The 57,901-nt window shown below is 39.9% G+C and overlaps 2 protein-coding genes across 8 annotated transcripts in view; one reads left to right on the top strand and one right to left on the bottom strand.

The window, feature by feature from the left end:
- Positions 1–3,686: 3,686 nt before the first annotated feature.
- On the bottom strand, positions 3,687–53,920 carry USP45 (ubiquitin specific peptidase 45). 7 transcript variants are annotated; one of them, XM_058021751.1, is made up of 18 exons: positions 53,841–53,920; positions 45,039–45,148; positions 42,801–42,970; positions 40,576–40,679; positions 40,084–40,184; positions 31,298–31,443; positions 29,969–30,064; positions 27,737–27,867; positions 18,997–19,084; positions 15,609–15,690; positions 14,565–14,656; positions 12,527–12,583; positions 11,043–11,186; positions 9,104–9,770; positions 7,319–7,416; positions 6,835–6,921; positions 6,237–6,390; positions 3,687–4,851 (listed from the first exon to the last, which is right to left on the bottom strand). In XM_058021751.1, the coding sequence occupies exons 2-18, from the start codon at positions 45,136–45,138 to the stop codon at positions 4,718–4,720; spliced, it is 2,451 nt and encodes an 816-aa protein (XP_057877734.1). In that variant the 5' UTR covers positions 45,139–45,148; positions 53,841–53,920; the 3' UTR covers positions 3,687–4,717. The 7 variants fall into 7 exon arrangements, with proteins under 7 accessions (XP_057877734.1, XP_057877736.1, XP_057877735.1 ...); XM_058021753.1 differs by having other exon boundaries at positions 45,039–45,144; positions 53,841–53,862; XM_058021752.1 differs by lacking the exon at positions 53,841–53,920 and adding an exon at positions 51,017–51,164.
- Positions 53,921–56,201: 2,281 nt separating this feature from the next.
- TSTD3 (thiosulfate sulfurtransferase like domain containing 3) overlaps positions 56,202–57,901 on the top strand; it is a 2,500-nt gene continuing 800 nt past the window's right edge. The window contains exons 1-3 of the mRNA XM_058019362.1: positions 56,202–56,280; positions 56,387–56,542; positions 56,772–56,931. Of these exons, the coding sequence (XP_057875345.1) occupies positions 56,202–56,280; positions 56,387–56,542; positions 56,772–56,931 (395 nt within the window). The remainder of the gene's footprint in view (positions 56,281–56,386; positions 56,543–56,771; positions 56,932–57,901) is intronic.

Genomic DNA, 57,901 nt, shown 5'->3' with positions numbered 1-57,901 from the left:
ATCTGAAAATATATTTTATAATCCATTTACAAAAAAATAGATTATGAATAATTTTGAATAATCACTTTTCCACCATTTCTGCAATTTGTTTATACACCAACAGGAGAGGTACAACAGCTAGAACAGCTGGCAAAATAACAGCCTAAGACATGGTAAAAAGACACAGAAGCAACAATAATCTGTTCTAAAATAATTAGACTGAAATGTTCTACCAAAGAATAGTGGCATTTCTTTCCAATAGATATACAAATCTTTGTACAAATGTATAAATGTGTACAGGGTACAGCAAAATAGAGTCCAGATATTGAAAACTAAGGAGTATCAAATCTTTGTTTAATCAGGGTTGTTGTAACAACTCCCATCTAAACATTATCTTCCTTTCTTGCTTAGTGTAGACTTAGGTTATGATGTTGTTAGCTGGAATACAGATAGCTAAAGCTGAGGTGTGCTTTTTCATGAAAATTGAATTTGTTAATTATTGTTAACAGAAGAGTTGTATTTAAATGCTTTCTTTGTTCCCATCTAATTCGATTCCTTTTTAATACATCTTAGATTTTCTGCTAAAGAAATTACTCCTTTCTTAGTTTGTTACCAATATGTTCAAATAAGATTTTTATAATGGGTTGAGAATACAGAGGCATTAATTTCATGTCCCTTTATGATTCAGTTTGTGTTAGTATAAAAAAGAAGGGTCCAGAGAAGCAAATGGTGAAGTTAAGACATTTCAGCCTTTTAATGGATTTATAAACCACTCTCACCTGCTACCACTTGAAATGCACAGGCAAGAGCACTTCACTGATGCACACAGAGGGTGCAGATGGGCAAGGGAGGAAGGTTTGGCAGACTGCATGGATTTAATTTTCTAAACAAAGGCGATTACAGTGTGTACATTTTGGGCAGCAAAGTTCAGGGTTTGTTTTTCCTTCCCCTCCATTTGTAGCCATCTCTTAGGAGAACAGACTAATGCAAATACGTTGTCTGTACACATACTGTAGACAGGTTAGTATAGTAAATCTCCACATCCTTTTTTGCCACGTTTGGTGTAAATGATATATAAATCCAAAGATAACAAAGGTCTTTCTTATAATCTGTACTAACTCCTTAGCTGATGGAGCAGTCTTTGTTGAGGCCTCTATTCTGGGGAAACTTGTAGGGGGTTCCAGTTGTCCATATATGTCAATCAGGTACTTCCCATAGGTGAGGTTTACTTACAGATGAGTGAGGAACTATTTAATTTGAATCCTTTGTAATTGTTTTACAGGCACTGTCTTGTGACTGCTCAGCAGAGCTGCTCAGGAGTCACAGCTTTGCTCAGGGGTCAGTGCTGCAGCCTGTAGGCAGAGCCAGTGGGTGGTGGGGACAGACCAGCCTGCAGCTGCAGCAGCTCTTCCTGCAAGAGCCTTGCAAGCTCACAGAATAAGGGATGAGATTGGGAACCACTACATCATGCCTAAGGATCAGTGAAAGCAAAGGCATTGACACAGAGGCTTATGGAGACCCCAAAAACATAAAGAACAAATGAAGCTGATGAAGAAAGCTGTGGTGCTCTTGTGAGAAGGGTGGGATGAGGGGAAAGCCATTTTGAAGCTCTGCCACATGAAGACCCAGGCTACTGCACTTTCTCAGGGTGGGGGACCACAAAAGTGTGGTGAAGCTCTGTAAAGAGTACATGCTGTCAGCCTGAAGAGATTTTTGGTTGGTAACATAAGACATTTTAAGGAGAGTCTTAAACTTTCAAGCCCTTCACTAAAATTCTGAAAACATAACAGCTTTTCAGTAGCATTCACACATCTGGTAGTTGCAGGAAACTGCCAGTTCCTTGACTCTAGAATCATATTTAACATTCAGGATATACATATAGGATGTATATCTCTTATAGAGACATGTATAGATATAGATCTCTTGTTTTCCCAGAATGCTCTGAGCTTCTTTTCCAATTCCTGATAAAGAATTATAAGAAGTCTTCAGTATACACATTTATGTAGTTTCTTTAGAGCCAAACTTTACACAAAATAACTTAGGTCTGTGTAAAGGATGCTGTGACTTGCATCTAAAATTGTGTGTGAAATCTTGCACTGGTCATCAATTTGTTCATTTTGAAAGCATAACTTCACCTATTTCCTTCATTTTTAGAGAATGCTTCCTTCTATCATATTTTCATACCTGTTCCTGACTCAAGGCTTACAGAGTTCCTGCCAACATAGCTTTTTATTTCAGCTCAGAACACCTCCTCCAGGAGCAACAGTGATGGCTATCCTGAATAAAGGCACTGGCTCTTTTTCATGGCACTTTCTCTCCATGTTCTATAAAATACCTGTAAATAAAAGTAAATGTTTCCTGGCTGTTAATGAGAAAATAATCCTGCCAACATCTTTTATGACATTCTAGGAAGTTATGTCCACTTGGGAAAATTTCAGCAAACAGCTTGTAAACTCCAGTTAAAAAGGAGTTTAAAGATTGAACTAGTTAAACAGTTAATAAGATCACTCAGGAATTTCCTGAAAATAGCATTAAAAGTAGGAAGTAACAGGTAAAGAACCTCGTTCTGTTTCTCTCCTAGCTGTGCAGTCTAGGCTAAAAAGTAGAGTCATGCAGGTACCTAAACTCAGTAGTTTTCCAAAGTCAGCAAGGAGAACAAGGTCAGGTGCCAGGCACGGTGTGCCTCACGGTGAGGATTCACTCCCTGTGCCTTCCTAGCAAGGTTGTGTCACACAAGTGATACTTAGTTGCCATTTGCTACCACTGTTGCCTGGAACTAATTCTGAGTTTTGATCAGTTACACACAAAGAGGATAAAGTGTGTGTAGGCGGATGAATGGTATGGGAAGATAAGGAGCTGGAAGAAAATTATGGTATTTTAACCAACTCTCATCTAAACATTATCTTGCTTTCTTACTTAGTGTAGACTTGGGTTAAGATGTTGTTAGCTGGAATACAGATAGCTAAAGCTGGCTGCTTGGTTTCTGATTTTTACTACTTTTGGATAGACTGAGACAATTTTAATTTGTACAAGGAAAAAACATGGTTTTGCCCAAAACACATAGCCTAATTTTTATCTAAACAGAGGAGTTTTCCTTTTGAAAATAAAATGCTGTGCAACCAGAGGTTCTCTCCATTATGCCTATCAGTTTTATGGCCTAACAATCCCTAGTGCCTGCACAAGAATGTGCAAGTCATGTGGCTGTAAGATACACCTCAGCAGTTTGAGCAAATGCAATTCTAGCAGGTTGTGCCATTTTCCTATGCAAAAGAGGGAATGCAAGTGGATGAAGCTCTGAAACAGAAGTAGAGAACAGGGGAGTCAGGCAGGCAGGTGTGACAACATGTGGTACAGACAGTAATAGGGACAGCATGTCTTTTCATTTAAAAAACATTACCATAAATGACAACCGTAAGCATATATTAACATTTTTTCTCTACCAAAGAGCAAGTCATACAGGATGGAACTGTTACAGAAGTAATTTGTATTTAAGTAACTGCTTATTAAATAATTTAATTACCACATAACTTCAAGCAGTCATCAGGTCTTGACCTTAGAATGTATCGGTTACTCTCTGGGATGGAAATGAGAAATTACCAAAGGAAGTAACACCTCAAAACAGGGCAGTCACCCAGTCTACAGAAACCAGTTCTGCCACTAGCACTCCTGCTGTCCCCCACTGCTGACAAAAGAAGTCCAGACATGTATCAGTGGGTAAAAGTCATCATTTACTGTCCAACTCACACACACAGTGCAAAAATAATTTATAGTTTATTACTCCTGTGAGAAAAGTATTCAGGAACAGATAAACAAGTTCATGTTTGGAACCAAAAGTAACAGAATTTACTGAATTACGCTTTAAACTCTGTACATACACAAGCTTATATGCTGTACATTGTCATAATTGTGAAGTTGAAAAATTACTAAATACAGAAATTATTTGCAATTCTCTTCCCTAGAAGGTAAAATGACAATATCTATTGATGGATTTATGGTGTGTGCATATATCTCAGAGGATACAGTTATGCACACCAAGTACATATTTCTATTGAAACAGGAGTACATTGCTATACCAGTGCCAGTTGGAGACAACTGGAAGGGTACTGGGTATCTGAGGATCACTGCCACTATTCAGAAGCCATGTTCTCCCAATCTATTCCCAGCTCTTATCAGAAAGTGCACTGCAGCACTGCCCAGAGACAGCTGCTGTCACTCCCTTCTGGAGGACTCTGCCTTCCAATTACTACACATGGAAGTGACACAATTTGACAGGCTCTTGTTTGCAGAAATCTTAACAGCTGACACCCAGCCCAGTGATGGAAGGGTCTGGACTGGATCAGGAGAATTTGAACACTTTGTATTGTTACTGTACACCAGCAAATCCAGGCACTTAGCTCTATCAGTATTTCTATTCTCAACTGTTCTAGAACTATGGGCGAAAGCTTATCTTTATTATAATCAAAACCAAACTCTCCCTAGACCTCAGTAGGATAGGACATCATCTTACATTCTAATGGTACAGCATTTTAATGAACCCAGGAATTTTACATGTTTGGCAAAGTGCATACTTTAAGAGAATCATTCAGATATTTATAATAGTTTAACTGAACTTCAGAGTCAAAATATGATAAATTCTCTACAAGATAAAGGCACAATATTTACAGGTACTCTTACCACTGCAGCTTTAAATAAGATAAACTAAATAACACTATCTTCTTTGAAATTAAACTGTTAAGAATTATAGTAATAATCTTTCATAAAAAAGTAGATATGCTTGTGCATTTAGTACTCTTGATTCTGGAACCATCTGAACATGGGCATCACTAACATACACCCACTGTCCTCCTGATGCTCCCATGGCTTCTTTCAAACCTGAAATGCAGAAGCAAAAGAAATGTTTTTATTGTCTTTCACAACATCATCAAGCAAATACAGTGGCTATTTCAAAAAGCAAGAGAAGCTTCTCATGTACCAGAGTAATTAATTACTTAGATACAGTCTGCTACTCAGTTTGAAACTTACATATCAAAGAGCACTGTAAGAGAAATTGGTGGAAGACAATGCCTAGGAATGAATGCTGCCATGGTTTCATATTTTTTTAGAAAGCCTAAGATATTTCCAGTACAGTTTGCTGAGTTCCAACAGGAAGTTATACTAGAACACAACCAGTTCTGACATAGAAAAAAGGTCTTACTTTAAAAGCTGACCGGTGTGAAATTACGAACATGAAAAGATCTAATCTGTTCTAATAATCATTGCAAGATAAACATAAGACTGAAGGAAACTTTGATTTCATGAATAATGTAAAAGATTGTCATTCTGAGAAATAAGCTTCAAATGCAAAGTGATACTACACAGCATAGAAAGGATAATGCTTGGTTCTCACCTTCCCCCAAGAAGGGAAACAGTAAATATATTTACCTAACTTTGACAGCCTAACATATTACTGCTGCTGCAAATTTTTCACTAACAGATTCTGTCCTGGAAACTTATTTCATTCTTGTCCTAGGGTGACTTTATGATGCTTGTATCCCCAATCATCTGTTCTGCATATCCATCAAGTATTAATAAAAAAGAACTAGTGTGCTGTTCTCAAAATGCCAACAGAAACCCTACACCAAATCTTGTATCTTCCATGAAAAAGATTATTGCTGTTCACATTAAACCAGAGTATTCCAGATTTTTAAGTATTAAAAAATTCCCATCCTAAAATATCTAAGATACACAAAATGCTCAAATATTCAGAAAATGTAATTTAATTTAATATAATGGATTTGATTGGTGTACTGAAGCATTTTCAGATACCAAATATGCCAAATAATTAAATTTTACCAGGCACAACTATTCATCAGGGTGTATTATTTTGAGTAGGAAAGAGAGGAAAGTTTTCCCTCAATTATCTGTTTAATAGCTGAATCAAAATTCCATTATTCACTCAGTTCTATATAGCACTAATAGCAGAAGTAGGATATGCAACAACAAAAAAGAATAATTAATAGAATCATAGGTTGGTTTGGGTTGAAAGAAACTTCAAAGACCATCTAGTTCTAACAGCTGTGCCATGGGCAGGGACACCTCCCTTAGCCCAGGCTGCTCAGAGCTCCATCCAGCCTGGCCTGGAGCACATCCTGGGATGGGGTTCTACAACTTGTCTAAAAACCACAATTATTCTCAACTAAAAAATTATTTGCTACAAATCCTTGTAGACAGTTACTTTTGGCTTACAGTAAAGGAAAGGAAGCTCTGTTTGTACGTACCCAGAACAGATTTAGTGGCAGAAATGTGCTCCAGCAGTTTCTTGGAGGATGTCCTGACTTTCACATATGCAGCATAATGACCCCCTCTCATTGAGCCACTGTGCTCCACTATTCCATACAGACTGTACAGCACTCTTGCACCATCCATAACGTTCTGCATTCCCAGAAACACAAAACAAAGGTGAATTATTTCACAGTAAATTTTACAGGCATGTTAAGTAGCTAGCAGCAGTATGATTCCAAAAGAGGCAAACAGCCAGCCACAGCATTTCCAACAGCAAAATACCTCTATTACAAGTACTCAGTAGTCTTACTAATTTAGTTACCATAGAGACAGTAATACTTGTCCTTAATGCTGTTATATACACCAACACCACCAGGGCACCACAGCTTAACTAACATCAGCTAACATCTATGATATTCTTGATATGAATGGGATTGTACACAGTTACAGTTCTGATATCAAGACACTATCTGAAAAATTCACTCTACAATTTAATTAAAAATCATCATTATCATCATCACCATCAATCCAATTTAACTTTGGTCAGGACACCAACTGCTGAAATACAACAAAAATAAAGACTTGAAATTGTACCTTGCAAGATGCAGCACAAAATGGTGCTAAGTCTAAAATCAATGGGAAATCCACGTGCCTGTTTACTTTCCGTAGACTCAAACCAGCCTTCAAAAGAAAAAAAAAAAAAAAGAAAAAAAGAAAAACTGTAAAATGAATATTTTTACGAGGTAGCTTTTTTAAGCTAAGGTGTATCATTATACTGTTAAAATTAACCAAATCCAAGAGTAAGATTTTAACTGATTTAAACCTTCTTTGTTATGTTTCCAATGCAGTGCTACAGTAACATGATGGACACACAAGGGGTTTCCCTGGATACATCAGGATGGCTAAATGTAGTCTGAAGGTGTTAGAATAACCACAACAAACACAGCATGTTTCAAACAGTGCTTCTACCAGGTCTCCATCTAAAAAGGCAGTATTGGGACCTACAATGACACTTGAAGAACCACCAGTTATCCACCAGTGAGGCAGAGGAATATACAAGAGGGATTTGGCCTCTTACCTGGTGGAATCTTTTCAGGTGGAGAATAAGAATAGCAGGAACTGAAGAAATCAGCAGCTGTTTCCGAGCATTTGTGTAGACACCTTCCATCTTCTTTTCTGTATTTATGAATATCAAAATAATATGTAAAGTGAAGGCAGTCATATGGAATTTTTTAAGTACTTTCTAAACATCTGACAGAACAGATCTATGCTGTGATGGTTTTGTACTTGTTAAATAAAACACAAGGGAAATTTTGTGGAGTAACAAAAATATTTTCCCATTTTTCTAGTTATTAATAAACATAATCTGCAAAATCTGAGCATTATTTTAGCCATTCTTGTGCAAATCAGATCAGAAGCTGGAAGCCTGTCCACTATCTAGGTCAGCTTGCACACTGAGATAACTACATCTTCTGTTACTATAGCAGCCAACTTTCCTGTTAAAACCTAAAATAAATGGATGATCCCTGCATAAAAACTGGAAGGCACAAGTCTCTTTATCTGTTTTAATGTCCTAATCACTAAGAATTGAGTTTTCCTTTCTTCAGTTCTTTCTGCATGACTACACACTTTACACTTATTTAAGAGAAAGGTCTGAGGAGGGCTGTCTACTTCAGGAAGCTTCAGAACCTGCTGGCTTCAGCACTCAGGACTGGGATATGTGGCCTCCAAACCCCCTGTGGTGCAGAAGGCACAGAACACAGGGTGCTTACCAAAAGTAGCACAGTGAAAACTCCACAGAAAAGCTCCACAGTAAAAGAGAACATACCACTAGAATTTGGTTTTGCTGAAAAAATTAATATACTGCTTTTACATATGTTCAAAAGAAAATAGTTCATTTGAGGTATAATGGAGCACTTAATGGTTGATTGGGTGACCTCTTATGTCTTTCGTTTTAGAAGGAAAAAATAAATAATGAGTAGTTGTGAATTGATTTTGCTTTTCTATGGTGCCCATGGAACCAAAGTGTTATTTATATGGCACTTATAGTCCAATGATGATTAAAGGTATGACTATAAAATACAAATAATTTTTCTGAATTTACTCATGCTTAAATTTTATCTCCCCAGGTATCTATAAGTGCACAGCAAACAGGCAATTTTTTGTTATTATATGAACTCCCTTTATTGTATTGACAAATTATCAGAAGAGCTTAATTTTTTTATTCTTCTGAAATTCTATATATAAAGAAAGCCCCAATCCTCCAGTCCTTCTAAAGTGTTAAGTTTTCATTAAATTTAAGTTGTTTTCTTATTCAGTGAACTCTAATGGTCTGCTTGGGCTTTACAAGCATTGAGGAAAACACTGTCATAAGAAGGTGCTTCTGTCTCATCTCCATTCTTACAAATTTTTGGAATTTTATTTCTCTCTTCATTGCAACTCTTTTTTTGCCTCTTTTTCAAACATAATTACATTACTTTCCTGAGTATGTAAGCTACAGGAGCGGAATCTTGCAGCATATATGTCAAAGCTTTGAGGATTGTAAGGAACAGAAACAGCAGCAAACATTAGTATTGAGCAATGCACATACTTGGTTTACAGTCATCTTTAAATTCTTTATCTTGGACAGAATAAAGATGCAAAATGAATTCTATGTTACATCTACCATTATGTTCTAATATAAAAATTAGTCCTGTTGCCATTGCCTGGTGAAGTTTTAAATTGTTACAATTTTTGTTTGGAGAGACATTTTCTATTTTCTATTTAACAGCAGGGAGGCCCATGCTGGAGCAATGGAAGAGCAGCCAGCACACAGGCTTTGGGAGGCAATGCTGGAAATCGTCCAGAGGTACAAGCACTTTACCTGTGGAGTTGGTTTTCTTCTGATACTTCTGCTTCCTTTCTGTGCAGCTCTCACATAAAAGCTTGTTGTTCCCCATCAAGAGCTCTACAGAGGTGAACTGGTAAAGGCAGGACTGAACAGAACATTCCTTTGAGCTGGTTATGTAGCTTTGGGAAAGTGTCTGGAAAGCATTTTGAGGGTTTTGGGAAAGTGAGGATTTGCCTACTGAGAACATGGAATTATTTGATAAACCCAATGCTGGATCTCCACAACTTGATTTTTTGTCTTCATTTACAGGCTCACAGAAGCTAAGCTTGGATATGGAACTGGAAATCATCTCTTCGGTGCTGTCGCTCGGCTTGTGCGGCGTTTTAGGGTTCAAGGGGTTCCCATGCCCACCAGGCACGCTGCTGGGGGGGCCCAGAGCTGTTTGCTTGGAAGCACTTTCGCTTTCTGAGGCCTCACTGTCGGCATCAAAGCTGCTCTCGGAGCGGCTGGCTTCCTTCTCACTGCCCTCCGTCTGGCTGCCATTGACAGCCGCCTCTGCACAGGGCTCCTTGGAGAACAGGACACCAGAGCCACCCTCCAGCTCCAGCTTTTTGGCTTTTTCCTGCAGGATAACAGGGCTTCTTTCTTCTTCCTTTGAGGAAGCTTTTCTGGCAAGCCGTCTCTCATGGTTCAATTGGTTCTGTAAATGATGGCATTATTATTTCAGTAATAGAGGGGAGAAACAGGAAGCAGATTTGTAAGCGAACCAATCTTTCACAACATGACAAATGCAAAGCAAATTTTTGGGGGTTTATATTGTTCTGTATTCTCCATCTCTCATGTTTAAGATAGCTGATTTCCTTAAGAAGTTTTTAAACTAACTTAGGATTAGAAACCTACATCCCAGTCAGCTAAGTCAGCTTATACTTACTGTGAGATCAATACTTCTCACAACGAATTAATTTCACTTTGTGACAGCTGTACATGGCACATTTGAAGTGGTATTCACTTAATCCAATTTAAGCTTCTAAAAGGTCCTCAAGTTTAAGTTACTTCCCTGACCTCCCATGAGAGGCCTTAGTTGATGAGCAGCTCCAGAAAAAACTCAACCTGCCTTATGGGCATTTGTCATAGAATTAACTAAGGCATCCCTAGGAGGATGTTTGCTGATTTCAATATCATCTGAAGTTGACTTTGTTTTCAATCAAGATTGCAAGAAGAAGTAAAAGATTGCTTCCACAGAAAACTACTCCTATAGATTTAGAAAACCGAACCCACAAAGCTGCTATAATTTTAGGTGATTTGCAAATGTGCATGACTCTTTTCTTGCCTTCTTTTGTTTGGCTACTTCCCAAAGGAAACTAACAACTTTCCTTCCCCTTTTTTTTTCCTTTATTTGAATTGGATCAAAATTCCAGTGGTACCAATGGAAATCCTTCCATTAATCTCAATGGTTTGAGTTTGAGGCCTTTTCTTCTATAACAATCAGTCTCTTCTCTACTTCTTTCCATCCTTTCTTTTGTTTCTTCCTCATGGCTCTTTTCTACTTCTGTCTCATTCTCTTCTCCTATCATTCTTTTATATTTTGTGTTTTATATGTTGTATTTTATACATTGTATTTTTTCCTCACATGTGTTTAATGTGTTAGGACTTGATGAAGGAGGGTTTATATGGTACTCAACAGAGCACAGATCCTTGCAACAGTCCCAAAAGCAACATGAACTGAAACTAGCCTGCAGATTCTTTTTCCTTATAAATGAAACCCTGTAACTGAAAGCTAAATGGTTACCAATGACTGGGATTTCTCATGCTTCTAATGATGACCTAAATATTTTAAAACAAGTCTATGTCAGCTATATGTATACTAGAAAATCCAACTGACGTATATGAAAATTCCTTAGAAGTTCTCAGTCACCCTAGAAACCTGAGTTAACTCAGGATGACTGGTAAGTGTGAGTAGTTAAGTTCTTACCTTATCTTTTGTTAAAGTGTGTTTCTTGACAATTTTGGGTTGATTATTCAGAGAACTGATAGAAGAACAATTATACTGACCAAGATCTGCCTCCTGTACACTTTTACTTTTACCTGTTCTTCCCAAGGGCACAGGTTTTGCAACCTAAGAAATTAGACAGGAAATTAGGAAAGGCAACATGTCCATTTTGTATTCCTTTGCAACCTACAGAAAAAATGAATGCACGTGGATTTTTTCCTTTATTTTGGAAAACAGTGACCTACATAAAACCAATTAAATGGCCCCCTGAATTGTGATATAAGGCTAATTTCTAATTTTTTTTAATCATGAACTCACTGTCAGTGTCTCTGAAGGTTCAACTGAAAGCCACAAGAAATAGGAATGATACAGAATTTCTGTATGTAATACAACACAAAATAATCTATTCTACTATTGTGTAAGCACATCCATAGCTGTACAAGATGTGACTTTATCAAAAGGGACACAGGTCCCCCTCAGTCAGTCCCTGGCGCAGCCTGTGACAACAGAGCTGCCACACCCCCCCATCACGTTACTGGCAGCAGCACAGTCACCTGTGAAGGAAAGTGCTGGCTGTAAAGTAATGCCCATCCTCAAGCAAGTGCAGTCACTGCAGAACAGCCACAGAAATTACCCTCAAACAGAACCCACGAACCTCCCTTGTTACACACAGGAGCCAGGAAGCACAAGGGCCCAGATACTCAAAATGCTCTTAAAGCCTAAACTCCCACAGGCATCTGTGCTCAGTGCACCAACAAAGATGAAGAATTGGTTATGAAAGAAACTGGAGTTTGGAGAAAAATACATTTTGTACAGAAATAAATATTACATTAATTACTCTCCCTTAAATGTAGATGAATATACGCAGGATGGAGGAAGAACCATTCCCAACCCACACCCACTACTCTCAAATGAAAAGCCCAAATCCTGAAAAAATAGCTTATGCCTTCAAAGGAACACAGTTCCTCTGCAGCTAATGGAGGTGATCCATAAAATGCTGAGAACTCCAGAATAAATAAACTCGAATATCCATTTTTAAAGTGTCTCATCCTGTAGGTAAACATCAGCCCAAGGGACTCAGGTTCTCTAGATACAAACCAATAGGTTAGAATCTGACTCTCTGGACCTCCAAAAAGAAAAAAAAAGGCTTATAATCATTGTAGTTAGGTAAGTACATACTATTAAATTAAGCTAATCTTAGGTCTATATATTCTGTGGGTTACTATAGGCATTTGATGCAAGTTTGGACTGATTTAAAGATATATGAACTTATGACATTGTATGCATATATATATAAAAAGAAAATCATATAATGAATAGATGGATAACAGTACATGTCTTTATGGACAAGGTTACATTTTTAGGCTTAAATCAAAACTATGCATATATGGATAAGTATCTTCATAAGGTTATTAAAAACAATCCACTGGAAGCAATAGGTACTTATTACATATTCTGTTTCTTACCCTCTCCTCTATTATAGGAAGTGAAAGATCAATGAAAGGTTCTTTTACTGTTGAAATCTTGAAGAAAAAGAGAAAATGCACTTCAACACAAAGAAGAGTATATGGGTTTAGTACATAGCTCCCTTTATTTAATCAATTTGTTATCAAAAACTATACAACAAGCTAATTACTTACAAGATGCATGAAACTACAATGAAGAACTTTCCACTAACTTTAAAAAAAATTATTAAGTTAAGTCTAATTTTCTTTCTAACACCACACAAAACTTCAGCATGTAAGGTAAAGGGCAAGGCCATCAGTCTGGCCATGAACTGACTTGAAGCAGTGTGGTGCTCACTTTCTCTGAGCTCCAGATGGAGTTTCAAGTGGGCCCCTGTGGTACCCTTTTGCAGAAAGCTACCTTTTAGTGTCTCCTGATTCTGGACACTTCTGCACAGGTCTTTGAGCTGTTATGCAGCAAGGACTGGTTAATGACAGTTAAGTGACAGGTTCTAACCTCATGCTCTCAGTTAAGATTAAGTCAGCCTTATTGGTTACAGTCAAAAGCTTTGTTAGATTTTTTGACATCATGTACTAATTGGTAAAATAAATCCAATTACAGAGGAAAAGGGACTTGAAAAAAAACCAACCTCTTTTTTTGTGCTGAGGTTTCATTTTGCCATATATGAGCTGGAAACATCTTACAAAGCATACCTAAAGACAATCTCTTCCAGCACTTTCCATCTGCCTTTATCACTAAGTTCCTCAGGCTCTCTCCCTTGCTGTTCTCGAATTCCTTCCAAAACTGACTTATCTTACCTCTGAAAAGACTGTGAAAAACAAAACCTTAAAAAAGGAAGTAAAAATCATGTTTTACATTTAAGTCACAGCCATGCCATCAATTACTGTCACCATGTCCCTTCTCTTGTATTTGTGACCCCATCTTCCACCTGTGACACTTGGTATGGACTGCAAGCTTAATTTACCTGTTGTGCCAGGGACTGAGGAATGTTTAGGTTCCAGTAAAGCAATAAATGGGATCAAAAGCAGGCAGCTCTGGTGACTGCCTGCCTGCCTGGTGAGTGATGTCCAAACAGGGGCTCCTCTAAAGTGTCGCTTTGCATGAACAAACACGTATCAAAAATACCTTGCCAGTGCAGGCAAAGGAAAATGAATGCTAAACTCTTCCTCAAAGGGCTACAGCTAGCATATTCTCAAGTCCTGTGCAGGCAGAATATAAGAAGCCAGCAAAAATAGATGATACATGCAAAATACATACAACCTCTATTTTTTACATGGTCAAAGTTCTTCATTGGTACTAGTAGCACATTGAAGAGTAATCTGCACATCACACACAGGGAAGTTTACCTGGCACTGCAGGACTGTGATTAATTTTTCAGATTGATTAATTTACTTAATCTCTATAATATGAAATAGAATGTTTTAAACCAAACACAAATGTAACATCCAATTTAAAAAGTCATGCAATTAAGATTTTTCTCTGTCAAACTTAAAAGAAAATTATAAGGATCGTGGAAAGCATTTATGATGGAATGTCAGTAATATTAATTATGAAAGGAATATAATGTTCATTAGGGTTATTATGTTAATTATAAAAATATTTCAAAGAAAAAGAAGTAATTTTAGCATTTTCCCACTCATTCTAATTCAAAGTAAGTAATTTCCAATTTTCAGGTGTATCCCAGCAGAGCAGGCGGGAGGATTTATGTTAAAATAGGTGTTTCAAAAATATCAAATAACACTGGCATGTAACACATATGATTATAGAATTTGGAACCTCCAGCCTTAAGTCAGATGTAAAATCAAGCTCAGTACTTGAATCCTTTTTGAATTCAAAGGATCCCTCTTCTTAGGTCAGGGAGGATAATGCTTTAAAGAAGGAATAAATAATTTCAAATGAGAAACTTTCAATAAAATCTTGTTTTTACAAACAAACAAACAAGTATAAAATTGGCAGCACAATTTTATACTTTCAAGACAATGTAATCAAACCAGTATGTGATCTATTCCACATCAAACCAAATTCCAGAATACCTACATTTTCACATTCCTCACACATGACAGTGCTAGTCAATTCACCAACAAAGATCCTATCTATGAAGTTCATCTTCACACCCTCTCTTCCATATGCTGAAAAAACATTGCTTTTTTTAAATGTGAAAAATAACACATCCAATGCCACACTATAAGTACAACAAAATTCTTCCCAATATACATTATGAAAGCACAATTTTAAACATATTCAAAATGTTTTGAACACAATACAGTAACCAATACATCATATACTGTGTTATCTCAACATTTAAAAATATTTTAGTGAGAAGGTTCCCTTTTATCCTTCCCTTCCCCATCTTCTGTAACAGGGTAATAATATATCTCAGTTTTCTTTTGAGTAAATAATATTGCATTGCTTTGATATAGACACTTGGATAAGCAGAGAGATTCTCACCCTTTCAAAATGGTTTTTGCAACTATAAAGCTCTAAAACATAACAAAATCCTTTTCTAATACATCTTTATTAAGCCTTAACTTTTGCAGATTTGAAAAGGATAACTTACAAAAGATCTTAATCATTAGGACTTTAATTAAAACAAAATCCCCCAAATTAGAACTACTGAATAAACAAACATGGAAAAAAAACCACAAAAACCTCTTCTTTTGAAAAAAAAAAAGCCTTCTTTAGAAACAGCTGCCTATCTTGACTTTGTAATTGTATTTAGAGTGCTCACAGTACCAGTCAACTGAGAGGAATCAGTTTAATTTATGGAAAGTGGCCTCTCTGAGTATAAAGTAATTATGTAACAAATATAGAGCAGGCTATTTTAGAAAACAAAATTAAATTCTACTTATTATTAAGAGTTGGATTAACTCTGGGGAGCCTTTCTCCTGGATAAATAGATGCAAGCCAGCACACACTAAGCTCTCTGCACTTTAGGTACGCACTAGGCGGCACTAGAGTAACACAGAATAAAGCCTGGCCATTATGGCACTGCAGATCTCCTGCTCCCAACAGGCAGCTCAGAAAAAAATGGTATTTAAAGACTAGTGCAGTTTCAGAAGTTTTCAATAAAGAGTTGCATACCTTTGACTTTTCTTCTAGTTTCTTCATCTGCTGTCTTAGTTGTTGGGTTATTGAATGCCTTTAAGATACCAGTTTGTATACGCTAGAAGTAAAAATAAAACAAGGTATTTTAAGTGTAAACATTCTAAAAACTAGTCATATTTTATTAGACTATATCTTGTCTTATTTCCATAAAATAAATGTAATTTAATATTGTAAAGCTATTGTTGTTATTCACTAACAATGTCAAAACTCCGTGAGCTTAACTTTTGTAGATAATCACCCAAAAATTTCCTTCCCTTAAAAGGGAACCATCATAGGGCACTTCACAGGTTACCAAGAAACTATGACATTTTCAGTGAACTAATGCTATCAATCTCTCCCACTGCAAATGGACTTACATTGATTGACTAGGATACAAAATACTTGGAAGGCAGCTAAGAGCCTTTCATTAGCCAAACTTCAGTGACTGTGTTTGGGCAGTATTTTTATCACTTCTGTTTATTTTCTAACACTGCCAATTCCAGAGGTATGTAAGAAAACCTTAGAAGAGAAAGAAAACTTCTTATGAACTCATGTAAATGTTACCAACTTTTATTAAAAAAAAAAAAAAAACTCCTAAAAACTACAGTTTTGAAAGAAGGATGAGAAAGAAGCAAATTCATTAATGAGTTGTAGCTGCCCCTCCAGACAGGGGGTGCTTCTCCCTGTTATTTCTCAACTGCCTGGAAGTGAAGAGCCATTGTATTCCTGGCAGCAGAACTGCATGGGCGGGTAGAAAAGCCCAACCTCTGACATGCTGCAGAGAGGGAAGCAGGAGGATGAATCAGGTCCCCTGACTCTAGCTACTATGCTTTCCCTTTTCCTGGCACATGTCCTGTCTCTGATCCACAGACTCTAGCAACATGTATGAGTCTCCCTTGTTGGTGTGCAAATGACATTTATAATTAAATACTGAAGTCACACTTAGAGCAAAGTACCATTCTAAGAGACAAACACCAAACCTTCTGCAAGCAACTCAAACCCTCTCTCCTAACAGGAAAAGATTAATAGATGGCTCTAGTTTCCAGGCAGCAAAGCACACTTCCAAGCCACATATCACTGCAGTGTGAGGATGACAGACAGTGTCAGAGGTTTGGTTTCCAGTTCAGGCACCCATCAGACCAAGTCATACTGCGACCTTATGAGTATGTGACCTGGCTTGTGAATTAACTCCCGCTGCCCCGAGCTCAGCTTTGTTCATCTTAAAGCCAACAATATACTAAAAGGATTAATCAATAGGTAATTCATGAAGTTGAGCACCATAAATGGGTTTAGGGCCATAAGCAACCCTTTTGTTGGGATTAGCGCGTTGAACCATTTATTTAGGTCAAAGAAAGACATAGTCTTTGAATGGGCAGGGTGCTGTGGACAATGGCAGCAGACATTAATCAATTAGCAGCAGGGTTCAGCCACTTCAGGCCCCGGTGTGAAACCATCTCCAGCCCACATTGCTGGGGACACAGACACTATGTCATCTTTATTGTTATATGGCCAAGCTTTTAGCTGAAAATCCACTTGTGTACACTTCCAAACTTTTTCCCTCAGGAATACGAAAAAGTTCAGCATTGGTGTCAGACACAAACACAAAACCACACACAAGAGGCAAAAGTATAACAGGATTTGTGGTTAGCTCCTATAACTAGTGTTATGTTATGTATTGTGTGTATTTCTCATCAAAGCTAAAGGTTTAAAAACAACTAATCCTGGCAGGGATAGGGGAGCAGGGATGGCCAGGCTGCTGCCTGTGCCCAGCTGGTTGTCTGCCATCTACAGACCTGAAACATGGGATAATTAAAAAAAAACAGAGAGAGGGAGGGGAGAGAGCTTTTCCCAGTACTGTCGGTGGCAGAGCACCCTGAGGTGATAAAGATGTGTTTGCAGTCATGCACCATTAGGGCAGCAGTGGGATGTAATTGCAGGGCAGGGTGGCACCCATGGCTCTCTGCCTGTTGATGGAGTGGCAGAAATACTACCCAAAAATCAGTATAAACTCTTACCATCTTCCATCACTCTTTTGAGGTAGGTACTGTAGCTGTCACTGCTCTCTAATAGTAAATGACTCAAAAGGCAAATGCTAATGCAGGTTATTGCAATGATGCACATCCACTGGTGAAGCTGACAGGGGACTGACTTGAGGGGAAAGCACAAGCACCTCCTGGAGAAGCAGCTTAGTTGTTGCAATAATCCTGCTTTCTGTGATTCCTCCTTTGTCAAGAAAACATAGTTTTCACCTTTTATTACATGAAATAAAAAGATAAAATAATAAAGTTGCTCTCTGCTGCAAAAATGTAACAACTGTTTTCCAACTGAAGTCAGCTGCTTCTGCTGTGTGCCGTGTTCAAGACACGATTTTCTAAGCATGAGTGTCAAGGTTTGACTGTTTCTTCTTGCACTTCAGTTCTGTTTATAGTCAAGAATGCTGACAAGACCAGTAAATATTCCTATTCTGGCAGGATGAGGATTTGTTCAGCTCTACTGTAGAGCCAGGAACCAGGCTCAGACACAGCTTTACATCTTATCTGTGACATAATTCAGCTCAGGATCACAACATTCATTGGGTTACTAAACGAAAGGGAAGAGGAAGTACTCTGGTCAGTACAAGATTTAAGGCCTTCCTTTAGAGGAGACCTTGAAAAGGCTATTTACCACAAAGCATCATCTGAAAAGAAGACCAAGATAGATTACATCTGATATGGTCAAAATAGCAACCGAACACTCCCTTTCTTGTATGAACAATTCATGAAGCACAAATAATTAAGGAAAATAAATAAACAAACAAAAAACCTATACAGGGACATTTTCAACATAACAAATTGCTTCCATACTTCACATATTTGGATGTAGATTTTAAGAAATGAAAGGCAGCACCTTATTGATAAAGCAAGGAGTTCTTCACACTTTCAAGAGACACAAGAAACTTTGCAAGATTTTCCTCTCTCCCCCCACAATTTTCAGTGAAGATTTTTGGTTAAAATTATGGGCAGGCCCTTAGCTAAAAACTGCTAATTTCTGATACAAAGCTTTAAAAATTCACTTTGTCAGCTAATGCAGAGGTCCCACCTTTACTTTCTTCATGTCTCATATGTCCTTTTTTTCATTTTTTAAAAGGCAAACAACTTGGATTCCTAAAATTGTCATGTTCAACTTATCATGTTCCTCCTACTAACTGAAACTTTGATTCCAATCAACTATTTTAACAAATCAACATGAACATAAATAAATATCTTTCCAAAAAAAAGTTTTTTTCTCAAGATAATGAAAATAGACACTCCTGCTTCAGGAAGTACATCTTTAAAACTCTGGGAACATGAAGAACATTGAAGCAATCACTAGTAGTTCACTTTTAAAAGGCACACAAAGACATTACTTTTGTCTCCTCAATCCTGATTGCATCCAACAGATAGTGAAGAAGCTCCTGGCTGTCCTGCTGCTGGAACCCCTTAAATCGAGGAGCCCTGTGAAAGAAACAGTGAAGAATTTTTAATTATCTTGGGAGATTCTTAACAAGACAAGGTCAACATCAGACACTTTGCTGGAATACAAATAGGTACAATCCCTGCAGAACCTCATGGGACTTTAGGAAGCTCCTGGTGCAGTAGGCAATTGCTCAGCAAGGTTGCACTTTGACCTGGGTTGCAGTTTGATTGCAGTCTCATCCATGCTAGCAGCCCTTTCCTGACAGACTACACCAGTACTTCTGTACCACTACTCATTCATGACATTCCCAATGACATGGAAGAGAGAGAAAAAAGATTTTCCAAGTGCTTAACCTCCTTTGTTATCTCATCCTTTTCTCAAGGAGAAATCTCAAATGTGCATGAACAGTCCTTTTAGACCACCAGCAGCATCCACATCACCCCCACAAGCCAGAAGAGGAAAAACATCAGTTTCTGACTACGCTCCCATTTACACTGGTGATCTTCTTGGTAACTGTACAGGAGTAATATTGCATCATTTCTGAGACAGCCACTCAGTAATATCAATCACTACTATTCAAGCACCGTTGAATTCTTTTTTACTATTCACAGCAGCTAAATGTACTGTAAATATCACATTTTTTAGGCGTAGATTACATAGAAATAAGAAAAAATAAACTTATGAGTACATGGACATTACAAAAATAAACTGATGAGTACATCATCCTTCAGGTGAGCCTTAAAGATAGATTCTTCTTACCACAGCCAGAAGGCTCCTAATTAACAGTTTGAATCTTCAGGAGTTTGCAACCCCAAATGAATGAATAGTATTCACAATTAACACATCTCTGTTCACACTGTGTAACTGACTGGCCAAACTACACCTGGCCTTCCAGGCAGGTTACCCTTCAGATTTTTAATTACAGTCTTAACTACTTAATCTAAAATGAGATTCCACAGAACCACAAGGGGTTGGAAGAGACCATTGGAGGTCACCTAACCCAACCTCCCTGCCCAAGCAGGGTCCTCTAGAGCAAGTTACTTAGGATTGCAATGGGTAGGCTCCTGAATTTCCAGTAATGCCACCAAATGGCAGCTGTGACTCTTGCTGCAGTCTGAGGTGAGCACACACAGGTGTAACCTTGTGCACCCCTTCCCAAACCTAGCACAGGGGACAAGGGGATTAGCACAGCTCAAACAGGAATTTTATCCAACTGGCAGAGCAGGCACAAAAACCAACCACTCACTCAGCTCCTCAATTTCATTAAACACACACTGAGCCAGTTTTCACTCTGAGCTGGGGACTGCATGCTATGGCCAGCCAGTACACAGAGCTGCAAGTACATATTGCTATTTCCTCTGGCACAATGATCTCCCTTGCCCAGCAGAGCTCTTCAGCTGCTCAGGGTTTTGAGGGTTGGTTAGTGAGGCTTCCATCCCACTCATACACTAAAGCTGCTCAGATCTGCCTTAGAAGTTTGTGCTTGTGGACAGGAGAAATTACAGAAAACACCCCAGCTGTGCAATGTGCCCACAACAGCAAAATGTAAAGCTGGGCAAGGTGTTGGGGCACACCTTGTTAGGGCACAGCAGACATGGGCACAGGCAGGAGGTGATACAGGGTCTCAGCTCTGAACTGCTACCTGCAGGCACTGTGGGGTGTAACTGGAGAAGGACTGAAGGTGACAACTCAGATAGCTAAGGTCAATGCCTAAAATTAGGTGGAACAAATCTGGAGCTCCATATGCAAAACAACACGTTCACATTTACAAATAAGATACTTTTAAATTTGCACTTTATATCTAGTTTTTGAAACAAAGTTGACAATACCCCCAGTTAAAAATGATTTCATGATGCTACTGTACTGTGAGGCTTACTATAAAATCTGGATTCAGTAGAGTGGGTGACTTTTTTAAGCATTCTTTTGAAATTGCATTTTTTTCATGAGCAAGTCAACATCAAAAATTAATTTCAAATTTTAAAAACTGAAATAATCTTTAAAATTAAATAATTTGCTTAATATCCCTAAAATACCATCTTTTCTTCTATTAAAATCACATGTTTGATTTCTAACAAATTTGATTATAAATTGCAAATACATTCTGAAAAGCACTGAAACTTTATTTTGGTTCCAATAAAACACTCAATATACATTAAAAAAATAAATGACATTTGTAGCTGTGTGCACATTTGCATGCATGCACAGTTTACAGTTTCACTTTTCAATTTGCCAAAACAGTTTTCTCTCATTGAATGTCCAGGAATCTAAAAAAACCCAGATGCCAAAATCAGTTCAATTCTGAGAAATCCAGTTAGTTAGGCACAGTATTATCATAAATTTATGAGAAATTTCATGTTTTCCTGAGGCAGTAAGAACCAATGGGTATATTCAGCCCATCTCCTCCAGGACAGGCACATTAATAGCTCCAGTATAGCAAGAAAACCTTCCACATATACATCTTCTGGATCCTGGTACTAATAGGGATTTTGTTATTTTTTGGCAACAAAAGCAGGACGTCTTTCAAGAGACACTATAATAAAATGGAAGAAAAATTAATTATTACTTGACAAAGGAGCAAGCAAAAATTCCATCACTGTTACAGGAGGGGTATTTTTCCACTGCAGAGACACCTCACAGAACTAAATCTTCAATGCAAATCAGGATAAAGCCCCACACACACTGCAGTGGGAGGTTACTCCAGTGTAACCTCCCACTGATGAGTATACAAAAATCATTTCAGGTGCAAATTAATTTACTAATTTGTATTTCAAAGTAAAATAATTTGCCTGCATGTTCCACACAGTTTTATTAGCTTAAATTAGAAAGGAGAAAATTAACTCAGCCATGGAAGTTTTTAATTTTGTTTGGTTTGAGTTTTTTTCATTTTCTTAGAACACAGTGCATTTACAAGTACAAGATTATTTAGGCTTCTCAGGGCCTGTACTAAATTTATATGCCTGATTTTAATGGATGATAGGAATGTAACAACTACCTCTTTAAAGGTGAATTGGCAGGGAAAGTGACTTGTAAAGATTCCCTGTAAGGCTGAGTCATTTACTTGGACTGACAAATTATGCCATTTTTAACACTGCTTAAAATATATTTAATCTGTCACTCATGTACAAAGCTTGCTATGTAATGTTGCATGTAATTCTAAATATCTCATGTTTTGGGTAAAAATATTTGAAATTAGTGCATTTGTTTGGGGGGGGGCGGGAACCACAAGAGGAAACCAAAAAATGACAATAAAAAGAAAGGAGGGAATTTTACACTTCATAATGCATTTACTGAAAACTCCCTACACTTATAAACCAGTATGAGAGAAGAAAAAGGAATTAAACCATGCTGATACATAGAAATCTGACAACTAAAAGATGTGTGCTCTCGTCTCCTTGAAAATGTGCTTCAAGCAATATCCTTGGCGAAAGTGGGGACTTGGAGATGGTTGGTTGAGTTGACCGCTCACAGATGTGCTGACATATGGAAGCCAGTGCCAATGCAGTACAACCTGTTGTACAGTGTCAGCAGGATAATGACAGAACAGGTTGAACTCCTGCTAATGGCCAGAAGTGGTGAAGGACAACTGTGACATCTCATCCACTAGCCTCTCGTTGCTCATCTGGAGACCAGTTAGAATTGCTTGACTGTCAGTTAAAGAAATGCTTTTCATGATGATCTACTTCCTAGAATGCCCTAATAACAGAAACTACATAGTAACATAGTATTTTAAAGAAAAAAGCTAATAGTTATGATTCCTATATTATATTCATTTGAGGGAAAATAAGCTATGCTTAAAAAGCAGAACTGGGATACAATTAAAGTCGTTCAATCATACTGCACAGAGCTGACATACTTTGACTGTTTTTAATAAAAATTTTCTCCAAACTCATCCTTTCAAGAATTACTTTGTGCAGCAGATAGCCTAATACCTTGGATAAATTTAGAAACAACAGTAAGCACTTGGAAGCAGAAAACAGCAGATACTATTTGATTTTTTTCTGCACAGGAATCCTGTAATGCAGTACACACACTACAGAGTTCTGCTGGGTAGGAGGTGCCTGGGAGGAGCCCAGTCAAACAAGGGCTTGCCTCCACATGTAAGTAACAGATAACACCAGGCACAACTGTGCTATCTCAAGGGCATGGAGAGACAGCACTTTGCCCTCCTATGGATGCACTGGCCAATTCATTTCATCTTTTTTGTCTCACCTTCCCCCAAAAGGGAAAATGAGATACCTCTACTTGCACCAGATCTATTCTTTCTTCCTTTAAGTCCTGCTAAGATTTCCAACAGCATTCTGCTCTGACAGCAAGTTCCATAGGTTAGCCTCATAAAATGCTTAAAAACTCTTTTTTTTCCCCTGGCTCTAAATCTGTTGCCTTTCAGTTTCATAGACAGCTCCCTGAACTCTTATGCAGGCAATTAAAGAAGCACAGCTAATTTATCATTCATTGTCTTCTCTTGCTGTCATGTCTTCTTTTCATGCTCTCTCCTGCCAGAACTCCCAATGTTCCCAATGTCCCTGTTGACATAAAGGCTTCCTGTTTTGGTTACCCCTCCCTAAATTCTAAATTTGTTAACCCAAATGGAGAATACACTGCCAATGTATCTAATAAAATTACTGGTTTTCTTCTTCATTTTGTCTATAAACTCTGCTTACAGAGTTCACCAATACCACACACTGAAAATACTTGTGTTCTCCAAAATGCTGCACAGGTCTTCCTTCTGAGCATAAGTGAACATAAAGCTCAGGAACATGTACAGATGATTGCTGCCAACATACACTTTTACATGCCATTTGTCTACTTTGCACTCATAAATTATGAAAACTCTGACAAAGTTTACTGACAAAAAAGACAAGCAATCTCTCAACTGCTGCTGCCCGGAGAAGCTGTAATCTCCTCTGTCAGAGCTCCTCAACATGACACAGCACCACCAGCAAGGCACATGGAGGCATGACAAGGACACAAAATAATCCCCAACTACTGGTAAAGGAAACAAAATGTGTGTTCTGCTGCTACTATATTACATGGTAAAAGTCAAATGGGAAAAATAAACAAGCAAAAAAATCTTTTCTAAGAAGATTATTTTTCGGTATCTTAGTTATACAGTATTATTTAAAAAGAAAAGGCTCAAAAAGACTCCTTAATGAGAAAAAACCCTGTTTTATTTATCTCTTATATCTTGTATAACATTACCTTAGTTTTCCTTAGCATTTCCTCTCAGAAGTGATAAATGTGGAATTGTTTAGGTTTCCCCTCTGAAACTATTGTTCTGTTAATATCAACAGTCCTAACCACACATGACCTCCATTCTGCCAGTCCCACCTCTGCCTTCAGTTCTACTTTCTGCACATGAGAAGGAAGAATGAATAAAGGTCTTTGGAGAACAAAGACCTATGTAGATTTTGTGAACACCAATAAAATCTTTGTTAGAGAAGTATTTTTTCCTGCATGGTAATGTAGCAATAAAATACTACTATTAATAATTATTTAATGGAGGTTTGAAGCACCTAAATTCTTGAACTCCTTTCTGGACTTATGACTTACATGCTTCAGCATTTACTTGCTACACAAACCTAAGAGTTCTTCCACCAATAAAACTACTCAATCATAAAAAATAAAGGAAATAAAATTTATGTCCTCTTAATACATCAGTGTTGTGTTAGTCACTAAGTCTCCAGATAAGTCAGAAGTCTGCAGCCCTGATATTCAGCACAGTGGAAAACCAACAGAAGGGCCCTGTAGCTATGCTCACAATCTGTCCTTGCAAAACATCTGACAGCTGCAACACTAACAAAATTAACAGTGGATGAATTAGTACCAGACGCTAAACAGTTGCTATAGAAAGACTCATCCACTTCTTTCTTCTTCTCCCCTTCTTCAACCTGGCTACTCCACCACTTGATAAAATTAACACTTGGTATCATTTTTTTCTTTTATTATTTAATAAAAAAAAAAGAGCCCCCCAAATGCCCTTTCATAGATAAGATTATGAACATCAAACCATGATCTCTTCAGACACTTAAAGAAGCAGTTTGCAGCTGAAAATGACCTTGTTCCAGTTCTCTTACTGCTCTTGAGCAGTGAATACGTATCCATCCACTTGCAGATTTTGGGATCCCACTCAGGGACAAGCCAGAGCTGCAGCTGAACAAGGCAGTGTCTGCACCCTTTTCTGTCCTATACTATCTGTACAATCTCCTTCATAAATTCTTTACTGAAGAAAGGTATGGTGATATACTGTGTACTTGCACTGAGACAGCAAGATCTGTGATGGGGAAAGAATGAATTAAAAAAAAATAAAAAGAGGTTGCAACTGGAGTCAGCAAACCTTTATGTAATATATATAAACCCAAAATATTACTATCAGAATAACAATGCCCTTCCCCATGTTCCTCTCCCTGGTAGCTGTGTCAGTGCAGTTCTTTTTACACATTCATCCTGTCATCTCTTTAGGAAACTTGTTGTTTCAACTTTGTTTCTTGAATAAAAAGAGTTTGTGTTAATGCAATATGAAGACCATGGGTAGTGCCTGCCTCTAGGATTACTTCATTAACACAACCTCTTGGCAGCAGTCAAGAAGCAGTTTTACAGAGAAAGCTGCAGTAACACAGACTTCTTCCTAGCTGAAACTCCTGCAGTCTTGCCCTGCTCTCTCTTGCATTTCAACTTTGATGAAAAATAGAAAGCCAACTTTAAAACAAAAGAAAGAAAAAGGCTTTGTAAAAATGACATGACAGAACACTGCATTCATACTGTTAAAGCTAATAAATAGTAAATGTATTCAGTTTGCACAGATAAAGATTTCCCATTCTCCTACTTTCACCACTGCACACTGCTGAATATTCTGAAACCCTCCCTTTCTTACTTGTGTCACAAACAATAAGAAAACAATCTGAAGACCAAAACCTTCTGTCATACCTGTCCAGCCCCTTACTGCCCTTGAACATGTAACTTCTCACTAACAGGATGTGGCTGACACTTTTGCTGTTGATAGTAGAGCTGTGCTAGAGCTAGTAAAGGATTTGTATCTAAGAAGTGTTCTGCAGAGATAAAAGTAAGAAGTAGGGATGAAGGAGAGCGATGGTAGGAGCTAGCAGATATTTGTCTAAATAGCAAAAGTGTGCTGACCACATAAAAATGCTTCAATTTCAGCTGCTAGTTAAAGTGTATGCACATCTTAATGATCAAAAGACAACAACAGAACAACCAGATAGATGAGATTTAATACTGTCATTGCTCATGAGATTTAATACTGTCATTGCTCAATGACTACAGACACACAGAGCAGACACAAAATGCCTGTCACTTCTAAAAATAGCATCCCATCTGAACTGCACTGCATTGTGATTATTTCACAATCAATTTGCTAAGGTGGGCTTCAAAACATGTTTTACATCATTTTTTCCCTTCAATCCTTAATACTAACTGGGAAAAAACTACTAGTGTTATTTAATAATTTTCCTCCCATTTCTCAGCCAAATTTAATTCTTGCACTCACATTTTTTGAGAGAGCCTTGAAACACAAGGAGGAGTGAGAAAACAATATAGTTTTCTTCCCTATATATTTTTCTTCCAGGTAGATAATGCTAAACAAAGAACACCGCTGTTTGACTCAAAAATGCTGTAAGGTAACTTTACACATATTTCCTTTTACAGCTCAAAGAATCAAAAGGAAGACAAGTAAAATAGAAAAAATATAATATTAAATTTCTGAAGCTGAATTTTAAGGATAAATAAAAAGCAATGACTTGTTTCTTTACAGAATTAAATTGTCCCTGCTCTATTCTAAATGCCTTTGTTTCTTTTTACCATATTTTAAATCCATTCCTGCTCACTAAGGTTGTCCTGGAATTCCATGGTAGGAAGCTGCAACTTTCCTCCTAACTCTCATGCTGCAGAATGCTTTAAGTTCAACACAGCAATAATGTAGCAAATAAATTATAACACAACATTGCTCTTTTTTAAATATGAGATTCATATTTACCATCTTCCAGCTACTCTGCTTCTACAGATTCTGTTACTAGTAAGTCAACATTTAAATACTTGTATTGACTTTAAGTAGGTCTTCTACAGGTGTTTTTAAAAGCAAGGTTGTTTGCATCATAATTGAAAGTACCTACAAAGCACCACTGTAAACATTTTCCACACCAAGAAACAGGAGTTTCTTTAGGGCTTGTAAGCTCTTTGCAATCTGGAGCCATATGCCATTTCAGTAATGCTTCAAGTCCTTACTTGTTAGACCCTTTTTAATTTTGAATTAATGCCAAGGTTAGACATCATAGCAGAAGTTCCCCATTTAAAATCTTATTCTTTTTTACAAAATACCCACATACACTTTGTAGTGTTAGCACAGCTTTATGCTAACAAACAACAAAACCAGGAAGGTAGTCCATTTTCTTCAGTTTTACCATGCCCTCTTCTGCCCCCTCACACTCAGTCTGGAGCCCATTGATGCCCATGGTTATGAACTGGGCCACACATTACACAAAGAGCAGGTACAACCCTGGTGTGCAACAAGGAGTCCTTCAACTTTAAAACATGAAGGAGCTGCTTTCTGGACTGCCTGGTTAAAATCTAACAGTTTCTCTAGAAAGGACAAAAGACATTGCACGCTTAGGAACACATCACTGAAAACTAAAATTAAAAAAATAAGTGAAAGATGAGCTTGAGGACACAATACATACTTTTGACAAAGCTGGCTGAACAGCACTTTGGGAGACAGAGGACCTTTTCCAGCCTCCCTCATGCTGTGAAGGAACAAGAACATTGCTGAAGTCAAAGGTCCGGGGCTGGACAGGTTTACCACCAAAGGATCCTTCAAAAACAAAGGCAAATTACACATCAGATTTCAAAAGTAATGACACAGACTTCTTTCAAGTTACTTGATACATGATAAAGAGCAATGTAACTTTCAGTCTTAAGAGTGTTTCAGGGTGGTTTTTTTTAAATGTTGATGTCAACCATTTGACTGAAATAATTTAAGAGCAGGCTTATTATTTAAGGAGTAACAGTTGCAAAACCAAACAATTATTGGTGGTAACCAATAACTTTGGTAACAAGCATGTCAATGAGCTGGTCTGGTTCTCACAAAAACAAGCAACCTTTGTATTACCTGCTTTACTCCTACCTCCATATACACTGAAATTCATCTGCAGAGACAACCCAGGTGACCACCTCCATGGGCCAGTGTAAGATTGTGCTCAGTGGCTCTCTGCTACCCAAGCTTAGGAATGGGGCATCCAGCTTCTCTGATCTGTGAGCCACACACTGCCATTTCCACACATCAGGCAGCCACAGAAACACAACCTGCTCCTCCACAAACCAGGTGCTGTGAAAGTACCAGCAGGGCTTCACAGCAAGAGCTGATGGCAGACCCCACAGCGCCCTGTGGCACTGGGAGCCAGGCACAGGCTGCATCCTGCACAGCCCCTCTTGGAATGATGTTCAGCCCAGCCAGCAGGTTCTGGGTATGGAAGAATCAAGCCAATCAAGCCAATTTTAAAGCAGAATTTTAAAATCCTACACTGCTTATACACCACTTGTTAAAATGACCACAGACCCCAGCTCTCCCTAACATGCTCCAAGGTTCCATGTGCCCCCAGTGCTCCCTACTAGCTGGCCTGACTCTCAGAAAAACAGATTACAAGTGCCAGATGAACACTTGGAAAGGGCACCTTGTCCAGAAAGCAGATCCACACAAAACATAAGCAATATGGATACACACAAATATAAAGTATTTGCTTTATATGCACTATCAAAAGGTGGGAAAAGGCCCCTTACCAAGCAAGAAGCAGGAGGCTTCTGCATTACTATTAATTAGACTACTGCAGCCCTCTTATTCAATGCCAAGTTCTGCACTGGCATACAAAGACCAGAAAACACAGTCTTTGCTCCAAAGACCTTATTTACATTGTAAGCATTGAAATTAAAAATAAATCCTTCAACCTTATGGCTGTGCAAGTTACACATCAAGCATAAGCCAACACCCCACTGGCTCACTAAGCCTTTGGGCAAAAACAAGCTCCAGACCTCTGCTGTGGCTCAGGATAACTTTGTGAAACATGTTGCTGCTCTGAACTGCCACTGGAGGAAATAAAGACAGCAATGCAGTGAATTGCACACTGTTCTTGCCTGGAGCAGCTATGAACATCACCTACAGCAACACAGTGAAATCATCATCATTTCAGAGGTATCTGAAACAGAATACCACTCCTCTACCCTCACTGCCACCAGAAAGCTCACAGCAAGCAGCAGGAAAAAAAGAAAAAAACTAAGAAAAAATCCTCTGTAAACTGTTTGCTTCAGCTAGCAGAGGGAAAGGGGTATTATCTTTATTGCCAACAACATATAATGAAACCCCAAGTCTCTAAGATATGACCAGAACAGCAGAATATTCTTTGGATAATAGTCACAGGAGACACTTTCCCATATGCCTGCAATGAGTTTGAGGACAAATTTGTTCCTCACTGAAATTTCTCTTCTCTCATTTTAATCCCCTGGCCTGTGAAGCATGTAATAAACTTTACAGACCTTATCAATGAAGGGCAGGGATGGACTGGAATAAAACATTTCACAGACACTTTCTAGAGCCAAACAAACTATTTCCTGTATCATACATTCATACTGAAGAAATTAAATGGCAAGTAAAAATAAGCCAGCTGCTCTTTCTTAAGGTAAAGCATTATTTGATACTTCAATATCAAAAAATGTGAAAGGAAGTAATTACTCCTCCTTCTCTAGGGCTGAGTAATGATTTCTGTAAAAGAAACCAGTCCACAGGTAACACAAACCCACTAAGCAATTAAAATGCAAAAGAAATGGGAGAGTAACAGTGTGCTTTTAATGGAGATGTGATTTCCTGTCCTCCAGCTTCTTCCCACATTTTCCCAAATTTGTATTTCTCAGTGCATACTTACCAATTGAGAATCTGAAGTATGACAGATTTTTAACTTTGTTCCTTTCTCCTTTATCTCATACATCAGTTCATTTAGTACATGAGTCTGTGCCAAGTTCTTAAAGAAAGAAAAACACAAAAAATGTGAGAAACATGCTGATCATTCAATTACAGAGTTTCTTTAGTTATATACTCTAGATTCAGGGGTAGACCAAACCAGATACACTTCGTAACATGTAGCCGAGGTTTAGATACAACCACTAGAAAGAGCACTAAAAAAAATTCACTAACTTGACTGTTTCTAAAATTTTATTTATTTTCTTTTCTGTAATTTCAAAACAGTTCACTAGTAATAACTTTTTAATTTATATTGAATAACAAGTTGTTTTTATTTGGTTTTTTTTTTGGATGAGGACATTATTGTCAGAAACCATTTGCCTCTTTTAAACACTGCGGTCCCTGTCATCATGCCCCATGAAGCACAATGAAAAGTATTATCCTTCAGAATTTAGGAGAGAAATCAACTCAACATATCTCATCTTTGTTTCTTTATTTTTGGTCAACTCTGACAGCAGATCACTTAGGCTTCTGTGATGCCCTAAGTATGGACAGATAACAATTTGCAGTTTTACTATCTCTCTGATTAATTTTGCAATCAACATCATAAACACAAGGTGAGGTGTGCCAGTGCAGAACACCTTTGTAGCAGTTTTCCTTCACTTGCTCACTCCTGCCTGCAGACATAGAGATGTCTCTGCTCAGCTGACAAGCAACAGGATGGTGCAATATAAAACCCACTAAGACTACTGCTTTTTTTGAGGATGTTGGATTGGTTGTGCACTAAACATCAATAGATGTGTATTAGTATAGCTCATTCCTCTTACTGTAGTCAGAAAAAAACCATAATCGATAAAAATCATTTTATAACTGCATCCATAGCAGGGGTTTAAAATCATGCCAATGAATAGTGCAGACATTTACATTATGCACACAGTGCCGCTATTCACATCACCAGTATGGTAGATACCCTGCATTAGTCATGACTAATAATGCTGAAGTTCAAATAAAACCATATGCTACAGTACAACCCACACACATATGCAGTGTGTAAAACACTTGACATTTTCACTTGTTTCATTACTGTGCAAAATGCCAGTGATCCAAGAATTCTTTTTTACTATAACAGGAAACACTCCTTGGATAGCAAGGAGTAAAAAGAATTTGAAAAGGACTTTCAGAAAGCAGAATGAAGACCTGTAATACTCAAAACCTTTTCAGAAGCCCATAGATCATACAGACTTAGTATTTCTGAAATCTATTAAGAGAAAGTGGCATGATCTTTCCATCTTACCTGCATGACAGCATTAAAAAAGCAGGTGTTTCCTAAATTATTTATTCCTTTAACTGGAACTGATGCACCATTACCGGAACTTTTTCCTTTCAGAATTTCACTTGTTTCACTGCTTTCTTCACGAAGACGTATGATTTTTGATGAACCTATAATTAAATTATAGATTAATATGACCACAAAATTGCACAGTTTAATCATTTAAGTCCTTTCATTATTATGTTAATGAAGTTTATATGTTAATTAATTTTAACATATGTGGAAGATACCTTGATAATACTCTAAGCTGCTGTACGCAGTCTTAAAAACACCAAAAACCCAAAAAACTAGACATAACAGATAAAGGCCTGGGGAGTAAAAAATGCCCTCAACAACTACATATATCCAACAAAACCTTTCATAATAATCGTACTGTCCTCTAAGACTGTAACTTCCACAATTAGACAAGAAATAAGTAAAATGAGTTATTTATTAGCAATAGGCAGCTGAGATAAACGTTCATTAGACACATCAGAAACACGACACAAAGGTTGCTTTTTGGTGCATTTGAAAGGAGGTAGCCCAAAGTTACCACTGAATGCTGCAAGTCTTTATCAACTCTAGTGTTCTGTTCCAACTGCCTTGTCAACAGCCCAAGGCACATTATCCCTACATGTGCTCCTCAACTCACCTCAGTTTGTCACAGCCTGAGGAATTACTAATGCAATCCATGTACATACAATGCTAGTGTTTTAATTTCAAGTAACAAAAAATTGATAAAACTATGCTATAACATCCACATAATTCCTTGTTTCCCTTATTATTTAAATAGATGAGGGACAGCAAAGTTAGACAGTCATTAACTTGTAGCCTAGAGGTAATGGAAAGACTTGAGATAACAATATTTAGCCTTGAATTCTACTAGCAACTTTCATACTGTCATGGTTGCAGGACTAAATGTGAACATTACTGACATCTGCAGTGTCTTAAATATTGATTAACAATGCATGTCAATGTAAACGAGTTATGGACTTAATAGATGCCAAGAACTGTGATGCTACAATCTCTGTCTTGACATATGAATTCATGTATTTGTTCTAATGAGTTTCACATTGAAGTCTCATTAAAGTGTTCTTGAGAAATAACTAACAGACCTATTTACGTTAATGAAATTCTCATGCCAAAAGGTTCTTTTATGTACACTCCTAAATACTTTCTTGCTTAGAAAAATGAAAAAAAAAATTAAATTAAAAAGAAGTCATTAAAATATCTATTGTATCTGGCAACAACGTTCTGACGCAGTCTGCCTGCACCCTACAGTGCCATTGAGGCACAACTATTCTTCCAAATTGTATCAGAGTTTTTCAAAACAGAGTTAGAGGTGCTTTGCTGTTTAAAAACACTTTTAAATGTTCTTGTTAACAGTGCTTACACAGCTTTAAATTACTCTCCTTTCCATTCAGGTGGAAAATTAAGATGGTACAAGGGCAAAGTAAAGGACGGAATTCTCCTTGAAAAAGCAGACAAAGTGGTTTTGAATATAATAAACAACAAGCAAGTTGCTCACACCCTAAAGAGTCACTGTTTTATGGGCTACATGAAGCAACACCTTTTAGCTGGCATGATTAGAAGGGGAATGCTACAGTGTCAGCAGCTCATCCACCCACAGAGCTTCAGAACAGCCACAGCATGGGAATGGGAGCTCCAAGTTATCTGCAATTCAAACGCACTGCTCTCTCTCAGAAGTTTAATATTATCACTGGAGATGTTTTCCCCTCAGAGAAGTGGGCCATCCAGAGTAGTGCTGGGGAAAAGAGATGGTTAAAAAGAGAAAAAAAAAAAAGATGGAAAAAAAAGCCAAAATTGTGGAAATAATTTGTGTATTAGTATACCACAGTTGTTGCATTTATCCATCGGCATTCAAAAACATCTGGGACAGCATCTTAAAGTAAACAATGTTCACAGGGCCATCTGGACAAAACTGCAGGCAAAAATTAAAGCATAAGCATATGGAAAAGCAGATTTTTCTCTTCCCTTTAGCAGTACAGGATGACAAATGTCAAACCTAGATCTGTCCACGCTTCACTGTGCTATGCTTTGCAGCACCACCTGGCTCTCCTTGCACAGCCACCAAATATGGACAGCACTGCCACAGCGGACCATATCTGCAGGGCAAACTCGATAAAAGCATTTCACTTCATGGTTAAATGGCAGCTTCACACAAGTAGCAAGGTTCCATTTGCTGAACCTTACATACAAATTATTTAAGGGAGGGAAAACAAAGCCAAGGCATCCAGCTTTGTGATGAGAGCTGGGTGAATACGCAATTACAAAACACAAGAAATGAGAACCAGACATCTGATTGCCATGAAGCTGGATAATTAGGAGGATATATACAGGGATAAGGATATATGTATAGGGATAAGGAGAAGTAGTAGCAAATTGGAAAAATGCCTGGATATTGGTATCAAAGTTAGGAACCTCATTTCATTCAGAAGGTTTTAATTACTGCCTTTTGATTTGTTAATAATTTTAAAAACACAATCTACATGACGTTTTACTATGTTGTTTGTACCTGTGAAAAAGTCCTGAGAGAAATGTGCTGCTTTGCCATTACAAACATTACCTGCTGCCTTGCTTATAACACACAGATATTTTTAAGTACATATACAGACCCAGAGGAAGGACAGCAGTTTTTAATTTAGCTCTGCTCAATGTCCCTAACTCAGTGATAAATGACAGGCGGGCCTGAAGCTGAATGTTTACTTGACATGTGAAGAGTTGGTCAGTCTTAATAGAACATGCTGGTAATGACTGTGATAGCTAATACTTCTACAGATTGGGGCTGGAGGGTCCTTCTGCAAGATTAACCCAAGGCTACAAGCATGTTATTAATCAAAAAGCTAATATGTAATTTTTTAAAGTGAATTTGCACTGAACAACTGTTTCATGGACACTTGGTGACTCAATCTTGCAATCCTGTAATTCAACGGGCGTGCTTTTGGGTATGAAAAGTGACTTTTAAGCCAGTATATACACAAGGATCCCAGCTGAAGGATTCCATCAAAATGGCTGTCATCTGCAGCTGCCCACAAGGACCTTCAGCTCCTGGCCTAACAGAATAAAAGAAGTAGTCTGAGTTATTTGTCTACATGCAGTAATATTTGTTATAAAGGACCTTGTTCATATTAATGAGAGCAGGTTGGGTGAAAAGCACAGAAGTAATTAAATTCAGACAGATTTCTGTCATTAGTTAACTCATCTTTTAGAGAATTGACATGGTAACCCTTAAGCTCTCTGCCTTTCCCAGGTAGTGTGGACATCGGCCCTAGGCAGGCTGTCCTTCCCCAGCAGGGACAGAGAACCCACTGTGCCTGGGGCTCACATTCAGGACCTGCCCCTCTGTCAGACTCTCCTGCTGTTCTGCGGCAGAGGTGACCTTTCTGATGCAGCCATACATGGAAAACTCTCACCTAAGCTGTGCCTTGATCACCGGAACCTTCTCTTCCTTTGACAAAGTGCATCTGGCTGCACGGACACTCTGCCCAAGGACTCTGCCAAAACTCTTTGCCCAGCTCTTCACCCAAATCATTAAACCCTACTGACCACCTCTCCACAGGCACCAGGTCAGTGCCCACCTCTGGTCCCACCATGATATTCACCTCCAACCCTCAGACAGCTGCTTCTGTACACAGACACAGCCTCATGCTTCTGTACATAGACACAGCCTCAAGCCTGGCAAAGCATCCCAACACCACCCTGTTCTCCCCCATGCCAGAAAGCCCCCCTCCCACCAGAGCCCTGGGAAGAAGGGCAGCAGAAGCTGCTCCTCTGCTACAGCTCCTGCCTGCAAAGCACCCCTTTCTTGCTGCTCTTCAGCTTTTCTTGTGCCTGCTCCACTCACCTGTGGTCCTGTCCCAAAAGCTCTCTGGAGGCAGGGAACACTGCTCTGTCCCACAGCTGCTCAGCACCAGCCTCTGAGCAGTGACTGAGACTCCTAAGCCAAACATTAGCATGGACAATGACTCATTCCACAAAGCAGAGCCACTTACTGCACCAGGTGTACAAAAACACACGGTGCTGACACATCCACTTGCAAAGGGAAACTTATTGTGGCTTCCCTATCAATTTGTTTTGCCAGCATTTCCAACATTTGCAGCACACATGGACTTCTGCACAGTCTCTGCTGAAACTGAGCTCTGCCTGGGGGTGCAGATGGCAGGAAAGCAAGAAGATAAATGACATCAAGGTTTTTTTTCAGCCAGGGGAGTAAGCATTATTGCTCATCTTTTCAATGCAACTTTTTTTTTTTAATTAAAAATAAGGGTTCCAGGAATACACACTTTCATTCCAAGGTCAAGCCTTTTCTATTGAATACAACTCTGGTACTTCAGCTGAAGGTCTTCACAGTAAAAGCAAGGTTAACAGACTGTCTTTCTTTTACCAAGTTCTCATCACGCTGTATTATGAAATGCTACTAAACTGTCTGGCACTCTTTTTTTATCTAAAAAATTTAGATTTTTTTTAACACTGTACCACAATTAGAATCCAACCTTTAGAAAAACAGCCTGGTTTTCTTCTGAAATGGTCACTAGCTTTACCTTTTAAAGGCTGAACTTCGCTAGTGGTGTTACAACCCTACAAATCAAAGATTATAAACTGCAGTTTTATTTCTCTGAGTCTTGCCACAATGTTATAAACTAGAAAAGACATCTGCACAGTGTGGAAGAGCAACCTATTCAAGGAGTGCTTTTGATCCTCTATGCTCAGATGACTTGTGTTACACCTCACAAGCAAATAAGTACATGGGCAGGAAAGGTGAGAATCTGTGGTTAAAAATGACAGAATGCCTAAAAAATTTTTTGTCAATGCTTCGATTTTCATTCCTTTGCAAGGAGCTTACTAGCAAGCAAGCAGATTTGAAAGAAAATTTCTGACCAATAACAAAAATGTCTTTTTGCCAAAGTGTATTTTCAGATTCAGAGAATCAATACAATGTTTTATTTTTGCTACTTAATTTTAAGTAGATAGAATGGTCTTCTATGACTCCAAACTACATGTAAAAGTCACTTAAGAAAAGAACACCATTTTTTTCAACATGATCATTTGTCAATTGCTAATATCCACAACAGAATGCAAATCTGCAAAGTTATTCATCCCACTACCAGTTTTTCCATACAAGTCTACAACTCTGGTATGGACTGTAAATTTGTATCTATTTTTATACATTAGTTACAGCCATCAAAACAAAAATCAAGCTGCTAACTTTCACTTACTGGCAAATCCAGGCAGCTGAACTTACTAAAAAACCCCCTTCCTCTGCTTGCCCCTCCCAACAATAAATTTAACTACAACATTTGAGAATATATATTCTTCCTTTCCCTTCTATTGCCACACAAACCAATTTAATTAACTGCTCTATAAAAAGTATGTGATCTTATGTTTCCACCAACATATAATTTCGCTTTTGTAAAGGAAAATACGCATAAGATTCACTTTTAAGACAGCAAAACAATTTGTTTTCTCCAGTAAATGAGCAGACACACAGATTGCAATGTCTCAGCATGGTTCCTGTGTACTACATGTGCATTATGTCCATGTGAAGCTCACAAGTGTGCCACACAGACAATACTGCACCTGCCTTTCTGTGGCAATCATCACGGCCTGCTAACCTTCTCCACAAAACAAATTTCTGGGTGGTACACCCTAGAAAGCAATCTTGCTTTTTTCTTCCAGCTTGTGCCCAACATGACCTCTTAACCAAACAGACTCCTCTAAAAAAAAGGGGGGGAAAAAAAAAGAAAAGAGCAGGCATTGCTGGGTACAACAAACCATAGGATCAGATGTGAAAATCACACAGCTGCAAGCATTCTTTTGGGAACCCAGCACTGGGATTTATCTCAATCGCTTAATGTAATTACAAAAGTCAGTCATGTAGTAGTAATGTAATTTGCACATTTTTACAGCTGAAGTGAAGTTGAATCTTTATGAGAGGCCGAGTGAAAAGCAGGGATCCTGCTGCCACACTATTCCACCACATTAGTACCAAATGACAGGCATTTTGCTTTTGTTTATTTTCCAAGATGCATTAATTAGGAAATCTATATAACCCTCTCTCACATGTTTCAACTGATCATTTTATCTTTAAATGAATCCTGCACTTTTGAGAACTGAAAAAAAAAAATATCCCAGCAGCCTTGTGCATATTAGCAATTGACAATTCATGTTCATACTGCATTTCTACAGAAATTTCTACACAATGCTATTTGAATTTTAATGATGCACCATGCCAACCAGTTGTTACAACAGAAAGAAATGCAGACGTAAGATGAATTCTTGTTACAGTGCCACATTCCGCTATGAGAACTGTCTTCACTTTGACTGCTTTTTTAGAAAGAAATGGAAAAGCAATGGGGAAAAAAGCACAAGATTGATTTTTAAGCGAAAAATATTAATTGTCAGTTTTACACTACTTTTTTTTTACAAGTTATTTATCATTTTTTAAAATTAGCTTATGTTTTAAGGTGTGAATACACAAAATGAATTTTAAAAATCTACACCTACTAATAACTTAAAGAATGATAACTACACTGAAAATATCAAGGGAACATGAAATAAAATGTTACACTAAAAAAAATTTAACCAAAACAAAGGTAGAGTTAATTTTCACAGTAATATATCACGTCCTTTTGTATTCTGGACAACAGCATGAACTACATTTCAATTTCAGATTTTATTTTTCCAGAATACCTGAAGGTAGTCTAATTTAAAGAAAAGAAAAAACCTTAGATTTCTGTAGGGGAAGTACCAAGTCTGTCATTTATCAAAATGAACCAAGACTGTCAGTTCTGGTTGGGAGTTCCCTGTCATGCACACCAGTCATTTAAAAACACACGGATGTTTTCCAGCCTCTCCCAGCAAAGAGCCTGGCCTAAAGCAACAGTCCTGGGCAAAGAGATTTTCTGTCCTTTCCTTGCCACTCAGGAAAACCCAACAGAACATCATTGGGCCAACATTCCCAGAGCTTTCAGGAATGCAATCCAAACTGCTCAACACAGACAGAGTGGAGAGGGTCACAGACTTCCACCTTTAAAACATCACTGGAAGTACACAACACACTTAATGCATTGATCCAAGCCTGCACTGGAGCCTCAACCCTTTCCCAAAATGGAGCAGTAGACGTGGCTGCCCTGCAGGAGCGACCCTGGCACTCTCAGACCTCTTGCTGCCAAGGCAGCTACCCTGCAAGGCTGTGTCTAAGACCTGAACGGATTTTAAAAATACAATTTTGGTTCCAGTTACAGCAACGTTTCCAGTTATACCAGCAAACATTTACATGAAATGTAAGCATCTTCGAAACAGAGCACCAAAATTAAACACAAATGCATATACAGCAGAAACATATGCTGCTCTGCTCTGCTATAAATATGCTTAGCTTTCCTGAGTTAGTTTGGAATTTTAGTTGCTTAATTTAAGACATTTCACAGAAAAGCTTTCTTAATCTGAAAGCTTTAGATGCTTTGAAGTTTCACAAATTTAGAATCTAAACCATGAGGCACAGAGTTGTATCACTCAGAAAGCCTTATCCAGCAGTACAATAATGGAATAAAATTGCTTTCATTACATTAACTGAAAAAAAACCCACCACAGCATTTTCATCTGCAGGAAAGCTGCAACACATATTAATCACACATAAATTTGAAACTAAAGCTGTGAAAAAAAGTGAAACCACATGCTGTATATTCACTGCTCCAAGAAAAAAAGATGCAAAAGGCAGCAATGTATCAATTCATTAAAATTGAATAATTCAATATACAACCCGTGACTAGATCAAAATATTGTATTTTTAAACAGACCTTCATTTTTTCCCTCAAAAAATATGTAACATCTATTAAAACTGGTAGATGCACATTTAGCTAGAAGAATACTTAGTGTAATTCTGTATGGCAACCATTATCCTTTCTCACTTCTAACTGGTTGATTATCTCTGTTAAAGGATGCAACCAATTGTTTCAAAAGTTTACTTAAGGTGGGTTTTGAGAATCAAATGTGGAATTCAATGCACTCTCCAAGTCACAAGCCAGAAATGCTGCCAAGTGTGTTACAGCAGGGATGAATAACACCAACATTATCAAGAGTAGAGGGCCACACATATGAAGTTCTATCCACTGTCACATATATTGAGAAGGTGTAGAATGCTCCTAATATAAGAAAAGAATTTAATACTATCTTATATTAATAGGAATGACAATTCTATCAATTAAAACCAAACAGTAAAAATGGACATTGCATCCAACAGCAGAGTACAACAGAAAATCCACTTAAATCTAGGAAACTGTGGAGAACAAGTTTAAATCAGAAAATTTTAAGCTGTTATACATCCATACATCCATACCAAGAAAATTAAATTCATTTATAGTGAATTTAAAATGTACACTTTGATATATTAATATGTGTTAATTTGTGATTAATTTATTAATTTATATGGCCTTATCATATTTAAGAAAACAACTCCTCTATGGTAAACTTTCTTTGCTAAATACAAAATTCAGAAAAACTACCCTATAGCATCCAAAATATTTTTAAAATGTAATCATACTGTAGAAAAAAAGGTGACATTATGTCTTGATAGGCATTACTTCCCCAAGAAGTTCTGCAGTTATAAATTACATCCATGTACATCCATGTACAACCATGTACATTGTGAACATGGTCACATTGTACACAATTTTTCAGCTGTATTTTTAACATGATTCAAAATCTAAAGTGCTTATTATTATCTCCAGATAAAACTAATTGTGCAAACTTACTTGGTTCAGCCCTGGCACCATGTTTTTGAAGGAAGTCAACTATCTGAGCCAGAACCTTTTTGTTGCAATGCGTTGACAGCTCTTCATCACACTCATAACACCTAAACAAAAGAAGAAACAAACTGGAATTCAGGGCTATCTGCATGCATGCACATCCCAGCTCTAGCAAACCTCCCAAACAACCTTACACAAATTACTTAAAGCTCTCAGTTTCAATTTTTCACACTAAAAAAATGGAATAGAATTGAATTTTCTCATCTCATATATGCTCTTCTATAGATCAGTCCCAATTCACTGTGGTCCTTATAGATTTAAATAATTTCAGAGAATACAAAGGACAAACACATATTGCCTCCAGAAAGCCTACCTTTCTTCTATAGAAAGCATTCATTTTATCTGTCAGAATCATTCTTTGTCATGAGAAGACACTGCTTTCAGTTATGTGAAGTCCTAGGAACAGGCACACACAAACACCTGCACACTGATTCTTACCATATGATCCAAGTGCTGAGGTTGATAACGATGCAATGAGGCTCTGTGCGTGCAGTTTGGAAGTGCTTCAGAGAATGCTGGCCTTCTGAATTCTTACTACATCCCTAAAAATGGACACATCAACCCAGTAAGGGGCAGGAAAGGGAAAAAGAAAAGATGTATTATTAGTAAATACACTACAAAAACTCCACTTTTCAAAACTAGACATGAAGCTATTCTGCCCTACTTATATATCATTTGTAAAGACTGAGAGGATTTAACATTCTCATCTTTTCTACTCGGAAAATCACTTAAAAATATAGAGAACTACTAAGTTTGCTCTAACTAATAGAAATAATTCCTAGCTTTTGGATAAGTATTGATTAAATATCAACGTACAAAAACTATAACATTCACAAAAGAAAGAATGCTCTAGTAATTGTGAATGAAACAACTATGTAGCATATTTGGTCCAGAATAGCAAGGAAGACAACAGCATAGGTAACCCTCACTGCTCAAGAATGTCAAATGCATTCCAGACAGCAAATGAAAAAGGTACATAAAGTGCTTTGTACTACAAAGCTGCTCAGAACACACTATTTATGTACAGCAATTTCAGGAGAAAGCATTTGCAATGGTTCAAGTATGAAGAGAGTGGGACTTAGATTCAGCACTGGTCTCTGAATAGGCATTAAGTTTTAGAAGCTGTTAACAGCATGAACATGAAGAAGCACATAGAATTAACTCCTTTTAAAGGCCACCTTAACAGAAGTTTTTCAAGCAAGATATATGAGTCTTCCTCATATAGATCTAGTTAACTATCTTCTGAACCCTGTGAATAGCATGTTTCATTGCAAAATCAAATCTGTTCATATTATACTGGTAGGAGCTGGTTTCTATAGTAAAATCTATTGAAAGTAGTTTTCTATAGTGAAACCTACTGAAATTCCAAGAAAATCATGACATGCTTTGTTCAGGCAACTATTGGCTGACCTAAGCCTGATACTGCCCATAAACTGAATTTTGCTGTATCGAGCAAATTTTTTTCTTTACTTCAAACCCAGGGCAGAAATCTGTGAAAGCCCTTGGGGTCAGGACCTGCCACTTTGAACTCTGAGGCCATGATCTGACATTATAACTGATCCATTCTAATGGCTAGTAGCCACAAGAGCAGCATTCTCACTCCAGCACAGTCCTTTCTCCCTGGCTTCAGTCAAATCTAGCAACTGAGTGTCCACAGCACAAGTTCATTCAGCAATATACATGTTTGGTTTCTCATTCATTCCTATTTATGGGAACTCCTGCCAGAGCAGCCAGCTGAACAGATGCATTTTGCAGCCACACAGCTCCCAGAGCCAATTCTCTGTAAGTGGCAAGAGGATGCATATAAGAACAGAGAAAAGGCAGGGCCATAATAATTGTGATGCCACACTGCACTGTTGTGGGAACCCAGAACATCCCTCTGGCTGTCCAGAATGGCCAGGACCCCTGCCAGGGGCCTCAGAAGCCCTGGCACAGAGCCCCAAACACCTGTGGTTTTGATTATGACCCGTGGAGCAAACTACCAACCTTATGTGAAGATCAGCAAGCCATAACAGTTTAAGTAGAATATTAGTGAAGTTATCACAGGGTGGAAAATTAGATTTTAGGTTTTTGGTATGGGGGTTCAGGAGGCAAGATGGAGGGAACTGGGCGTGTCCTTCTCCTTCTCCTTCTTGGCCTCCATCTTCTGCTGTGATGTTGGTACTTACAGTCTACTCACTGTCTTAACACAGGTGATAGGTACTGGAAAGTAATTGTAAACATTGTATATGTAGTTTTTAGTATAAGGACATAACACTGCCCCAGGGGCAGGCAGTGTGCCTGGAACTGTCCTGCTGGACAGACCCCAGCAAGGCAGGAGAAAATTTTTTATAGATAAGAAGCAATAAACAACCTTGAGACCGAGAAATGAAGAACTCCAACTCATTCGTCAAGCGCTCGGGATGGGAAAAGAGATTTTTAACAACTTGGGGTCACAGTGACCCAGAAAGGCCTCGTGTGACACATAAAGCTAACCCTAAACAGTGCCAAAAATTAACAGGAACATGAGGCCACACCCCACTTCCCGAGGAAGCTGAAGCAGGGACTCTCACAACCAAGCATTTGCATCACCCTGTTCCTCTGTAATGAGATGCCAAACAGACAAGGATCCCCAACACATCCTTCAGAAACTGCACCTGTGCACACTGAGCACACAGGCTCACCTGGAAGCCACATTTGAGACACAGCCAGATGTCTGAAGGCGCCCCGGGCTCGGCGTCGCTCAGCCTCCTCTCCCGGAGGCACTCGGCGCACACGGACCACACGCTCTGAGCCACCGCTCTCTTCACGTGGGGCACGTCCACGGCCTGGCTCACGTGCTGGCAGGTGAGCCCTGCAGGAACAACACACGCTCGCTTTTAGACATCCGAAATAACAGCTAGGGAAGAGAGCATGTGGACACTGAAAGACCGTGATCTTCAATTAATTCAGCACCAGGAAAAAAAAACAGCAAAGAATTAAAGTAGGAAAGATCAGCCAGCTGCGCCCCACATACTGAATTTTATGAAGGAATCTCTTTTAGTCTTTCCGTAATGGAAATTCTTTTCAAGTCAATAAATGCCACCTCTTAAAACCAGATAAACTAGTTCGTACAAAAGTACAAGGATTACTTTTGTACAAAACTAATTTCCCTGGTTTTTGACAATAAAATAATAGATAAATCTATTTTTGCATATAACAACACAGGCCATTGACCTTTTTCCACCCCATAAAGAAAGATTTTTCAAACACCCATGCATCCGTACTACAATTGCTCATTCTGAATGTGAATATCAACCATTCTTCTCTGTCATTATTTTTTGCAAAAATTTCACTATATTACAGAATAAGCTAAGTTTGAAGTAACCTCTGAAGGCCATCTTGTCCAAGCCTTCACTTAAAGCACTGCCAAATATTAATTTAGATCTGTTTGCTCATGGTTTTGTTCAGCTGAATGTTGAATATCATCAAGGACTGAGGCTTCACCAACTCACAAGAAAATCAGGTTTCTGTCTGACCACCCTCAGAGTGAATATAAAATAAATTTCCTCACACCTAGTCAAATTTTGCATGCTCTAAATTTGATCTGCTGCCTTTAGTCCTCTCATTGTGGACTTCCTGCAAGAATCTGGTTCTGCCTTCTCTGTAACTACCATCAGGCAATCAATGAAAGAAATTATACTTTCACTCCTTTGGCTAAACAAAGACATTCCCTTCAGCCCCTCTTCCCACATCATGTTCTCAATCTCCTCAAAAATCTGGAGGGGGTGAACCACTGGCCTCACTGACAAGCCAACCTTTCTTGTAAGAGAGCCCACAACTGGGCACAGCTCTCCCAAGGAAGTCCCACAAGCGCTGAAAAGATGGAAAGAATCACCCGCCTGCCCTGCACTCTCATTAATACAATCCTGCCTACAGCAGGCACAAACAGCACAGCTTGGTTTTATTCAGTGTGTGCACTAGGACCTTGAGGACCTTTTCTGCAAAACTGCCTTAATCCCCACCCTGTAATGGCACGTGGTTATGCCCAGATGCCAAACTCTCCATCTGCCACTGCTGAACACTGAGAAGTTTCTGCCTGCCCATTTCTCCAGCCAGTCTAAGTCACTCCGAATTGCAGACCTATCCTCCTGCTTATCAGCTGGCTGCTCAATTTGCTGCCATGAAGAGACGGCACAGCACAGCTTCACAATGACATCAACCAGTTTTCTCAGCAGTTCAGATGCAATCCATCTGACCCCACGGACTTGTGTGTATCCAGTTCATTTAACAGTTCTCAATCTTCTACACTGGACAATGTTTACATCCCAGAGTCTGCCACTAAGGTCAGGTGCCAGGGAAGATCAGGTGCAGAGCTTACATGTGAAGAGAGAAGCAAAGGAAGAATTGAGTTCCTCAGCCTTTTCCCACATCCTGTGTCCCTAGACCCCCTGCCCCCTCACGCAGCAGGTTTGCACTCACCCTAGTCTTCATTTTACTGCCACTGTATCCATAAAGGCTCATCTTACTCTTTACACCCCTCACCAGACCCAATTCTAACTGAAGTTGCTTTACCTAAGCCCTAATCCTGCACACTCCAGACCTCTGCAAAGGCAGCCCAAACCTGCCTCCACCCTCTCTGCCATTCCTTCTTCCCTGTGAGCTCAGCTGGAAGCTCCCTGTTCAGCCACACAGCCTCCTGCCACACGTGCCTGACCTCACATGGAGAGGTTGTCATTGAAGATCAACCAACTCTCCAGCCCTTCAGGGAAGTCATGTAGTGTAACAACTGGTCATGTCATAAACACTTGACTGGGGATATTTTTGCTATAAATTCAAGCAAGAAAAATATTTCATGGTACCAATGATTTGTGGCTTTCATCAGTCAACATGGAAGCTATTAGCCCTCAACCTCAGGACAAACATCCCCCCTAGGTACTCACCTGAAATATCATCTGAAGAGTCCTCATCCTGGGGCCTGTTGGGCCTTTTGCTTCTCTTTGGCTTCTCAGGGTTGGTTCTTGATGGATCTTTCACCCGCATCTGTTGCTTACTAGGAAAGACAAACAGAGGCAATGTTATTGTTTATTGAGATGTTTCAAGTTTGAACTCCAAAAGCACAAGATCCAATCACACATTCAAACACCACAAACACAGTTTTAGGCTTGGTCTAATGTCAGCTATTGTGTAACAAGGAGTGTTAAGAATGTGTCAGGAATGAAGTCTTAGAAATGTCACAATACCAGTTAGACTACAGGACACACTGAACTGTAGCTGTAGGAAAAGGGGACACTCACTTCTAGGCAGAGGTGTTAAATATTTGAGATACTGAGATTTTCTTTATTTTTGTTATTGCAAAGTAAGTTATTACAACTACAACATACCAGGAAAACTTCATCAAAATAAATGTTTCTCCTCCTTAACATATATCCCTCATGAAAGGTTTCAGTCATTATTTACACTTGCACATTCCCTAAAGGTTTTTGAGCAATTTCAAACAGTGTAAGAAAATAAAAGTCTTCTAAATCTGATTAAAGTGCTCTATCCTGCAATGGATGACTGACTAGAGAGCAAACTGATCCCTCTGTTAAACACTGGAGAATCCATAAAGATGAAGTCTCCCATAGGAAATTTGTGTCATTAATCAAGGAGTCCTATGAGGAACAGAATTAAAGCAAAGATGTTTGCCAGTAAAAGTTAAAAAAAATCATTAGAGATTTCAGCACACCAGTCATTTAATCAAAATCCAAATGTGAATCCATGGAAGGACTGTAGCTGTGCACCACAGAGACAGCTGCTGGGGCTTAGTTTACAGTTCGTCTTTTAATGGTGGGGTTCATAAAAACAGATTTTTGTTTTCACATACAAAGCATAGGAATGTAAAATAGTCAAATACTCATACATTGCAAACATGTGAGCCATTCTGTTCAGAAATAAAATGACATCTTGTTGTGTACCAGAAACAGGCCAGTAATGTCACCTGAGCCACCAGGACCAAAGATTTTCAACTGTGCTACTGCATTTAGGTATAGGAAGCATCTAAAATGCCCTACATTTGGGAATTGCAAAAGGTGTATTCTTACTACAGATCAATTAGTTAAGTTTGCCAAAGTTTAACAAGTTTGTCTACTTAAAATTTTTTAATCCTTTCTGTAAATGTATTTAGACTTTTGTATTACTGAAGCTCTGAGAAACACAGGAAACAACCAGTATACTGAATTCAATATTCCCTGTCCTTACTTATCCAATCACCAGAACAGCCATCAATATTGATATTAGAGCACCACCACCACTGACACCTGAACAGCCTTCCCTGAAGGAAAGCAGGCAATCTGCACCAGCAAGCTCCTGTTTCAAGTTCTACACATTTGGATAGACATCCCTGCATCTGCCCTACATCCCTACATACTGCTAGTGCTAGGGGTTTTCTGCATGAACCTACCAGTGAGAGATTTGCTTTGGACAAGTCACATTTTTGTATAGTATAAAAGAAATCTTTACTCACTGCTTCCTTGCATCAACAGCTTCATGTCTCCTCAATCCTTCAAAACACAGCCCAATTTTTTTTTACAAAATGCTACATTTACACAGAAATTAGCTTATATTATATTAAATACCATGATGGTCTTAAATTACAGATTTCAAATTTTCCTATACTTATAGTTATAAAGCCTAGACATGCAAGTGAAAGGCACCACTGAATTCAGCTTTGCTGATTTCATGGGTTCACAATATTTAGACCTTTCTTACTGTTTATACAGTAAGAAATGTCTAAATATTCCAGCTCCTGACTATGTATGTTCAACAGATGTTAGCACACCTAATGTCCATTAACAGCCATGCAACCTGGCATCCCTAGAACATGAGGAGGCTCAAACAACTTCAGCTGTGTCCTTCTGCCTTGGCAGCTTCCCATATATACCCAAGTTTCATGTGAAACTACCCATCACCTCTTGTCACACTGCCACTTAACTGAGCACAAGATTCATCAAGACATTCATCAAACAGTAGGGCCAAGAGAGCTGCTGTGAGAAAACACAAGACCTTACACTAAATTATGCAAAGAGTCAATAGCAAAGACAGCAAAAATGTCATCCCTAAAGGAACATAGCTGTGTTTAGGTGATTCAACATTGACATAAACAATCTATGAGTTCATTTCAGCATAACAGTTTTGATCTCTTTGGGCAGATTATGTAAGACTGTCCAAAGCACAGACTTCATCCCAATGAAAGTCATCTTTGTATCAGCACACTTAGAGAGCTCCCATAAATAATTGTGGGCCCAACCAGCTAAAATACAAACAAGTCTTTCCCTTGTGTGAAATCCTGAGGCTCACAGCACAGGTGTCATGAATTGGATCAGGGCAAGCACAGCCCACTGCTGGACCCATCTCCTGGGGACCCTCTGGACATGGGGAACAAACAGTGCCAGCTGATAGCCACAGAGACTGAAAGCATGGCACTTCAAGCCCAGCCTAATCAACATGGCATTAGAATGAACACTGGCATAAGGAGCTGCACTCCCACTGCACAGCCCAGACACTTTCCAGTCTCCTTTCACTAAGAGCAGGCAGAGGAAAAGACAACACGGACCATTAGATTAATTACTCTCCATGGACATACCCACAGACAGACACCCATCAGACAATGGTTACTGACCTGTGAGCTCTTGGAAAAACCAGAGCACATCAAGGACTCAGACAGCCAGGGTTTGTGCCTGATTTTGAAAAGCACAGAAGTGTGATGGAAAGGTAAAAGCAATGAGCTACTCCACATGAGCTACAATGCGAGTTTATGTGGAGTACAGCCCTTTTCCAGCACATTCAGAGACTGAAAACATTACAAATTAAAGACCCCATTTAATAAAAACATGATGAACATCAATCAATTTCAAAATCAGAACGCTTATGACAGGAATTTGATTATTGTATTTAATTGAGTTAAACAAGGAAGAAACTTAGGATGCTTCAGAAATATTTCAGTTTGTGGGAAATAAAAGATTTGAGTTTTTGTTGGAATGGAAAACCTGAACAAACATACTCAAGAAAGCATAAAATATAGCTAAGAAAAAACCAAAAGGGATGATCTACAGCTTATTGTTTGCCATAGGCACAAGCCATTCAGGACAATCAGGCAAAAGAGAAAAGAACAATTTAGACAAAATTAACTTGACACACTGAAGATTAAACACCATGGTAGTATTCCCATGATTTGCCTCTTTCCAACCCATTCTTGTATTTGTTTTAATATGTCCAATGAGAATTTTCTGTCTACAGCCACCAACTATCCCAAAGGGGAAAGACTCTCCTCCTTTTCCTATGCAGAAAGAGGTCACCACGAATCTTCCCTTGAAGTTTTCTTTTGTGATGGAAAAGCAAATACATTTAAGCTTTTCATTTTGTACACATAAAATCAAGTCATGGTGCACACGATATTTCACCAATGAATCTGACAAATAAAAAGAAACTCATTTTTGTGATAGAAAAACCTGAGTTGAGGGTATGTTAGCTCTACTCTCATCTCTACTTGGCACACAGTAAAAATCTTAAATAGAAATTATGCAGTTTCCTTGAGGAAAAAAAAAAAATAGAAAAAGTTAGATTAAAAAACCCTAAACTTGTTCCTTTTAAAAAATTATTTTGTACAAAACTAAGAACTAATCCTTTCCAAACATGTTCAGATTCTTTGAGCTCAGCATACAAGTCTGGAGCACAATCATCACCATCACTAGCTATTCTCAGTTGACTTCTTGCTTCTTAAAAGACTCCTAATGTCAATCTTGCTACAAAAAGCTGATTAAGATCAAAACCTCCTCACTCAACTGCTCATTTGCACCATTCTAGAAAGAACAAACCACTTCAAAAGCAGCAGAATGATCTGCCCATCTAATTTTAAAAGCTTCAGATTTGACAGAGTGCCAAAAATCAATCTGCTGAATCTGTTAAGTTAAATCTATGGTGTGCCTAGACTATTTTAAATTTAAGTTATGCTTGCTATAGTCTATATTTAACAGCATTAATATTCCTATATTTAGAAATTTACCCTCTTCATAAAGTATATATTTAGATACTTACAAGAGCTGAATGTTGTTCCTAAAATAAGAAACTGCTATTTTTAAAAAAAAATTACATTTTACAGTAATTCAGTAGAACTAAGACCAATAAAAGTTACAAGGCTAGCATGAACTAAAAATCACTTTTCCTTGGGAAACCAAACCAACCCAACCAACCAACCAACCAGGTTATTCCTCTTCACAACATTTTTATGCATGAGAGTTGGAGAAGCAAACTGCCTTCACTGTCTGCACTTCCCAAAACCTTTTCCCATCTTGCACTTCTGACTTGGAAGATGAGTCCCTCCTCCTAGAATGTCTGCAGTTCACTTACTAAATGTTGAAATGTGTCACCTTAGTGAGTCTTTCCATGCTGCACCTTCACCATGATGCTTATAAGAAACACAGACCAGACCACCAGTATGTTAGAGAAATAACCTGCTGCACTGATTAATATCATATCACTGCTTCCATCTGCCTAGATCCACTTTTCCCCTCCTCTTATAATTAGGGTGCAAGCTCTTTCAGACAAGTGCCACATTTTCTTCTTATCTGTGCAATACCTATTACAGTATTTTTCTGATTCTTGATTAACTAGGAGGATTACAGTTGCATTACTAGAATGCAAACAAGATAAAAATTACGCAAAACCCACCAGCCTATCTAAGCATACTGACCCTATGAAATGTAGCCAAGTGAGTCTACAGAGAATCTCCAGGTACTATTTTGGATATGGGCAATACTCTCCCAGTAGAACTGCCCATTAGCTGTGAAACCAGTATTGTTAATTATTTCATCAGTGAGCTGGAATTCAAAGAAGCTGGGGCAAATACACTTACCTCAATCCCTTGATTCATCTGAGGTAGCCTAAATTCCAGCAGTATCACTACTTGTTGTCAAACTTTCAAGTTAAAATGGTATCATTTTACGTTGCTAAAGCAAAGAAAAATTTGGGTCACACTGAAAGGGCAGAGCACACACTGAATACTGGGGAAAATTAGCATTTCCATATGTGTCCTAGGGTGACGTTATGATGCTTGTATCCCCAGTCATCTGTTCTGTTTCTGCTGGATATTATGTTCTGTGCCTTCAAGACTGGCTCTGAAGAGTGAATGTTTTGTTTTGGTTTTGCTATCAGCTGCTCCCCCATTGCTGGTGGGACACACAGACAGGGCAGTACATAGTGCAGCTTTTGCTTTTTGCTTTGGCTTTTTGCTTTGCTCTTGCTCCTGCTTTTTGTTTCTGCTCATTAGTTAGTTTAGCTAATCAGTACAAATTTTTCCCTGGACTTTTTCCTTTCCCTTTTTTGGAACCACTCGAACCTGCTCCAGACTGGGACCTGGCAACACCGAGAGCTTGCACCTTGTGGCTGCAGCAGCTGACCCAGCACTGGGGGAACTGATAACAGAGCAACCCCCCCAAGAGAGACTTTGTGAATTTGTCATGTTTTTCAGAGTGGTGAAAGAGTGGTGTCACCTGCTATTGTTCATTTTGTGTGCTGGGGGGTGATGTGCCTGGTAAATAAACGGGTTCCTTCCACTTCTCTCTGAGGAATCCGTCCCAAACTGGTTGTGGGGAGGGGCCGTGTGGGTTTGCTTTCTGGAGGGGCTCCCTTTGGAGGTTTTCTCCCAAATTTGCCCTAAACCAGGACAATATGACTTAACAGAACTGCCCAGCTGTAAACAGCAGCCTTGCACCAAAGGGGAGAAGGAACAGCACAGATGTGCAGATTAAGTCCAAAGATGCTTCGAAACACATCTATGGAAGGTCCCTGCATGGATCAGTAATGCCAGATCCTCCGCAGAACTGCTACATGTTTTGATGTACACTGCAAATTGATACATTTCAGACATCTGTCTGAGCATTACCTGTGGCATTTTGCCTTGCTGGCCACTAGACCAAGTGTCAGGCAATCAAAAGAGGCACCACATCCATCACGGTGAGCAGCTGGGCAGTGTCACCCATCAGCAGGCCAGGAGGCTCAGCGCTCTGACAGGCACCAAAACCTCTGCAGAAAACAGGCCCCCGCTGCCTGCAAGAGCAGTGAAAGGACCAGAACTGCTGACTGGTAGTGGCAGCAAAGCTTCTTCCCCTGGAAAATGTCATCTGAAATTCTGAAAGCATCATCTCCAAGATGTCCTAGCCCAAAGGCACATAACACATCCTACTCTATCACTGGAGCTCCAACACCAATCCTGACATATTACAGTCCTAAAAAGGGTGAGACACTGATGTACTTTTGGAGCAAGGAGTGAAATGGAGGCTTTGGACTGCTAGACACAACTTTCCAAGTGACAGTAAAAATCTCTTTTAATAATCCACTTCAGCCAGCTGCTCATGCTAAGCATGTTCTATCAACTTTCATGTTCATATCATCTACAATCCCCCTCGATTTCCTTCTAAAATCACCTGCCACAGAAAAATTATCTCTAAGGATGAACAGAAGCCAGATATGTCCAGAAGCAAAACTGAAAAGACTCTGTAACTGGGTTTATGACTAGAGTATTTTAAAGCTCTAAGTGGGTAAAAAGAGTAGCACTTTGATGACATATTTTTTGCTAGTATCTTACAACAAAGTTTTATGGAAAATTTCAGATATACCTGGCAATATCCAGCCCCATAAAGCAAACTCCAACTTTTGTTTAGGTTCTTTATCCCACATTAAATGTTTGGGGTTTTTTTATAACATTCCAAAAAGGAAAATCATCTGGAAAAACGCATGCATGGTCCAACATAGGTCCTTCTAGAAAATTCATCCTTTATAAAAAAACCCCACCTAAGCACCATTAAAAGAGCCATAGCTTATAACTAATGATATTGGCTTGCAAGGTAAAACTTTGTATGCAAAAAGGCAGTCAGATGACAGACTGTGCACTCCCATAATATAAACAACAACATTACTGTACCATCACCACAGAAAATCTGAGGGCATAAGAACTGAAACAGCTGGAAAGTAACCAGGGAACTCTCAGTACCTTGCTAGGATAACCATGTGGGCAAAAGCTAGGGAAAAAGCACTCCAGAAAATAAAGGGCAATATGAGCAAAGGATGAACTTTGGAGAAATGCTCATTCTGTGAATTCAAAGAAATAAAAAAGGAACTGTGGTTGAAGCATGTGAGACAGAAGGCTGAAACCCACACAAATACAATACTTTAAGCTAAGACTGCTGCTGTACATCCACCTAAAGGGCTGAGTTGGAGAAAATAAAGGAAGTCAATGGCTGCCCATAACTTCCCATCTATTCTGGAAGGGTGTCATGGGAGTTGGTTGATCAGTGAGGGCAGAACAGATAAAACAGTAAGTTACTACTAGTTTGAGCTCTTTGAAAGTCCAAGTCTTGCCATCAAGAACTAAAAATTTAATTCCCTTTTCTTCCTCCACACAGACTGCCCCAGTTTGCTTTGATGGCATGTCTGAAGCAGAACAACTTGTCCTCGATCTACAACTGATGCTCAAAACAGAACCCCTGAGACACTAGCTGCAGTTCTGTGAATCTCACAGAAATAAAGCTACAGAACACCAGTTCTTCAATATTTCATGAAGAAATCTGACAAAATATTTAAAAATGTAGTAAACACAAGAACAATTTCACAAAGGCATAGTCTGCTTCAAGCTTGCACATGCTCGTGTCATTACTGTTTGTTTTAAAAGCCAGAAAACGAGAGCAGAAAGAATCCTTTAAATACAAGTCTGTTCTTTATGCTTGTATGAGAGGATTATTTCATGGAATTGGGAAATACTTGTAGTTAAAGATGACATGCAACTAGAATACAGTGCTACACCTGCAGCTATTGCCATATGCTTCTAAGTTCTTGCTGTCATCATTCTACTGCACGTACGTTTAATATGCTGTTGTGCATATCCTGTTTAATAGCGCAAGTAGCAACACAGGTACAGCAAGGGCAGGACAAAGTCCTAAAGTAAAGGACAAATGACAGCAAAAGAAAGAAAGAAAGAAAACCAAACCAGGAGTCAAAACAGAGAATCCCAATAATAAATAAAACGTGGAGAGTCGCAGCTATGGGTATAGAACGCCACGTCTCAGGCTAAGCGCGAGGACCGGCAGCGGGCTGTCCTTTACTCCCCGGGCACGGCGCTTGAGGCCGCGGCGGCTGCAGGCCGGCACACGCAGCGCGGAGCCGGGCGGGCACGGCAGCCCCGCGCCCAGGGACCGGGCCGTGTGCTCAGCCCGGCCGCAGGCGCAGCCACCGCCCGCGCTCCGTCCGACACACCGAGGGACGCGCTGCGGCGCACGGAGGCGGCCCGGCGCTGCCGCTCTCGCGTCTCGGCATGGTTAACCCGCTCCACACCGACAGCGGGCGGTCGCCACCAGCAGCTCCTCGCCGGTGACCCAACACGAGCCGCACGCACTTGGCCACCAGCCCGGCGGGAGAAGCGCCGGGCAGCGCTGCCGGCAGCGGGGAGGGGCGGGCCGCCCGGCCCGGGGCCACGGCGGGGCAGAGCCCCCTCCCACCGTCCCCAGTCCGCGCCCCGCGCCCGCCCGGCCCCCCGGGACGCGGCTCCGCAGGCCGCGGGCCCGGCCGCCGCCATGGCGCGGCCGATCGACCCGGCCCGACCCTCGGACCGCGGCGGAGGCCCCGCGACCCCCCCGGCTGCGCAGGACGGGCCCGACGCGGCCCTGGCGCCCCCCGCCCGTGCCGCCCGCCCCCTCCCCGCGCCCCGCACTCACGGAGCGGCGGGCGGCGGCGGCGGGCGCGGCGGCGGCAGGAAGCGGCGGAGGAAGCTCCGCTCCGCTCCGCCCCCGGCCTTGCCGCGCCGCTCCCCGCCCCAGCCGCGGCCCGGGCGGCTCCGCACGAGCGGCAAGGGGCTGGGGCTGGGGCTGGTTCCGGGCACAACGCGTGTCCCGGGTGGGAAGGACAGGGGGAAGCGGGGCCGCCCGGGAGCGCACCGGGCCCGCTGAGAGGCAACAGGTAGCGACAGGTCTGGCTGCGAGGCACTCTGGAAACTCAGAGCAAAGGCTGGGGTGACCTCCATTTCTGAGTTTTGCTGAAAGAGCTGGAGATGCTGCGCTGGGTTTGTGCCCCTGGGCAGTGCGCTAAGAGGAGCTTTGGCAGCGCGCAGAGCTGTGGAAAGTCGTGCTCAGAGGTTATACAGCAGGGTCTGGGCCCTGGATTTTCGAGGCAGCCACCATGGGAGGGTCTGGAAGGAGAACAGCATCAAATGTGCATGTCCCCACCGAGGGCACGCAGAGTAAAGGATGTCCAGCACTCGAGGGAGGGGCTACTGGAAACTGGGTTGAGTGCCGCTGGGTTTCAGTGTGGGAGGTTGTACAGAACTCGAAAGTCAAGTGAAGAAGAGGTGAAATGGAGGGAGAGTCCCAAGAGGTGAAATGAAGGAAGCTGCTGAGGAGTTGGCTGAATGCAGCCATAGAGACAAAAGGAGAATTGGATGTGCTGCTTCCCTCCTTTTCACCCAGCTGCGAGAACTTACTAAGCTTCATCTGTCTTTATCTGTTCTGACCTCAAATTCTCTGAGTTTTTCACAAGCTGGCTAGTGAATGCTTCCTATTTCAGCAAACAAAGTGTGTTCTCTTTGTGTACATAGTATGATCCAGGGTCAAAACAAAACCATGAAAATGCTTCTTCTTGTGAATAAGTATTTCATATGACAAGTGTTCTGGTGCTTCACATTGAACGCTTATGGTCCTTATGGTGATACATGCAATAAGTGGAGATTAATGACCTGTGGTCATTATTTTACTACAGATAAAGTATACAGCAAATTATACTTCAGAAGATAATTTCTAGACATAGTGTATTATATCCTTACCTTGTGGGAAATGGAATATGCATTAAACCTCAATTCATATATAGATATACTGCTTCAGACAGACAATTTGCAAATGCCTGTCAAGGAGGCCATATGGAGAGGCTGGCAGAAGGGCAGCTAGTGAACCAGTTATATGTGCCAAGTTCAATTTGTCACACTATACAGTACCAAGAAATATTTTGTTCTCCTTTTGAAAAGGAAAACTCTAATTAGTAAAGATTCAACAACCTACTCCTCAAAGTGCTTCTTTTATGAGAAGATCCAGCATGCCTGATTTTAAAGACAAGAATTGCTGGTATGTAACATATCTACAAAGGTATGCAGTAAATACAGAATACTGGTTTAAAATATGTGGAACAGAAGGACCCTCATTTCTCCACTCACATACATCTTGGCCATTAGTCCTTGTGGCTGGAAGACTGACAGCTTCAAAGCTAAAACTAGGGTTTCAGTTCAAAACTGAAACATTCAAAACTGAAACCAGGGATCATCGACTCATAGAATATCCTGAGCTGGAGAGGACATACAAAGTTTGAGTCTAGCAAACTTTGTGTACAGTACAGGAAAATTACACACCATGTGCCTCAGAGTATTGTCCAAACACTGCTTGAACTCTGATGGGCCATGACCACTTCCTTGAGGAGGCTGTTCCAGTGCCTGACCATCCCCTAGGTGAAGGTTTTCCTAATATCTAACCTAAACCTTCTGTGATGCAGCTTCATGCCCTTCCCTCGTATCCACTCATTTGTCACCAGAAACGAGATAGTTGCCTGGACCACATCTCCTGTGGCTGTAAGGGGACAGTGACAGTGGTGAAAGTGGTGCAGGCCAGTGCTAAAATCACCTTTTCTCCTCGACGTTACACTCAGAGGCTGGCATTTTTAAAATTTTATTTGGCATCAAAATTCCTCATCTCTGTTTCATCGCCCAGCCTTTGCTACTTTCAGGCGTCTCTACAGTTTGGGTGGGCCGGTAGAATTTACCCTGCCCAGGCAATGCAGGGTAGATGCCGGACGTACCGCGGCCGGAGGCGGTGTCTGTGTGACCGGGCAGGTGCCACGCGTGCCCACCGCGGCGGCGCTCCCCTCAGGCGACCGAGGCTGCGGGCCGCGCCCCTGCGGAGAAGGCGGTGCCTCCTCACCGCCAGCGGGGCTGGGCCGGGCCGAGCTGGGCCGCGCCGGGCTGGGCTGGGTCGGGACTGCTGGACTGGGCCGGGCCGGGCCTGGCCGGGCTGGGCAGCCGCCATCGCCAGGGAGCCGGCATGGGCCCCGGGGGCTGGTGGCGGGCGGCGCGGGCCCTGCGGGCGGCGGGCGGCGGCTGGAGCCGGGCGGCAGCGCCCGGTGAGCGGGGGCGGGCGGGGATGGGTCCGTGCTGGGCTGGGCCGGCGCCCGGGGACGGCCCCGTGCGGCTCCGTTCGGCCGGGCTGACCGGCTGTGCCTCCGCCAGGCCCCACCTGCCGCCGCCTCTGCGCCGCCGCGGCGCCGGACCTCTCCTACCAGGAGCTCAAAGACCTGAAGAAGGCCAACGTGCTTCACATTGACGTGCGGGAGAGGTGGGAGATCGACAGGTTTGGAAAAATCCCGCAGTCCATCAACATACCGCGTAAGTTGTGAGCGCCGCTGTGTGCAGGCGCCGGGTGTTCCGTGTTCCTCCTGGCTGGAATGCTCAAGGTGTGGTGACTGAGCAAAGAGGAACGCTGCTAAAAAGCTGCTGGCATGTAATGAGGCTCAACTTTTCCTCCAGAGGAGTTAGAAGTCTTGCAAACTTGTAAACCATGTAAACCTGTCTTTGGATGGAGAATAAACAATAGCTTGTTTTCTGTATTTCCCAGTGGGTGAATTAATGGAAGCTCTACAAATGGACCCAACGGATTTCAAGGAGCAGTATAATCAAAAAATGCCATCCAAGTCAGACCCTGTGGTTTTCTCCTGTTTGGCAGGAACAAGAAGTAAACAAGCACTTGGTTTTGCCATGTCCTTGGGTTTCAGCAGGTATGACTTTGTGTGTAAGTATGGGATTAATGCTGCTTCCCCCATGAAGCAGAACACGTACTCACCTTGTGTGCAAGGGTAAAAAATGGAATATGAACAAAACAATTGGTATTTGAGTTAGACACCTCCTTTTGTCTCCACTGAACCTGGAGATGCCATTGGGTGTTGCAGCAAAGTGAGGTGTACCACCCTCTGAAACAACCCTTCAGTAGCTCTGCACATGTGCCACTGGTGACACAAACTGCTGCAAGACCACGCTGCCACTGAAGGGTCCTTCTGCCTCTCAGGGCTCCCTTGCTGAGATGTTTCTTCCTTAAAGAGCTCCATAAGCACTAATCCTGAGATGCAGGGAGGTTGTACAGGCGGAGAACTGCTTGCTATGGTAGTAGTACAGTCTTAAATAATAGTTTGAGAAACCACACCCTTTGTTGAATTGCAGTTCCACCTTTACAGGTCACTGTTGAAAAAGGATACCTTCACTTCCTGTAAAGCTTTGGATTATTTGCCAGGAGTAAAGCAGTGAAGGCAATAGCTGACAAAACGATGAGATAAAGTGAAATGCAGCATTTGGTTTGCAGAATTGTTAAACCTATCTTTGGAAGGTGTCTCTCTGTCTTGAAGACTGCAGATAAAATTTAAGACATTGGCTATTTGCTCATGTTTTCACTGAACTGCAATTCAGGAACTAGAACACTTACATTAATTCTAGTCAAAAGTATGGAAGCATGTTCTTGTTTCAAAGTGAAAAATACCTTCCATTACCTGTTTTTCATGATGCCCAATTGAAGGAGTCAATATTGTTTTGCATAGTGGATTTTTGTTTTACAGAGTTTAGTTTTGCACAGGTTGATGTCAGACCTATAGAGCATGTAGGTTTGCAAGGAAGTAAAGATCAGTGTGCAGGGTTTATTTGGTGACAAGTGAAGAATTAGACGTAATAAATAGATGTGTACATCTCCCACTGCTGTGA

The sequence above is a fragment of the Melospiza georgiana genome, chromosome 3, assembly GCF_028018845.1.
Source record: "Melospiza georgiana isolate bMelGeo1 chromosome 3, bMelGeo1.pri, whole genome shotgun sequence".
Lineage (NCBI taxonomy): Eukaryota > Metazoa > Chordata > Aves > Passeriformes > Passerellidae > Melospiza > Melospiza georgiana.
The sequence above is the reverse complement of the archived record's forward strand: the minus strand, read 5'-3'. Positions and strand labels throughout refer to the sequence as shown.

Bases quoted from the DNA above. Each gene is read 5' to 3' on its own strand.
- USP45 (XM_058021751.1), bottom strand. From the start codon at position 45,138: ATGCGGGTGAAAGATCCATCAAGAACCAACCCTGAGAAGCCAAAGAGA. The intron at 14,657-15,608 runs GTATGCAACTCT...ATGTTTTTTCAG, and splicing joins AACTAGAAGAAAAGTCAAAG to CATATGGAAGAGAGGGTGTG. The intron at 12,584-14,564 runs GTAGGTATTCTG...TTTTTCTTCAAG, and splicing joins TGTGTGAGGAATGTGAAAAT to ATTTCAACAGTAAAAGAACC.